The sequence below is a fragment of the Pelmatolapia mariae genome, linkage group LG16_19 (genome assembly GCF_036321145.2).
Source record: "Pelmatolapia mariae isolate MD_Pm_ZW linkage group LG16_19, Pm_UMD_F_2, whole genome shotgun sequence".
NCBI classification, from domain to species: domain Eukaryota; kingdom Metazoa; phylum Chordata; class Actinopteri; order Cichliformes; family Cichlidae; genus Pelmatolapia; species Pelmatolapia mariae.
In genome coordinates this window covers 68,687,646-68,759,734 of record NC_086241.1, presented here as the reverse complement: position 1 = coordinate 68,759,734, position 72,089 = coordinate 68,687,646, and the positions used below count along the sequence as shown (strand labels likewise).

General features: G+C 43.3%; 3 protein-coding genes and 1 pseudogene across 3 annotated transcripts in view; 3 read left to right on the top strand and 1 right to left on the bottom strand.

The window, feature by feature from the left end:
* Positions 1-4,893: 4,893 nt before the first annotated feature.
* On the top strand, positions 4,894-7,835 carry LOC134644746 (interferon-inducible GTPase 5-like). Its single transcript, XM_063497786.1, has 3 exons — positions 4,894-4,979; positions 6,240-6,784; positions 7,176-7,835. The coding sequence occupies exons 1-3, from the start codon at positions 4,894-4,896 to the stop codon at positions 7,796-7,798; spliced, it is 1,254 nt and encodes a 417-aa protein (XP_063353856.1). The 3' UTR covers positions 7,799-7,835.
* Positions 7,836-24,198: 16,363 nt separating this feature from the next.
* On the top strand, positions 24,199-47,211 carry LOC134644745 (interferon-inducible GTPase 5-like). Its single transcript, XM_063497785.2, has 4 exons — positions 24,199-24,667; positions 44,225-44,415; positions 45,032-45,602; positions 46,381-47,211. Exons 1-4 carry the CDS (start codon positions 24,199-24,201, stop codon positions 47,001-47,003), a joined length of 1,854 nt encoding a protein of 617 aa, XP_063353855.2. The 3' UTR covers positions 47,004-47,211.
* A 14,052-nt stretch (positions 47,212-61,263) lies between these two features.
* LOC134644744 (interferon-inducible GTPase 5-like) lies at positions 61,264-62,476 on the bottom strand (annotated as a pseudogene).
* Positions 62,477-70,099: 7,623 nt separating this feature from the next.
* The window catches only part of LOC134644743 (interferon-inducible GTPase 5-like), a 6,231-nt gene continuing 4,241 nt past the window's right edge, over positions 70,100-72,089 (top strand). The window contains exon 1 of the mRNA XM_063497784.1: positions 70,100-70,664. Coding sequence (XP_063353854.1) covers positions 70,100-70,664 — 565 coding nt within the window. The remainder of the gene's footprint in view (positions 70,665-72,089) is intronic.

Genomic DNA, 72,089 nt, shown 5'->3' with positions numbered 1-72,089 from the left:
ACGGCTATCCCAATCCGAAGTGTACTCCAAATGAGCCGTCAATTTCGTGAATTGAATTCACATAATATGACCACACATTACGGTGTGTCACAGAAGAAGAACTTATTTTAGTTTAGGTTTCTGAGATCACAAAATTATTTGTTTTGTTTTCAAAATTATTTTTTATTTTAGGTCACTAAAATGATCCACATCTGTTTTTAGTATTTAGTTTAGTTTCACTGAACTATAATAACTTTAAAGTAAACACGATTATGGTACCATAAAAACATCCAGCAGTGCTCTGATTGGTTGGAGGTCCACAGTAACTTCTGCTGCTGATAATTGTCGTTATAAACTGAAACTAAACTGAAACTAAACTGAAACCAGAAAGAGCTCAGGAAACTGGAGACGCAGGTACGTGTAAGTTTGTATTTCTGTGGTGTGAAAATGCTTCATAATCAGTCCAGATATGAAACTATAACTTACGTTATATGTAGGGAAATGTAAACATTTGTGTGTCTACACGACATTATAGGGCAAAAAGCAATGACTGTGATGCATTTGGGTGCGCCTCGTAAACTTAACAATCTCTACACAAATAGCTGGTGAGGTTGTTAAAAGCTGGTACATTTCTGTTAAACTTATAATCATCACTTTGTTCAAAACCCAAAGCAACAACAAACTTCTACACATTTAGTTCTACATGTTGCAACAACACTTATTATGGTATAATACTGCTACGGGGTGTCGTCCTATTATTGTAATAGTTGGAAGGTTTACTAGTGTGAGTGCAGCGGCTGCCATTACAGGCGAGCATGTTGCTCTCCGTGCATCTGTTTAGAGACACCGTACACTACTTAACCCTGGCACATGTACGTATGTACGAACAGGGCGGAGACCTGGCTTGTATGGTCTTGTTCTGTTAACGCCAAATAACGGACTGTTATTTTGTTTAACTGTCTGACCTCCGAGTTGTCCGGCTAACGTTCACACAATTCAATTCAATTCAATTCAATTCAATTCAATTCAATTTTATTTGTATAGCGCCAAATCACAACAAAAGTCGCCTCAAGGCGCTTCATAGGTACAGAGAAAAACCCAACAATCATATGACCCCCTATGAGCAAGCACTTTGGCGACAGTGGGAAGGAAAAACTCCCTTTTAACAGGAAGAAACCTCCAGCAGAACCAGGCTCAGGGAGGGGCGGGGCCATCTGCTGTGATTGGTTGGGGTGAGAGAAGGAAAACAGGATAAAGACATGCTGTGGAAGAGAGACAGAGATTAATAACAGATATGATTCAATGCAGAGAGGTCTATTAACATATAGTGAGTGAGAAAGGTGACTGAAAAGGAAAAACTCAATACATCATGGGAATCCCCGGCAGCCTACGTCTATTGCAGCATAACTAAGGGAGGATTCAGGGTCACCTGGTCCAGCCCTAACTATATGCTTTAGCAAAAAGGAAAGTTTGAAGCCTAATCTTAAAAGTAGAGATAGTGTCTGTCTCCTGAATCCAAACTGGAAGCTGGTTCCACAGAAGAGGGGCCTGAAAACTGAAGGCTCTGCCTCCCATTCTACTTTTAAATACTCTAGGAACAACAAGTAAGCCTGCAGTGTGAGAGCGAAGTGCTCTAATAGGGTGATATGGTACTACAAGGTCATTAAGATAAGATGGGGCCTGATTATTTAAGACCTTGTATGTGAGGAGCAGGATTTTGAATTCTGGATTTAACAGGAAGCCAATGAAGGGAAGCCAATACAGGAGAAATCTGCTCTCTCTTTCTAGTCCCTGTCAGGACTCTTGCTGCAGCATTTTGGATTAACTGAAGGCTTTTCAGGGAGTTTTTAGGACTTCCTGATAATAATGAATTACAGTCGTCCAGCCTGGAAGTAATGAATGCAGGAACTAGTTTTTCAGCATCACTCTGAGACAGGATATTTCTAACTTTAGAGATGTTGCGCAAATGGAAGAAAGCAGTCTTACATATTTGTTTAATATGTACTGGGGCACACCACGTGCCCCTCTGGACCTACTAGTTGCTCCTTCCTCGCCAGACCGCCGTTACAATGTGGAACTTTTAAATGTTCTACACAAAAATTAATGTAACTAAATTATTATCAAAAAAAATTTTCTCAAAGATTTTAGTTCATCATCAGTTACCGATATGATTAGTTTTAACTTGTTGAACTGCAACATTTATCCCCTTTACTGTAAAAGTGAGGCTGCTGATTTAATGGGCAGTCTACACCTCTACCCCCACCTATCTTAACTTTTTATCTTTTTTTTAAAAAAAAAAGATCTTTTTCTTCATTTAAAAGCTCTGAATATGCTACCTGCCATTTAGATCTGCACTCCCTGCTGGTTTGTGGTGCTGTTGGAAGTATAGCAGTTTTTTTGTTTGCCAACTGCCTCAAAGAAGAAGAGTCTCTGAGTTCAACAGTTTTCAGCATTTTAAGCTCAGCAGGACACGGACAGTTGGAATTACATATATAAAAGTTTCTTGATTCTGGCTTTTGACCAGCATTTTGTGTTTTTAAACTTTTTTTTTATTTTTGCATCTAATATATTAGTTGTAGTTTCTTGGTAAAGGCTGAGTTATTTTCATTATGATAATGACAGTGGCTTTACAGATACTTTGTTAGTGTACTTAAGTAGAATTTTAAAGTATCTGTGCTTTACTTGAGTATTTGTATCTCTGGCAACTTTTTACTTTTAATCGCAACATTTTTAAACAAATATCTGTACTGTAGGGATCCACTACCTTTCGTAGCCTCACACAGCTATTTTTGTCACTGTTTCCTCCTCGTGTCCTTACCAGGCATGTCTGGACAATGTTATATCATGAGGAAGACTTTAAAAAAATCTATACACATAAAACACACACAAGCAAGTACATACAGTGACATTTTAGACCTTCAGAATACTGTATATACTATGGCCACAAGTTTCCATCATGGTGCTGATCCAGAATCCTTCCCTTATTATTTATTACTAGAGCTACAATAATAAAGCAATGAGAAAAAAGTAATAAATATGAAATATTGTATTTATGATGATTCCATTTGTTTCGCTATCCACTCTGTGCAGGCAGAAAGCTTATTAAATTTTTAAACTGTAGAGATACAATAATTTTCCTGCTGTAAAATCAGCATTTTGTCATATTTGAAATATAAATCTAATATAATCTGTTTCTTAATGTACATTCTTTAAAATACAGTGTGCGTTTAAATATCATAATTATTGTTGAGCTGAAATTTTCACAAAAGTCAAATGGCTGAACAACAGTTTCACTTGCTGTTTTTGGGGGGAGGGGCTAAAGACACTGAACATTTAAAGAAAGAAAGATTAAGCCAGTACAACAAGGCTCCAGTCTGTGCAGACCGCATCATCAGAATTACTGCTGAATACAATATTTATCATCTTTCCAGCACCAACACGCAGGTAAACTTCCATCGTTTGGTGAAATGATCTATGTCCTGTTTCTTCTTATTTGTTCTTAATCTCCACAGTACCGAGTAAGTGGGTAGATTTGTCTGTGTGTGTCTATTTGTCACTAAAGCAGCTCGAACCGCAGTAGTTACAAGAAAAAGAAAACGGGACGGGAGAAGCACTCGGAAGCGGGGGGGGGGGGGGGGGGGGAATTCATGTAATTAAATCTTCCAAACAATAAGAAAAGTCATTAGGAGAAAAACAACACCTTCCAGTCACATCATAACACTGAACACAAACCACAAACATCTCAAAGCGCTCCTGTCTCAGTGGTGGACTGTTACAGCTCAGGGACCATCTACAAAGTTCAACACTGAAATAAGAGAGAGAGACGATTATTGTTTGCATTACAAAGTGTAACCAGCCTTCACTGAAGGTAAGAGTCACTTCCTTACATAGAGAGAGAGAGAGCTGTGCATGAAGTGTGATTTTATCGTGGTGGAAGCAAAACAGTAAAAGTCAGAGGGAATTCATGACGATGTTTATGTGAAGCGTAGTTTGGATCTTCTTTTGCTGCTGGTTCAGTCAATATTGTTTGGAGACATAAAAACCTGCAGCTTCAGAATCAGCGCAAAAAGGGCGTGAACACAAAGCGGGGACCCGCCGAAACATCAGAATCAGCGAGCTGTCGGCTTTCAGCCCCGACCGTGTCCGTGCCGTCGGGTGAGAAAGGCGACATCTCACTGATTCTGATCCGTCGGAGGCTCCGCGCTGTGTGTTTACGTCTTTGTGCAGAATCCGTGTACCTGCTCTCATTTACTGTTTTAGCTGTTTGGTGGTTGTTGAAATGTTGTGAGGTTTAACCTGAGATTCTGGCGTTTCAGGCAAAATAAATTTATATTAAAAAATTGATTCAGGATTTTAATGAATTGATATCACGTTATCCAAGCTAGAATCGATTTTAATCGATAAATCGATCATCAAAGCCCACCCCTAGTAATAATCATCAAGAACTAGCCATAACTCAGTATGTGATGTAAAAGTTGCATCACAATTTGTCTTTTCAAAGATAAATTCTGTTAGGACATGGAAGGGAGTGAACGCTGCCACGTTTTGGCTGCCGCTGCTCTCTCTATACTTATCGCTTAGTATAGCTACGCAAGTTTATTTTATTCCCTAAACCTATATTGTCTGACAGGTAAAGTGTTTCTCTGCCTTACCAGTCGGCTGGCGTGCTTTTACTGTCAGCTGTTAGAATCAGCTTTTAGCCGCTGGGCTGACTGTTAAGGTTCTGTTCTTCCGGGCTCTTCTTGCTGGGTTTTTTCTGTCCATACTCAGGCCTGTCTCCTTCACTCTGAGGTACAGGGCATCAGAACTACTCTATCTACGCTTCCAGCATATCTTGGCCCTTCTGCCGGCTTTACTGCTGCACCTGGACATCGCCTGGCGCCTGCGTCGAGAGTATGTTCTCCGTGGATACAGATGGAATTACAGGATCGACAGCAGGAGCCCGATACCACCCCTGTGGTCATCTTGCACAGGGGCGGACTGCTCACTAGCATTGCCAGGTCAGCTTGCAATGTTAGCAGTGACCACCCCGTTCCCGTTGGATTGCCCAATTGCTCTCCAGCAGGGGACCTCTTGTCTATGATCTTCTTAATGATCATAAACTTGACTTTCTATGTCTAATGGAGACCTGGCAGCATCCAAATGATTTAGTGGAACTCAATTCGACCACTCCACCTGGATTTGTTTACACCTGCCAGCCCCGTGTGTCGGGATATAGGGGTGGCCTTGCAATCCTACACAACAACAGGTATAAGGTATGCCTCAGGTTCCATAGACGACCTGGTATCTCACTATAACTTATCAACCTCTTAGATACCTTGGCTCCCCAGATAACTCAAACAGTTTCCTTCTCTCGCTCTGCCCCGTGGTATTCATCTGAACTTCACAAACTTAAAGCTACTGGAGGCCGCCTGGAACGTCTCTTCAAGAAAACAGGACTTAATATTCATAAGGACATGTATCTCAGTCATATACAACATTATAAAGAAGTTATTCATCATGCTAAATCTGCCTACAGAATCAGAGTCAGATAGACTTTATTTATCCCCAAGGGGCAATTAAGATACAACAGAGCAGCATGATGTTAAAAATAAGGGCATAAACAGGCAATAAGAATGAGATAAAAAATACTTAAAATATACAGTATATACACAGTTTTAAAATTAAAGTGACTGAATAAGTGAATAAATAACTGTAACTGTAATTACTGCACTTCTGTTATTAAATCCGCTGAAGGAAACACTCGTACTTTGTTTTCTAGTTTATATAATATTCTTAAACCTTTGCCATTCATACACACTCTGCTGCAGTCTGTAACAAATTTATGGACTTTTTTTTATACAAAAATTGTTCTTCATCAACTGTTGCCCTCTTCTTGTGATATGGTCAACTGTCCTACTTGCATTTTTTCCCCTCCTACTCAACTGTCATCTTCTTTATCCACTTTTGAACTTCCTACAATAATTCAAATATTTTCTATAATTACTAAGTTAAAGTCGTCTTTGTGTAAACTTGATCCACTGCCCACTAATCTTGTTACACTTTCATTCCCCTCTCCTGGGTTGTTGATCACTAATACCGTACACTCCTCTCTTATATCTGGTTCTGTTCCATCCTCTCTTTAAACTGCTATGATAACTCTAATACTGAAGACATCTGGTTAGTCATTGGCAATATGACTAACCAGATGTCTGCATATTAAGTATTTCCAAATAATGCAGCAGTGATTTTTACACCTTTTTATTTTTCTTCTATTTCAGGATCAACATGGAGGATCTAATTGCTGGAGTTAAAGAAGCACTGCAGAATAACGACACTGCAGCAGCAGCTGCAAAGATCCAAGAATATTTAGAAGAACAAGAAAATATTCCACTAAATATCGCCATCACAGGAGAATGTGGCTCAGGCAAATCCACCTTTGTTAATGCCTTCAGAGGGATAGATGACAAAGATGAGGGAGCTGCTCCTACTGGTGTTGTAGAAACCACCTCACAGGTTGGAGCTTACACTCATCCAAACTTTCCCAATGTTATGTTATGGGATCTTCCTGGAATCGGCACCACCAAATTTCCAGCTGATAAGTACCTGAAGCTTGTTGGATTTGAGAAGTTTGACTTCTTCATCATCATCTCAGACACTCGCTTCAGAGAAAATGATGTGAAACTCGCTCAGGAGATTCAGAAGATAAAGAAAAAGTTCTACTTTGTTCGCTCAAAGATTGACAACAATATGCGAGCTGAGGAAAGAAAGAGAGACTTCAGTGCAGAGAGGACTCTGACAAAAATCAGAGACGACTGCATTCAAGGTGAGATTTTTCTTTTACTGTGAAAAATGCAGCTGATTTATATTTTTACTGTTGGAAAATTAATAAAATATATGTATATGCATTTATTTATAATTTTATATTTTTGCATATAACTACAGATTCTGTCTTCTTTATGAGTCAGGTTTTATTGAGCTGCAGAGGAAATTGAGACTGGAAGATCCTCTTTATGTAAAACAGAATAAATAAATAATTAATTTTAATAATAATTAATAAATAATTTTAAAGTCAGTGTTTTTTTTCCTTCTTTCTTTCAAAGTTTACAGTCACATATTTTTCACTGATCTCTTTGCTTTACCAGTGCAAACAGGTGTTATCATTCATCATAATAAAGTTCAACTGTGAATCATGTTTTATCTCTTTTATAACTCAGGTCTTCAGAGACAAGGCGTCGTGTCCCCACAGGTCTTCCTGGTGTCCAGCTTTGAGCTCCACCTGTACGACTTCTCTCTCTTACATCCGACCTTAGAGAGAGAACTTCCTGCACACAAGAGAGATGCTCTGCTGTTCGTCATGCCCAACATCAACCTGGAGATCATCAACAAGAAGAAAAAAGCGTTTCAGTCTAAAATAAAATACTACTCTATTCTGTCTGCAGCTGTAGCAGGGGTTCCAGTTCCTCTGCTTTCTGCTGCTGTTGATCTCGGCTTGATGGTTGCAGTTGTTTCAAAATATGTAGCTGGGTTTGGTCTTGATAAGTCATCTCTGGAGAGACTTGCTGCCAGCTCAGGTGTTCCATACACTGATCTGAGTGCTGTCATTAAATCAAAACTGTCTGCAGAGAAAACAACCAAAGATCTTATCCTGAAGTTGTTGGTCTCAGCTGCAAGCATAGTTGCATCAATGGCAGCAGAGGAAGCAGCCAGATGGATTCCAGTATTTGGGATTGTAGCATCAATGAGCCTCTCATTCATCACAACCTACAAAGCTCTGAATTATTTCCTCAATGAGCTCGCTGATGATGCTCAGAACGTGTTTAACAAGGCTCTGGGATGAACATGTCAGAGTCATTCTGTGGAATAACTGTCAGTTACTTTGTAGATTGTTTCCCCAAAATTTCCCAACACATGTTCCAAAATGTTCTTAGTTGTTGTTGTTCTCTGTGCTCCTGTCATTACTTGCATTACCTTGCTGTGTGTGTATGTATATTAATAGTCTAGGTATATGAACATTTTGTTAAAAACAATATACTGGATAAAATAATGGAATACATCTATATTATATTGCCAAAAGTCTGCCTTCACACAGTGCAGGTCAGGCAAGTTCTTCCACACTAAACTTGCTCATCCATGTTTTTATGGACCTACTTTGTGCAGTGATGTAGGAAAGAGGAAGGCACCCTCCCCACACTGTTCCCACAGTAGTGGGATCATGAAAGTGTCTTGGTATGCTGAAGCATTAAGAGTTCCTCTCACTGGAACTGTGGGTTTGAGCCCAGCTCCTGTCAAAGATGCCCACACCATGATCCCCCCTTCAACAAACTTTACACTTGGCACAGTGCAGTCAGTACCGTTGCCCTGGCGACCGCCAAATGCTTGTTTTTGTTGTGGTATAAAAACTGTAGTCCGCTTACAGGATCATCCTTTATGTGAAGCAGACCGCTGGTTCAGATTGAGGTCCAGCACTGCAACTTGTAATTTCAACTTCTGAAACCAATTAAACCTTTTAAAAGGTAGTCGTTCTCCTGTACTTCCTTAGAGGAAGAAAACAAACACTAACATAGACCTCTGTGTGGCTCAACATCCTCTGACCCTGCTCTGTGATTTTAGATGGCCTACCACTTTGTGGCTGAGCTGCTGTTATTCCCAATCCCTTCCACTTTGTTATTGTTTATTGGAACGCCTGAATTCAATGATTTCGATGGTGATGGAATACATTTGCCAATACAGTGTATATAAAGGCTTAAAACAAAACAAAATATTATTATTCAGATAAACTGTTTACATTGTAGAACTCCTGAATCACTGCTGATTTTTTTTTTTAATTCTGTGTGACCACTTATCAGTCAGATGATATGATGAATTTACCTCAACCTGTCTTTTGATGATTTAAGAGGTTTTTGTAACCCGTTGTGAACACATGAATGTGTATAAATAAAGATCTGTCAGAAGCGAGAAAGTAAAACACACACTACCTGTCGTCCATCTCATCATTTACCTGTTTTTTCAGGACCAGATATATTCTGTTGGCTGCCGTCTCACTAGGGGAGTGTTATACTTCCAACAGCATCACAAACCAGTCGCGAGTGAAGATCTAATATAGATATATGCTTTAGGTCACACCACCATTTTGACCCTCTAGATACAGACGGACAAAACGGTGATGGCTAACCAACCGGACATAGTGGTGGTCTCTTATATTTAATATAACCACACTATGGATGGACAAGCGCCTGTTTTTACGTGTTGTCGTTAGCAACAATGATGGTAAAACCATCGCATGGCTCCGCTGTCCGTTTGTTTGTTTTACATGTAAACCTGTCACAATAAAGCTCAAGATCCTGTTGAGACTTTTCAAAATAAACTGAATCACGTGAAAGAGTATGCAGAGTATTTAAGGATGAGAAGCAAAAAAGAGCCGTCAGGTGCTAAAAAATAAACTTTAGACTCAAACTTTGAAAGAAAACGGCGGCCATTGCAACTTATGTCTAAAAATGTGTAGTTTCACGCAGGGGCGATTCTAGGATCAGAGCTTTGGGGGTGCTGAGCACCCAGAGAGCTGCCCATCCAGGCAAGGTAAACTTTACTCGTCACGATGAGACTTCTTCCCTGTCTCTGTGAGTCCCTGCATCCTTAAATGTCTCCAGTTGTCCCGAGTTCCCTCTGACTGTCTCCTTGGTGCATTTAAACCCCTGTTCCTCCCTGTCCTCATCGTCTGTTCTCTTCATCTCCATTATCAGTCATCATAATTTTACCCTCTCTGTGCAAGTCTGCAAATTTCTTTATTAAATCATAAGATTCTTAAATTCATCAAGTCTCTCTGTGCCTGGGTCCTCGTCACAAAACATGACATCACCATTTTGTACATTTTAACACAATTTAATCCCCACATTTGTGAAAGAAAAGCAAAACACTTTTTTGAAACATCTGTAACAAAACCATCAAATCTGATAAAGGTTATTTAAATGCTGCTAAAGACTACTACTGCCAAAGAAGAATGGATTGGAATTTAAAAAGAAAATACATATCCTAACCTTAATTACTGCAGGAGAATAATGAATGACACTCATAGTGAGTAAAAAGTAAACTGAGGGCATTTTTTGGACAGAGATTCACTTTTAAAGTGTTTGTATAATATAATACAGATACATAAAAAATACACTCCAAAAATAGAAGAGTCCTTGAAATGTACAAAATATTATTACAAAATTAAAAAAAATTGAGACACCTTGGCCTATGGTACAATGTATACAATGTACGAAAAGATCTTTAGTGCAGATACTACTATGGCTCTGCAGATTTTTTCTTTTCTTTTAACCTATGTTGCCTCACCTTGAGGTTGGCAAATCTGTCTATCACATTTTGGTGGTCAACTCTCTCAAGCATCTCTTTCTCAACTGACACCACAGCCAGGTGCTGGAGTCTGCTTTGACCCATGGTCCTTCTCAGCCAGGTATGGAGCTGACTCAAGACACTAAAAGACCTTTCACAGTTACAGCTGCTAACTGGGTTTGTTAGGGCAACCTGAATAACAGTTTTCAGTGTGGGGAAGATCTGATTAACCAGAAGATTGTACAATGTTAACATATCTGGAATGGCACCAGCCTCACTCTTGAGCTTCAAAAAGTTTTTGGCAACCGTGACTTCCTCTGACTGAAGTTCAATATGGTAATGCAGTGCCAGGGCTGACAACCCAGTTTGTTTTGCAGATTCTGTACAGCAGCTTTAATATAGGGAGAACACAACTTCCAGATTGTATGAGTAAAATTTTTTTTTTTTTCTTTGCCAGTTTAACAGTTTCTGTTTTGCCTGTCACTGTTCCCTGCCTGTTTTCTTACCTGGTTCTTCCTGACCTTGTACTTTCTCCTCACGTTCCCCTTTCCTCTCTCCCTCTTTGGACTGACAATCATACACAAATAGATTGTATTCAATTAGATTAAAAAAAAAAAAAAAATATTAAGATCACTAATAAAAAAGTCCTCTTTCAGTGTACTTTCAACCAAAAGGCAAATAACCAAACCACATGAACATCTAATAAAGGATATAAATATTGAAACACTGATCCAACATAATCCTTTATTGATCTTACACTTTTAACCTGGATGTGGCTCCATTTTTTGAAAACAACTTCCTCATATCCATTATGAACCTGGCTGTCTCTCTGTACACGCACACACACACAACAGGAGTTATAAGGTTAATGGGCATCAAGTCAGTTAGCTAGTTAGTGCCTTGGGTTCAATATCGGCACATGCAAATATGACAAAATAACCAGTTTCTCTCATTACATTTCAAACAGGACAGTGGTAACAGCAGCAGGCTACGGACAATGTTAAGTTTTAGATTTTAAATAGGCTGTATACATTTCAATGGGAGCAACAGGACGGTCAAATATCGTTGATTTTACTACAGAGCAGGACGGATTGTAGGGTAGCAAACATAGTCGGGAAACACGTTTTCAACACACCAGGTTACCTGGGTGTAATGTTTTTCAGCTTAAAAGAAACATGTTATGACTCCTACCTAACTATATAAAGTGTAACTGAAGGTTAAATGCAGCTAATATGTCCTGTTTTAAGCCAGGCGCTTACACCTCTGCTGCGTCTCAGCCACTATCGCTCTGGCAGCAACGGCGCTAGAGCCAGAGCAGGGGAGAGCCGAGCTGGCTCTAGCGCCGTTGCTGGTCATATCGCACAGCCCTACTCTGGAGGTTCATAAAAAGGTGAAATACCTCGATCACTTTATTACTGATCAAATGAATGATGATGATGACATATACAGACGACAGTGTAAGCTCTATGTGCAGGCAAATACTACTACATGCAAATTCAGCTTTTGTTCACTTCCAGTTAAAGTGGCTTTGTTTAAAGTGTATTGCACACAGCTATATACTGCCCCCTTGTAGTCATCCTACAAACAATGTAGTATGCACGAGCTGCATGTAATGATGCAATGAGAATCCTTTGTAGGACACCTGGAGGGGGTAGTGCCAGTCAGATATTTTTATGGAATTTAAAAGCACTTTTAATAAAGTTCATGTTCAATTTTAGAGAACGACTGGATGGCTCGAGTAACAGTATAATTTTAGCACTCACAGATCCGACAGTGAGTGGTTCGCGTTACTCATCCAGTCTGAGAAAACACTGGTTGAAGTGTTTGTGTATTTATAGATTTCTTTTAGGTAATTGTGTATTTTTTGTGTTTTATATTTTTACAAATGTTTTATATAATTTATATATTTTTATTAAGGTTTATATGTTGTGTTTTGTTTTGTTTCTGTGGACATAAAGTCTGTCAATAAAGACTTCATTGAATTATGTTCCTTTGGCCAAACGTTTCCCAGCACAGCTTTAAGAGCATGAAGGAGATTCCAGGAGACAGGCAGTTACTCCAGGACAGCTGGATAAGGCTGTAAAAGGCATCCAACCCTTCAGCAGGATGGTATCTGCTCCTTTGTGCAAGGAGGAACACAGGATAAGCACTCCCAGAACTAAAAAATTACTTTCAACAGGCCACTGGTGTGAATGTTTTTGACCAACAAATTAGAAACAGGCTTCAAGAGGGTGGCCCAACATCCTCTACAGGGCATTGTGGAGTCCAAGTCGCATTTGCCATAGAATACCAGAATTGGCAGGTCCACCACTGGTGCCCTGTGCTTTTCAGAAATGAGAGCAGTGTGACACAAGGCCCTGATAACTCTTAAAATTGTACTGGCAAATTAATTTTTATTTTGCTTTTCACACGTTTTCTGCTGGCTTGAGCTGGACACTTTCCAGCATGCTCCAGCTGCTGCTCTGCTTTACGGATCTTTCACGCCACTTCTGGGTCCAAGCGTGCTGCTTAGATAGGAGAGGCATGATTAGAGTGATAACTGCCAGCTGTGACTCCTAGAACCCACTGCCCCATCCCTCCTCTTCAGCTGAGCTATAATCCACACCACGTCACAAGCAGGTTGATGCTGAGAACATGTGACAGATGTGAAATGGTCTGGAGAAGCTGTGGAGAACGTCATGGTGCCTGTAACATTGTTCAGCATGACTGGTTTGGCGGTGGGTTAGTGATGGTCTCGGAAGTCATATCCATGGAGGGACACACAAACCCCTATAGGCTAGGAAACAGCACCCTGACTGCCATTAGGTATCAGGATGAAATTCTTGGACCCTCTGTCAGAGACAGACACCACTGACTGACTCCATGCTCTCCTGACTTAAATCTAATAAAACCTCTGGGACATTAAACTGTACCCATTTCCCAATTCAGGGGCTGCATCCTTCAAAGGCCACTTTTGAAGGCAGATTAAATCACAGTGAGGCGATAAAGGCTCATCGAAATGCCGCCTCATTCATTGTATCGAGAGAGGAGGAGAAAGAGACAAAACACCGCACACGGCAACAGAGCATGTTTAAACAGACCCACGAGCAGGACGACCTGCGAGGATTGCCAGCTTGGGGTACACCCAAAACACATGAGCCCATGTGATTATCTGTCCTAAATCCATCTTTTAGAAATTTATAAAAAACACCAAAACAGAAACAGAAAAAGCTGGGTCAAAATGACCCAGAACCGTGACACTACCTTGCATTTATCAACACATACAAATATAACATTTTGGAGGTATGCTCAAACCTTTACAAAATTAAAAGGTTTCATACAAAAACAAAACAATTAGTTTCATCACTCTTTATTAATCTTTGTCTCACATTCCCAAATTCGGAATAAACTTAAATAATATTAACAAAAATCTAAACAGACATATCTGTTGTTTGTTACTCAGAGCTACAAATGACACTCTTTTCCCCACACATTGTTTGATAGAAAAAACATTCCCACACTGTACCATATACTAATGGCATATCTGTGTAGTGGAAATCCCCACACCAACATTGCAGAGCTACCTGAGTTGTTATTACACTAACTTTAGACAGTGGCAGGACATCAAACTGTGTCTGTGAACTCACAAACTCAAATGTACAGGAGCCGTGTTTTACTGTTGTTACAAGAGGGAGCCTTAAGTTTAGCAAAAGAGAAAGCCGAAGCTACACACAATTAGAGCTTGTGCTGAGCTAAGCTAGCTCCCACTGTCTTAATGGCAACACATTTCAACCAGCAAAACAAACAAATATAGATCCCAATAAGATAAACTGCTGGTCGGGTTTTCAGTGGCGTGTCTAGAAAGTTTTTGTTGGGGGGGCCAGGTAGGGGCACAGATTTGGAGAAGGGTGGCAGATGTAATTGGCAGATAATGTTAAAAAAAAAATTCTACCAACCATTAACCATAATTCAATAACCCTATAAACCTAATAACCGAATGCGCTTTTAACTCTTATTAGAATGAGATTTTAACCACTACAATGCAAAGTTTTTAGATACTGCGTTAATAAAGTACAAGAGATACAATCAGTGCTTTGTCAGTGTTTATTCAGCATTCAAGGACAGCAATATTTGCATAGTATTTTTACTGACATATAGTGACATATGTTTTGGGCAAAAATATTTTTGAATATTAAAATACGAACATTTTTAACATACAATTGGCAAATTAGCCAATGCAAAACTTTATCTGCCTATTAAAAAAAGAAGATAATCTTCTCACAAACTGGTGTTTGATTTTGAAACAGGAAAAAATTGGGGAAATAAATAAAAAGACTAACATTTGAATGAAACCTGAAAGCAAGTAAATACTTTCTATGCTGCCTTATGATAAACTTTGGTAATATTGATGTATAAAGAACAACACTGGTTGATGATGAAATACAGTCAGCTGGCACAGTGACACTGCCAGTATTAACCTGCAGGGCTGGACTGGGACAAAAAATCGGGCATTTTGACTGGAGACCGGCCCCCCAGGTATTAAAGCCATAAAGCCTTTGAATGAAAAAAAAAACGGTGTTGTGACAGTGATGTACAGTCTTGTTGGTATATGTATGATTTCTATACATTTTACATCAGATAAAAACTTTATTCGCAAGATTCAGATAATTATTTAATAAAAGCGAAACATTTTAAATGAGAATAAGAAAGTATTTCCTTGTCCCCCCCTTTCCCTGTTAATGCCCTACCTGGCCCCCTGGCAAAACTTTGCTAGACCCGCCCCTGCACAGTTACCAGCTGTCAGCTACTTAGAAAAGGATCCTGGTGTTATTTGTCTCTCAGAAACAGTTCATAACTTCAACTCATTCATGTCACCTAAAAGAAAACCTGTTTCTCCATCACCTGTTCAGCTCTGATGATTCAGTAAGGACATCTCCTGGTTTCATCTTCATGTTTCCCTCTCACCACATATCCAAACCGACATCATGACCAGCAGCTTTACAGCTGTGGCTCCAGCAAACATCAGCTGATACTAGAAAGTAATATTAAATAAATTCTAACAACAGCTGATCAAGCTTAAACGTGCTGCTGTTGTTTAGCGCGACATCCGGCGGTTTCCTCTTTCTGGGGCAAAGTGAGCGATAAATAAACAAGAGAGAAAAGCCGATCAGCTGATCATTGATCAGTTTCATGATTGAAGTAGGAACAGGGTAGGGAGGGGGAGAGAATGAGAGAAGAAGAGGCAGCTGACAGCGTAAAGACGCAGAATAAGTCCAGCTTTGTGTCTTTTTTTCATTATAGCTAAAGTCCGGGACAAACTGCGTCTCTTCTCAGCTCAATACGAAACGTGTAATATTTTCTCTGAATGAGGGACCATTCCATTATATAAGGAGCCGTTGGAAACTCTACTAACTAACCTTATGAATAAAATAAAGTTCACTATCAGTAACATCATAGCACCCACCCAGCTGTATAGAAACTCCGTCATGCTAGCTAGCACGCAGTACGAGTTATTGTAACTGACTGTAAAAAGTCAGCACAACGAAAATAAACTCCACCTAAACTTGGTTTATATCTGACCCAGATAGACTGCAGGTCATAACTTCTTACCTGAAGTTCAGTTCACCTGACACTCGGACCGGCGGCTGCCTCGGGTCTCTCCTCCTCCTGCCTCCCCTTTCCCTCATCCACCTGCTGGCCTCTGTGGAAGCTCCGCCATAGCCACCACCAAACAACTGAGTTATTTTTACACATCGGCCAGCATCTGACCAATCCACCACCTCTCATTGTTCATGCTGTTACAAAAAAAAATAATAATAATAAGTCATCCGCCCACCGGGCAAATGTATGCCCGATGGCCAGTCCAACTATGTTAACCTGTTAATCTTTCGCTGAAAAATTGTTTTCTGCGGTGCTTTCTTTCGTGCTTGGCTCTCCTACCTTTGCTAACATGACGCTCATATTGCAGAAGCCGATGCTGCATTCACTTACACTCGGATATCTGAGCTTCACTGTGAAAATATAATCGTACATTTGATATTTCATTGAATTTTATTGTTTTAGCTTCGGGGTGGCACCTGGGGTGGCCAGTCTGGTTGAGGGGGGTGGCCTGTGCCCCCCCCAGGCCACTCCGCTGGACACGCCACTGCGGGTTTTACCCTTACTTGGCATGTTAATTATGTGGACCACATGTGTGGCCTTATTACTTACTAACCTGAAAAAAGAGGTAAATGATGAGATGGACGACAGTAGTGTGTTTTCCTCTCTCGCTTCTGCCAGATCTGAAGACGAGCAGTTGTATCACAATAAACCATCTCACTGAGGCGGAGTCTCGCACAACATGTTCGATCCCCAACAAAAATCACAAAATTAAGACTCTTCTTTAACAAAACTACACATGAAAACTTATACAGTATACAAAATGAAATCATAATGTGACCACACATTACGGTGTGTCACAGAAGAAGAACATATTTTAGTTTTCTGAGATCACAAAATCATTTGTTTTGTTTTCAAAGTTATTTTTTATTTTAGGTCACTAAAATTATCATCTATTTTTAGTATTTAGTTTCACTTAACTATTATAACTTTAAAGTGAAAATGATTATGGTACCATGAAAAATATCAGGCTCTGTGGGACCAGGTCACGTTTTTTCAGCAGTGCTCTGATTGGTTGGAGGTCCACAGAAACTTCTGCTGCTGACAATTGTCGTTATAAACCGAAACTAAACTCAAACGGCTCACTTGACCGCGGTCTCAGGAAACTGGAGACGCAGGTACGTGTAATAATTTGTATTTCTGTGGTGTGAAAATGCTTCATAAATCAGTCCAGATATGAAACTCTGACTTAAAGATAAACGTTACTGTGACAACTCTGACCAGCTCTGACCTGTGGATCTTGTATGGCCTTATTTTAGTGCCTCCATTCTGAGCGCACGTAAAAAAAAATTGCAAGCGCAAATTTTGCGTGTTGAGGAGAAAATTATATTGAGCGAACAAAAGTTTAATTCGAGCGAACAAAATTCGTTGCTGCGTGGAAGAAATATATTTCAGTGTTTGCGATTATCCACACACACACACACACACACACACACACACACACACACACACACACACACACACACACAATAACAGCCCTTTTCGTTCAGTTGTTGGCGTTTGCTCTCGCTCAGATCGCTGCTCTGTGTGCTGACAGACTTTTGCGGACCTGCTGACAGTGTGTCGCTCACAGCGTCTCGGCTTCGCAGTGTTGCCAACTCCTAAGTAAGGTAAATCGCTATTGGCTGTCCTAAAAGTCGCTAGACGTCATCGCCTAATTTGCATAATTGGTCATGCTAATGTCATTGTAACCTACGTTGTTGGAGAAAGAAATAACGTCGTCACAATTCCAACCCTGCTCCTTTATCCGGGCTTGGACCGGCAAAAATGACCTGAAATTGGCACTCTGGTGGAGTTACTTTATGTGTGTGTGTGTGGTTATAAGTAGCTTTAAACCTTGTGATCTACAAAACAGCATAACAGTAAAAGAGGAAGTGACTGCGTTACAGTCAGTGCGGGAGCAGCGGCTTCGCTTATGCGCGATTCATTTGCAGTTTGGACGCATAGGTGGGAACATCTACCTTGATAGCAGCTGGGGGAGGACTATCCTTCGCCTGTGAGCGCTTTGGCACGGGTGAGGTGCCCAGGGCAGCACCGCTGCTTGTTGAGAGTAAGAGCGAGACGCGTTTTCACGTCAAAAGTCGTCATAAATAAGTCTCCAATAATACCAGAAAAAGTCACCCGATTTGTCGCTAGTCGCTTTTTAGCAAAAAAGTCGCTAAGGGGGTCTGAAAACTCGCTAAATATAGCGGCAAAGTCACTAATGCTGGGCATACAGAAAATCAAACCTGTTTGAAATCCTGCCGGCCGTCGTTAGGGTGTCACTGCAGCCTCTCACACTGCGCACGTGCAAACACAGAAATGAAAGTGAAAAGACGCACGGCTGTGCAGCGTGTGATCTGGACACAAGCGATGGAGGCACAACTTGTAGAACTTTGGAAAGCTCATCCGAGCCTTTTTGATGTGGCCTCACAAAATTATCACGACCACAACAACCGTGAAAAAAGTTGGATGGACATTGCTGCTCAATCTCAGCTGCCCGGTCAAAGTTTTTCATTAGTAATTTAGCAAAGTTGATGGTGGTGATGTGTGTGAGTGAAAGACAGAGAGGGAGAGACAGATTTTGTGTTATAAGCTTCATGTTATGGACGCACAGTGTGAGCACTCAGGTCACATTAGAGCATCGGGCCGTATAGTGTGAGACCCTGCATTCTGACCTACGAACTTCTAACCCCTGCAAGTCAATCGTACAGTTTGAGCAGGAGCTGAATAACGCGACTGAAATAATCGCACAGTGCATGCCGAGCTTAAGTTGGCAACACTGCTGCTTCGTGTGAGCTCAGCTCTCTGTACACTGTTATAAATGTGCCGGAAAACCAACCAATCACAGACTTGGAGGCAAAAATTCTAATTGGCTGTTTTGGTCTCCAATCAGCTCTGTACTACTACTGTAGCCAAACCCAGGCAAATATCCCAGAATGCATTTTGTGCAAAACTCAAACGGCAGTTGCAGAGGAACAGAGTGGCAGAATTTAAAATATTACAATTTCTGAATCAAAACAGATTTAAGTTTTCACCGATTCCGTGTTCCAACACAGCGGGCGTGATTGCGGATGCCGTGCAGGTGCGTCCGCACGGCACCACAGTCCACGCCCCACCACATATGTACTTTCATTTTGTGAAACCTCTTGCAAAACAAATATGACTTTGTGATAGCATGGCTGCAGCTTTCGGGGCGAATTGATTAGGTCCACAGTACATGACCCTGTTGACACAGCAGATCAATCACACTCTAGATCAGGGGTCCCCAACTCCAGGCCTCGAGGGCCGGTGTCCTGCAGTTTTTAGACCTCACCCTGGGTCAACACACCTGAATCAAATGATGAGTTCATTACCAGCCTCTGGAGAACTTCAAGACATATTGACGAGGTCATTTATCCATTTGAATCAGCTGTGTTGGATCAAGGACACATCTAAAACCTGCAGGACACCGGCTCTCGAGGCCTGGAGTTGGGGAGCCCTGCTCTAGATCTTGTTTCAACAAATGGCAGAAACTGAACATTTTAACTGTTTCCTGAAAACACTTTCTGAGTTAACTTCAATAATTAATTCCTCCAAACCATCAACGTGTCTTTTAGACCCCATTCCTACAAAACTGCTCAAAGAAGTCCTGCCATTAATTAATGCTTCAATCTTAAATATGATCAACCTATCTCTAATAATCAGCTATGTACCACAGGCCTTCAAGCTGGCAGTAGTTAAACCTTTACTTAAAAAGCATCTCTAGACCCAGCAGTCTTAGATAATTATAGGCCAATCTCCAACCTTCCTTTCATATCAAACATCCTTGAAAGAGTAGTTGTCAAACAGCTAACAGATCATCTGCAGAGGAATGGCTTATTTGAAGAGTTTCAGTCAGGTTTCAGAGCTCATCACAGCACAGAAACAGCTTTAGTGAAGGTTACAAATGATCTTCTTATGGCCTCTGACAGTGGACTCATCTCTGTGCTTGTCCTGCTAGACCTCAGTGCAGCGTTCGATACTGTCGACCATAATATCCTATTAGAGTGATTAGAGCACGCTGTAGGTATTACAGGTACTGCACTGCAGTGGTTTGTATCATATCTATCTAATAGACTCCAGTTTGTACATGTAAATCACACTGCTTTGGCTCTGTGAAACCTTTGTAGAGGTGGGTTTTGATTGTTGATTTATCGATTAAAATCGATTCTAGCTTGGATAAAGTGATATTGATTCATTAAAATCCTGAATCGATTTTTTAATATAAATTTATTTTGCCTGAAACGCCAGAATCTCTGGTTAAACCTCACAACATTTCAACAACCACCAAACAGCTAAGACAGTAAATGAGAGCAGGAACACGGATTCTGCACAAAGACATAAACACAAAGCGCGGACCCGCCGAAACATCAGAATCAGTGAGATGTCGCCTTTCTCACCGACGGCACGGACACGGTCGGGGCTGAAAGCCGACAGCTCGCTGATTCTGATGTTTCGGCGCGTCCGCGCTTTGTGTTTACGTCCTTTTTGCTCTGATTCAGAAGCTGCAGGTTTTATCTCTCTCCAAACAATATTGACTGAACCAGCAGCAAAAGAAGATCCAAACTACGCTTCACATAAACATCGTCATGAATTCCCTCTGACTTTTACTGTTTTGCTTCCACCACGATAAAATCACACTTCATGCACAGCTCTCTCTCTCTCTCTCTCTCTCTCTCTCCCACTCTCTCTCTCTCTCTCTCTCTCTGTACTTCAAGAACAGTTTCCCGTCTAAAAATCTGTTTTCTTCATTATTCACTTGCGCACAAATCTATCGTTGTTTGCAGCGCTGTCGGCCGCTGTTTTTTTTTCCTTTTACTTACTACCGAACAGAAAGCCTCAGTTCTGCTGTTCAACAGGCTTCTGAACAAATTTAAACTTTTTAAAATTATGCAAAATTGCAAAACGCTTAGCCGTACCTCTAATAAAACCTCTGTAACTTTGCTCTGCTTCACTTCAGCAGCATCAGGTAATGTTCATATGTTGATTCATGGGTTTCTGTCGTTTTTGATCTACTGTAAAATATTTTTATAAAATCCAGGCCAGGAAAATCACCTTCATATTTTTCTGTTTTATCCTCAGCTACTTTGACACAAAGTCCTCTGCTGTGATGCTCACACCTTTGATAAAGTCTCACAAGTGTCAGCTTTCTTTTTATAGATATAAAAATATGGAAATGTACTGATGCATGATCTGAATTATAATATTTCTGACTGTCTGAGGCAAAATTTCCCCGATTCAAATTGAATCGAATCGAATCGATTCTAGAAATCAGTGACGATACCCAGCCCTAAACCTTTGTGTGTGAAGAGAAGTCACCCTGTGGCCTCTGGGAAGTTTTCTAGGAAATTATTAGTGTGCCATATTGACTGTGTGATGTTAAACTCCTTTGTTTCCTTCATAGCTCCTCGGTAGAGCTGGAGGATATAAGATTTTTTCATATCACAATATGTTTTTTTCATTTCAGGCGATAACGATATATATCACGAGATATGCCAAATAACTATGTTTGTAAGATTTAAATGTGCCGTTGCCCACAAGTAAAATGTGAAATAATCAGCAGCTTGTTTTGATTTAAATATTTATTTCCCATAATAAGTTCAACAGGGCAGATGTACTTAAGGAACATGAGACTTTAGTTTCAGCTAAATAAAGGCAAATATTGCAAACTACACAAAAGGCAGCCCATATGACAAAAAAGCTAAGAGACATAGAGATTCCAGTCTTGGTCGATATTAGTGGTGCAACGGATCAAAAATCTCACGGTTCGGATCGGATCACGGTTTTAAGTCACGGATCGGATCAATTTTCAGATCAGCAAAAATAGAAGAAAAAGACAAAAATTCAACTCGCCATTTACTTAAGTATTTTTTGCCTATTAAAAAAACATTCAACTGAAGACTCATTCCACGCACTTATATAAAAACAAATTAAGGTGCAATATGGACATTATGGACCATGCTGGGCATCCTCTGCATCCTCTGCACACGGCCATAAACAACCAGAGGAGTCTGTTCAGTGACAGGTTGCTTCTCCCAAAGTCAAGGACCAGCAGACTTAAAAAGTCCTTTGTCCCACACGCCATCAAACTGTTTAACTCCTGGCTGGAGGGGAGAGGGAGGGGAAACGGGGACAAAGGAGGGGGAACAAGTAGCTGTAGTGCCTTTTCACTGTGCAATAGTTTTTGTTAATATCCAACGGTGTAATAGACTCACTTGAAATGTGCCGTTCCCTTGTATTCTTATTCCTATTTATCCCTTTTGTATTCTCTGTATTTATATATGTGTATATATGGTATATTTCTGCTCACATTCTGCAACTTCTGTCGGTGCTGTGCTACTGGAAACTAAATTTCCCGGAGGAACCCACCCGAGGGATAAATAAAGTTTCATCTAATCTAATGTAATCTATAGGGCAGTGCAGGGCTTTGTATCTACCACTCCGCTGTGATATAACAAGCGGTCACGGTCACGTGGCTTTCCGTTGCCCTGGAGGTCCACCCATTTGTAGTTAGAGCAACAGAAGATGCCTGGGACAGTTCAGCCATAACTTTAAACTTCTCCTGCTCATACATGCTTGGAACGATCTTGTCACACTGAAGTGGACGCGCAACGAGATATCATAGCGTGGCTCAAGCACGTTCATCACAGTTTAAACTCCTTGTTTTGCACAACGGAATACGGCCTCCCGTCTGCAGCTAAACACCCCAGTAGCTTTTGTAATAGCTTTAGCCCGGTCAGATTGGGCAGCAAAGGGCTGCTTAAATGCCGCAAACTCCTCTACTGCGCCACTTGGACCGCTAACGCTGGCCAGAACTATCGCTTGACAGACTGACCACGCGCACCATACACATACTTTTTTTTTTCTTTTTCGAATCTTCGGATCACGTGCGGGCCGAACCGTGGAGTGGGATCGGTTCAGATTTCGGATCAACCGTGATCCGTTGCACCACTAGTCGATATAGTGGGCAGTAAGGCTAAGGTAAGTTTCTGACGTGCGACTTGACCACATGTCGGATGTAGTAGCGAAGAACGACACAGTTTGTAGCTCATTCTCAACAGCCTCACGGTGCTCTCTATATAGCTTTGGAAGCGCTGTCTGAGAGAAATGTTTACGTCCAGGGAGTTGGTAACGAGGATCCATTACCTTAATTAGCTGCTTGAATCCTTCATTTTCGACTGTGTTTATTGGTAGCACGTCTTTAGTAAGACAGTAAGCTATGGCATTCGTTATGTCGCTATGTCTCTTAGCTTTTTTGTCATGTGGTAAGACGCTGGAGAAAGCCGACTCAAATGACTGTTGCTGCTTCGCAGGGATTCCCCTGGTTGTTTTCGATGACGAATTAGCGCTTTCAGTCAGAGATTGAGCGTGCTCTAGTGGGTGGCACTGCTTCAGGTTATAAAAAAGGTTTGTTGTATTTCCAGACTTCGTGGGAACTTGCTTTCGGCACAATTTACAGTGCATGCTACTCTGTTTTTTGTCAGACTTCAAATAGCCAAAATACCTCCACACTATGCAACTTCTCTGGCCTTACTTTTGACAATCTCTCCGGAATTGGAACCATCATCTGTGTTCTCTTCGGTAACCTGGTCACCCACACTCTCGGTTGATTTTTCTCTAGTCGGCACACTCATTTCCTCCATTACCCGGCCATACGGCGGCTGGCTGCTTCCCAAACAAATACACATGTGCGGCTTGGCACTTGTGCTGTATGTAACAAGTCATGTGACGTGACGCTGCGGCTGTGATTGGTTTGGCTCTGCGCTACTTAATTTGGATTGGCTGTTCTTTTTTTTTTAAGAGAGGAAGAGAGAGAGATGAGGTCTATCGCAATAGTTTCATTTTTCTATCAAGAAAAAGTTATTTTGCAACACATATCGTTATCGTTCTATCGCCCAGCTCTACTCCTTGGATATTATGGAAGTAGACCTGCAAGGAAATTTTAAGAACTTTAAATTTTCAGTGCCTTGAAATGTATTAAGACCATTTCAGTACACTGAAATGTACTGAATGCAGAGACGACTGCATTCAAGGTGAGTGACCTCGTTCAGATGGATTTCAGTACACTGAAATGGGCTTGACATCATACAGTTTTGTATGTTAACTGAAAAAAAAATAGGTATTATTATTTTTCCAATTGTGTAAAAACTTTCAACATCTCTCTTACTGCAGTTATCGAGGATCAGGATGGCTGTTCAAACTGACTGTAAATCAGTTACAAAAGAAATAAAAGCTCTACAACTCCATGACAAACCATCAGCTGTTGGAATGGTCAAGGAGCCACTGGGGATGGACAACATCACACTAAATATCGCCATCACTGGGGAAACTGGTTCTGGCAAATCCACCTTTGTTAATGCCTTCAGAGGTGTGAGTGTTGATGATGTGGGAGCTGCTCCTACTGGTGTTAAAGAAACCACCTCAGAGGTCACAGCGTACACCCATCCAAACTATCCCAATGTTAAATTCTGGGATCTTCCTGGAATTGGTACCCCAAATTTTCCATCTGACACGTACCTGGAACGTGTTAGATTTGAGAAGTTTGACTTCTTCATCATCATCTCAGACACTCGCTTCAGAGAAAATGATGTGAAACTCGCTCAGGAGATTCAGAGGATGAAGAAAAAGTTCTACTTTGTTCGCTCAAAGATTGATGATGATATAGATGCTGAGAAAAGAAAGAGTGACTTCAGTGAAGAGGAGGCATTGACAAAAATCAGAGACGACTGCGTTCAAGGTGAGCGACCTCATTCAGATGCAAAATAACACAGGTCTGAAAAAATTTCAGCTGCATGGGATGTTTTTGTTAAATGTTATGTTTTTTATGGTGCTGAATCCAAAAATGATCTCCATGTCCCTCCATCACGTACAGTTTCTTTGCAAAACATGAGGAGCTTACATTAAAAAAAGCACAACAGCGATGAAAAAAATCAATGTTTTATTACAATTAAGGTTATAGGATACCAGATTTCAGTTTAAAAAGAGAAATTTTTTATGTTTAATAAAAACTAAAAGCATTTTGCAAGAAAACCTGATAAAATGGATTTTTTTAAATATTTTTCCCGGTTTCAGTCAGTAAAATTCTATAAGAAACAACCAAAATTTCTCTTTAGTTTTTTGGTTGTACACCTGTGTGATTTGCACCTGAGGTCAGTTTCTGGATTTAATGATGGTGTTAGTTTCAGCTGCAACTGGACAATAAAATAATTTAAATCTGCTTTGAGGAAGTTTTATTATACTGAACACTAACTGTGTGGCTGGAGGATGTACTGCTTCTGTACCTCGCAGTGTGATATCAAAATGTGTTTACATCACTCAACACAAGCAGAACTGCATTACTGCATGAAGAAGACACATCTCTGTATAGTGACAGTTCTTATGATTTAAACAGGCAAATGCTCAGCATTCAAACTACAGGTGAACAATAGTCAAAGACAGACGTTTCCCCGTTATGTCGATATCAGTACACACCTACACAGCATGTCAACAAACTGTGAAAAAAAGCCACAGGATATTAAAAAATACATGAATGATTGCTGGTAAGGGTCTCTATATGTTAGTATTCACGAAGGGTATGTTGTGACTTATCTTTACAATTACAGTGGTCCCTCGCCATAACGCCGTTCACCTTTTGCAGCTTCGCTGTTTCGTGGATTCTTTTAGTGCAATTTTTCATGCTTTTTTTTTTTTGCCTGTCCCGTTTGGTTCTTTTGCCATCAGAATTATTGTCTAAAGGCGAAGAAAGATGCCCAACGGATTTACTTTACCAAATGGACCATCCCAGCCTTGCCGTAATGGTCTATTTGATTCACTTTTGCTTTTATTGTTTATTTTATTTTCATTTGCTGAACACGGGACAGACTTGACTGGGGAAAAGAAAAGGGAGAAAGAAAGAGGGAAAGAAAAACAGTGGGGAAGAGGGACGGTGATAAAGGGCAAAAAACAAAAACTAACAAAACAAACAGACAAAAAAATACATATATCAATCACCTGGATCACCTGCTGAGAAAGAAAAAAGAAAACAAGCAAAGAAAACGAGAGCAATATAAAAAACAACATCATCGCGATGATCTATGGGACTATAACAGTAAATACTAAATATTAAACATTATTGTGCAGCACGTGAGATCGACAGCGCACAGTGTGTTTTGAGGTAGGAGCCAAAAAGGGTGTAGTTTGTGTGTGTGATCACCCGTGTGTACACCTGTGAGCGTGAGCGCGTTTGTATTTAAAAGGTTCCTTCATGTAATGATCTGCTAGAGGGTGTGGGGGGGCCACAGCCCCGTCCTCCAGGGCATGAAGCAGGTATGGAGGAGATCAAGACTCCAGACATCCAGAGGCCCCCAGAACACAAGAGACCAAGGAAGACCAACAGAGGGGCAGCCGCGCCACTGTCCCAGAAAGAGCTGAGGAGAGTCCCAGATGAGGGGTCACTCAGCAGCCGCGGAGTAGAAGCCAGGGGGGGTTGCAGTGACGTGCCCGTGAGCTCTGCCGGCAGCCAGCTGTGCCACAGTGACCGAGCCCCAGGCCGAGAGGCCGAGGGCTCCCCACCCCCGAAGGGGCCCAAGCGAGCCCCAGGCTCCAGGCCCCGACAAGCAGCCACCAGGAGTGAGCCGGTGTGTACCTGGACGCCCATCCCCGGACACAAAGAACCACCAACGCACCGATGTCTGATGGTGTCTGCCACTGGCAGGGGGACTGGTGGGGGGAGATAGGCCTCCAAACCTTGGAGGGCCTGAGATGTCCCCAGAGAGGTGGCATCTGATACCCAACCTGACATATAGACACAGACATACAGGCACACACAGATACAAACATCCATTCTCACCCTCATGCTCTCATATGCAATTACTCAACACTCACCCAATGTGGAGACAGACATAAAGAGACACTGTACACACAATCACACTCCCCAAGCGTACTCTAAGAACCGGGTCTAGGTACCCTTGCCCCTGGAGGGGGAAACTGCACCCAGACCCAGGTGGTGTTACCCTTTTCCCTGCGGTGGGGAGAAGCAGACCGCCCCGACTCCGCAGCAGCAGGGAGGCCCCTCATTCCAGACCCCAGTTGGACGGCCAACTCCTCCTCCCAGCCCCCCCGCTCCAACAGGCAACAGAGACCGGGGGTGTGTGAAGACTCCAAACCTCCCTCTACCCGCTCATATGTAGTGTTGATGTATGTGTGTTCTAAGGTCCATTTAAAACCCAGGAGGGCATGGAGCTACCTGCCAGAGAGCAGCAGGTAAGCGCATAGCCCCTCCTGATAGCCCTCAATGTATACATGTATTTAAAATTGAGAGGTGGGCAACGACGCCAGGGGTGAGGTGTACACCCTGATGGTCTTCTGGATGACGTGTAGTGTGCCCACCCCCAAGGTCCTATATGTATGTGTTATTTTATTTTATTTTTTTACGAAGGTTTGAACTTTGAGAGTTTAAACAAGAGAGAAAATTGTGAAACTGTTCATGCCTGTCTGAGAAAAGTGTATTAAGTGTGTAGTGACGGGTTTTACAGCCTTAAACCATCTAAAATAATTGTAAAAAAAAAAAAACGTTGGCTAGTTCGCAGATTTCACCTGTCGCTGGTTATTTTTAGAACATAACACCAGTGATAAACGAGGGGCCGCTGTATACAAATACTGAGAAATTTCAATCGTTTGTCACTTTTGCTCGGAGGCGCGAGGGAAAAATATTGACAAGTCGATGAACATCATCTACAGCAGGGGTAGGCAACCTTTCTGATGGCAAGTGCCATTTAAAATTTCCTCAGAGGTCAGTGATTGCATTAGCAATAAATGTAATAACGCTCTATATGAACAGTTACACACTATATAGAACAACTTTATAGAATTATATTTGTTTGCAGATGTTGGCAGCTATCAGCGAATAGTTATCAGCTATTTTGAAACAAAAAAAGACACTTTTTATCCATAACAGCAAATGGACTGTACAACAGAAAATACAAATGCTATTTATGGTCTACTCACAAGAATGATAAGAAAAATAAACTGGGCCAATATGGCATGTCTGTTAATACAGAGACACACATGTTAATGTGATCTCTGGTCTCCCACTCAGAGACACAGGTCTCCCAGTGTCCAGCATTCAGACGGCTACCTGAGGACACTCATGTGAGAGAAAATCTGCTCACACAGATATGTAGAGCCAAATACTGTCAATAAGGCCTCTGCAATGTTCTGAAGACAGTTAAACTTGTCAGGTAGTGACGTCCAGCAGGTGAAAATGCAGCTCCATGAACACGCACAGCTGTGGATTCCAGCTGCTTCGATGTTGCATTAACTGGCATTAACTCAGCCAGTTAATGCGAGAAATCTAGCTGCTCATTAAAGATTTCTGGTTTGATCAGAAAATAAAACATTGGTCCATACACCTGAAAGTCCCAAAAATGCATTGTGTCTCGAGTCAGGCACACACAGATGTCCGTGTATCTCCGTGGTGCTGATGCTGTGCTGTGCGGAAAGCTCCTGAAGCTTTTGAAGTGTCGGAATGTGGAAAGCTAACAACGTCCCTCTTACCAGTAGGCTAAGTTATTTTTAGCCAATTACAAGTTGAATCTGGTAGTTGGGGTTGTTAGTTAAGATACCGTCATTAAGAAGAGGCACAACTAATGTGTCTATGCGAGCTGATTTGCGATGTGCACCGCTGGCCCGGCCATTTATTTTTTGATGCACCTTCTCAGATTAATTCACTGCGTGTCGTGCCCAGGGCTGGACTGGGACAAAAAATCGGCATTTTGACTAAAGACCGGCCCACCAGGTATTAAAGCCATAAAGCCTTTGAACGAAAACAAACGCTGTTGTGACAGTGATGTACAGTCTTGTTGGTATATGTATGATTTCTATACATTTTACATCAGATAAAAACTTTGGTTGTAAGCTTCAGATAATTATTTAATAACAGCGAAACATTTTAAATGAGAATAAGAAAGTATTTCTTTGTGCCCCCCCTCTCCCTGTTAATGCCCTACCTGGCCCCCTGGCAAAACTTTGCTAGACCCGCCCCTGCACAGTTACCAGCTGTCAGCTACTTAGAAAAGGATCCTGGTGTTATTTGTCTCTCAGAAACAGTTCATAACTTCCCTTCAACTCATTCATGTCACCTAAAAGGTAAACCTGTTTCTCCATCACCTGTTCAGCTCTGATGATTCAGTAAGGACATCTCCTGGTTTCATCTTCATGTTTCCCTCTCACCACATATCCAAACCGACATCATGACCAGCAGCTTTACAGCTGTGGCTCCAGCAAACATCAGCTGATACTAGAAAGTAATATTAAATAAATTCTAACAACAGCTGATCAAGCTTAAACGTGCTGCTGTTGTTTAGCGCGACATCCGCTGGTTTCCTCTTTCTGGGGCAAAGTGGGCGATAAACAAACAAGAGAGACGATCAGCTGATCATTGATCAGTTTCATGATTAAAGCAACAGGCGAGGGAGGAGAGAGAATGAGAGAAGAAGAGGCAGCTGTGCAGCAAAGACGCAGAATAACTCCAGCTTTGTGTCTTTTTCATTCTAGCTGAAGTCCGGGACAAACTGCGTCCCCTCTCAGCTCAATACGAAACGTGTAATAATTTCTCTGAATGCGGGACGATTCCGTCTTTTTACGGGACGGTTGGCAACTCTACTAACTAACCTTATGAATAAAATAAAGTTCAACATCAGTGACAACATAGCACCCACCCAGCTGTATAGAAACTCCATCATGCTAGCTAGTACGCAGTACGAGTTATTGTAACTGACTGTAAAAAGTCAGCACAACGACTGCACGTCATAACTTATTACCTGAAGTTCGGTTCACCTGATGCTCGGACCGGCGGCTGCCTCGGGTCTCTCCTCGTCCTGCCTCCGATCTCCCTCATCCACCTGCTGGCCTCCACCACTTGTTAATTTTACTGAATCTGTGGAAGCTCCGCGATGCCTCCACCAAACAACTGAGTGTTTTTACATACCGACCAGCATCTGGCCAATCCAACACCTTTCATTGTTTATACCATTACAAAGAAAAAAAAATCGAGCAAATGCCCGGTATGCCCGATGGCCAGTCCAGCTATGGCCGTGCCATCAGTTAACCCTTCGCGTGCCACAGTTGGCACGCGTGCCCAGGGTTGCCGACCCCTGATCTACAGATATACTATACTATACTATATATACTATATATGTTCTGTCCTTATTGTGCGTCCCTTTGCCCAACTTGACAGACAGCTAACGGTTTCAATGAACATAGGAGGCGGAAGTAAGTTTGAGGCTTTTTACTTCGTCAGTAGTTCAATGATTGACATCCTTTTCTTCCCGTAAAACTAAAAACAAACACAAAGTAAATGTTACAAGATGTATTTTCCTTTTAACTCACACTTCTAGGACATGAACTACACTGTTATATAGTATGCGTAATCAACAGCGACTCAGTAGTGATCACAATACAATTTAGCGAGTTTAGCATCCTCAAAGATAAACATAACAGACGAAATAACTGGTTTCTAAACAAATCTCTGTAATAGAAATGCACCAAATAAACTTGTAAACATGTTGTACATTAATACTCACAAGCAATAACTCTCCAAGGCAGAAACGTTTTAAAGAGCATCTAAGGCGACAAACAGCATATTCTGCAGGCTAACAAGCGACCAGCTTCCTGTTTCCTCCACCCACAGGAACACAGAAAAACCCCACCAAAATATAAGCTTGTGAGTATTCCCACTATGACCAGCAGAGGGTGCTGAAGAGAAAGAACCTATGCATGTCATAACACTCCCCGTCTGGTATTGTAAAATACCACTATGAATCGACTGAAACATCATAAACTGCAAGATTTTACAGATTATATCTGAATACAATGTTTACCATCATGACACACATATTTCTCAGTCCTTTGGAGACATCAATAACACTGTCTCTGACACAGGTCTCAGGTAAGTATTAATAGTTCCATTTCTTGAGACCCTCACTTCAATCTTCCTGACCCTGCCATCCTTATCCGGGAAGATCTGGTTGACAAGTCCCATTGGCCATTCATTGCGCCTCACTTGTGTGTCTTTGATGAGCACCAAATCTCCCACCTTGAGGTTTGCATGGTTACGTTGCCACTTGTTCCGGCTTTGCAGTGTCCCTAAGTACTCCCGTCTCCATCTGGTCCAAAATGTGTTTGCAAGGTATTGAACTTGCCTCCACTGCTGTCGATGGAGATCTTTCTCAATAAAACTTCCCGGAGGGGGGAGAGGAGTGCACACCTTCTGAGTGAGAAGCATGGAAGGCATCAACAGGAAGGGTGTGTCAGGATCTGTTGTGATAGGAGACAAAGGTCTAGCATTAATGATGGCTGTTACCTCTGCCATTAGAGTGGAAAGCACCTCATGTGTCAAGTGAGCGTGCGTGGTTTGGAGAAGCATTGCATCCAGGATACGTCGGGACAACCCTATCATACGTTCCCAGCTTCCTCCCATATGAGAAGAGTGAGGTGGATTAAAGATCCAGGTGCATCCCTCTTCTCCCAGGTATGTCTTAATGCTCAACACGTCGGGGTCTGTCAGTGTGAAACCTAGCTCCCGGCAAGCACCCACGAAATTAGTCCCACAATCGGATCGAATCTGCTTAACAGGCCCTCTCAAACTGAAGAATCGACGCAGGGCATGGATGAAACTTGATGCGTCCATCGACTCAATCAGTTCAATGTGCACAGCACGTGTGCTAAGACACGTAAAAAGAACAGCCCACCTTCTGCTATTTGCCTGGCCTCCTCTTGTGCGCCTTGTGACCACAGACCAAGGGCCAAATACATCCAAACCCACGAAAGTGAAAGGGGGTTCGGTGCTGACACGATCAGAAGGCAGATCTGCCATTCTTTGCTCAGTTGCTCTCTTCCTAAGTCTGTTGCAGGTGATACAGTTGTGGATAATCTGCTTGATTAGCCTCCTTGATCCTGTAATCCAATATCCAGCAGTACGGACTGCACCTTCTGTGAACACCCGTCCCTGATGCATTACTCGCTGGTGATGGTGTTCCACTATCAACTTGGCAACGTGGCTACCACCTGGAATAATGAGAGTGTCACGATCCTGGGTCCTTTTGACCCAGCGTTTTGTGTTTTCTACTAGTGTCATTTTGGGTCTGTTCTTCCTCCGGTTTAGTGTTGTTCTGTTCTGCCGTCTACTCCTGTGTTAAGTCCGCGTTTGCTAGTCTGTGTCTTTGTGTGTATGTGTTTCCTGTTTTATTGTGACGGTCTGTGTCTTATCTCAGTGTGTTCAGTTTACTCGTCCCCTGTCTCGTCAGGTCTGATTACTCCCAGCTGTGCCCTCCTTTTGTGTCTCATTCCCTCGTTATCCTTCTGTGTACTTAAACCTCGTGTCTGCCTCTGTTAGTTGCTGGTTCGTCTGTGTTGCTCCCCTCCGTGTTCTCGTGTTTTTCTCCCTGCATCTCCGTTTCTCGACCCAAGGTTTCAGGTTTGTTTGTTAGCTCTTCCCAGTTTAGGTTTTTCAGTTCTTGTTCACCTGCCTTTGTTGTTTGTGCCCACGCGTGTAAATAAAGACTCACCTGCACCAGAGCTGCCGCCTTTTGGGTCCTCTCTATAATCTCCACACGCCTGCCACACCGGGCGTGACAGCACGAACCAGCCACCATGGACCCTGCGGCATTCAATCCGTCCGAGGAGCTCCAAGATGACATCACCTATAATGTGGAGATCCTCCTCGGGAAATGGCTGGAGAACCCTCCGTATGACCTTCGCCGCGCTGTTGAAAGCCGGCTTCAACGGCTCTTTTCTGGCCTGCCATGGCTTTTGGAATCTCTTCCTCCGACCATGCAGGCTTTTCTCCGGCGCACACCTCACCTTCTCTCAGCCACTCCTGCCTCGCTGCCCGGCCCATCGGAGCCGTCTGCGGGGAGGAAACGCCGATCGCGCCGCCGGCGCGCCACCCCACAGCCGGACGTTCGGACTTCTAATTCGCCGGCTGTGGTGAGTGAGGACTCCTTTCTGTTTTCGGACTGCGTGACTGTTCATTCTGGGGCTGTCTTTTGTGTGGCAGATGATTTTGGGAACAGTTCATTGCCTGCCCCGCAGCCACTCTCTGCTCAGTTAGCTGCCCCGCAGCCACTCTCTGCTCAGTTAGCTGCGCCGCAGCCACTCTCTGCTCAGTTAGCTGCCCCGCAGCCACTCTCTGCTCAGTTAGCTGCCCCGCAGCCACCCTCTGCTCAGTTAGCTGCCCCGCAGCCACCCTCTGCTCAGTTAGCTGCCCCGCAGCCACCCTCTGCTCAGTTAGCTGCCCCGCAGCCACTCTCTGCTCAGTTAGCTGCCCCGCAGCCACCCTCAGTGCAGTCTCCAGCGCCCCCAGCGTCACCTGTAGTGCAGTCTCCAGCGCCCCCAGCGTCACCTGTAGTGCAGTCTCCAGCGCCCCCAGCGTCACCTGTAGTTCAGTCTCCAGCGCCCCCAGCGTCACCTGTAGTTCAGTCTCCAGCGCCCTCAGCGTCACCTGTAGTTCAGTCTCCAGCGCCCTCAGCGTCACCTGTAGTTCAGTCTCCAGCGCCCTCAGCGTCACCTGTAGTTCAGTCTCCAGCGCCCTCAGCGTCACCTGTAGTTCAGTCTCCAGCGCCCTCAGCGTCACCTGTAGTTCAGTCTCCAGCGCCCTCAGCGTCACCTGTAGTTCAGTCTCCAGTGCCGCCTGTAGCTCAGTCTCCAGTGCCGCCTGTAGTCCAGGCCCCTGTGCCGCCTGTAGTCCAGGCCCCAGTGCCGCCTGTAGTCCAGGCCCCTGTGCCGCCTGTAGTCCAGGCCCCAGTGCCGCCTGTAGTCCAGGCCCCTGTGCCGCCTGTAGTCCAGGCCCCTGTGCCGCCTGTAGTCCAGGCCCCTGTGCCGCCTGTAGTCCAGGCCCCTGTGCCGCCTGTAGCTCCAGTGTCCCCCGTAGCTCCAGTGTCCCCCGTAGCTCCAGTGTCCCCCGTAGCTCCAGTGTCCCCCGTAGCTCCAGTGTCCCCCGTAGCTCCAGTGTCCCCCGTAGCTCCGCCGCTCATTCCGTCGCCAGCCTCACACACTCACCTTTTGCAGGGAAAAAGTTTGTGTTCCACCCAGGGAGTTTCTCGCGCCGTAGCTGCTTCAAGCACCGTAATGCACTCCAGGGCCTCCCCAGAAGCTAAGTTTCACCCCCCAGCTAGTACTGGACCCCTGAGGTTTAAGCAGCCCCCTGAGAACCACACCACGTCAGCGTTGCCTGGGCAGAACCAGTGCTCAGCGCATTGCCAGCTGCCTTTATGTCAGCTGGTGGACTCTCTCCTTCCTGTCTCCGCTGGAGGGTCCGAGGGACCGCTCCGGCCTTTTCGTGTCTCCGCTGGAGGGTCCGAAGGACTGCTCCGGCCTTTGTTTCCTGTCGTCGCTGGAGGGTCCAAGGGATCCGTCCGGCCTTTGCTTCCTGTCGTCGCTGGAGGGTCCAAGGGACCGCTCCGGCCTTTGCTTCCTGTCGTCGCTGGAGGGTCCAAGGGATCCGTCCGGCCTTTGCTTCCTGTCGTCGCTGGAGGGTCCAAGGGACCGCTCCGGCCTTTGCTTCCTGTCGTCGCTGGAGGGTCCAAGGGATCCGTCCGGCCTTTGCCTCCTGTCGTCGCTGGAGGGTCCAAGGGATCCGTCCAGCCTGCAGCGCCTCCGTCTCCGGCTTCCACGCCGCCGCCAGCTGCAGCGCCTCCGTCTCCGGCTTCCACGCCGCCGCCAGCTGCAGCGCCGCCGTCTCCGGCTTCCACGCCGCCGCCAGCTGCAGCGCCTCCGTCTCCGGCTTCCACGCCGCCGCCAGCTGCAGCGCCTCCGTCTCCGGCTTCCACGCCGCCGCCAGCTGCAGCGCCTCCGTCTCCGGCTTCCACGCCGCCGCCAGCTGCAGCGCCGCCGCCTCCGGCTTCCACGCCGCCGCCAGCTGCAGCGCTTCCGTCTCTGGCTTCCACACCAGCTGCCGCCTCTTCATTCACGCCAGCTGCAGCGCCTCCGTCTCCGGCTTCCACGCCGCCGCCAGCTGCAGCTTCACCATCTACGCCGCCGCCTGCAGCGCTGCCGCCTCCGGCTTCCACGCCGCCGCCTGCAGCGCTTCCGTCTCTGGCTTCCATGCCAGCTGCCGCCTCTTCATTCACGCCAGCTGCAGCCTCACCATCTACGCCACCAGCTGCAGTGCCTTCGTCTCCGGCTTCCACGCCGTCACCTGCGGCCTCTTCGTCTCCGGCTTCCACGCCGTCACCTGCGGCCTCTTCGTCTCCGGCTTCCACGCCGTCACCTGCGGCCTCTTCGTCTCCGGCTTCCTCGCCGTCACCTGCGGCCTCTTCGTCTCCGGCTTCCTCGCCGTCACCTGCGGCCTCTTCGTCTCCGGCTTCCTCGCCGTCACCTGCGGCCTCTTCGTCTCCGGCTTCCTCGCCGTCACCTGCGGCCTCTTCGTCTCCGGCTTCCTCGCCGTCACCTGCGGCCTCTTCGTCTCCGGCTTCCTCGCCGTCACCTGCGGCCTCATCAGCCTCGCCTGGTCCAGCCTCCGAGTCGTCACCTGCGGCCTCATCAGCCTCGCCTGGTCCAGCCTCCGAGTCTTCACCTGCGGCCTCATCAGCCTCGCCTGGTCCAGCCTCCGAGTCTTCAGCGTCGCCTGGTCCTACCCCGTCGGGGTCCGCAGCTGACCGGCCACCTTCCAGGCCACTGGCCAGGCGACATCGCCGTCGTGGGCGGCCCCCGGACCGCCTCCGCCTGGGTCGCCGCCGCTGCCGTCCTCACGGCCGACCCCCTGAACTGTGCCCACGTCGGCGCCGCTGCCGTCCTCACGGCCGGCCCCCTGAACTGTCCGGGCTCCTGGGTTGTCGGCCCCCGGGCCGGCCCCCTGACCTGGGTCCGCATCGCCACCGTGGCCTTCCGCACGGTCGGCCCCCGGAACTGTTTGGACTCCTGTGCGGTCGGCCCCCTGGCCGGCCCCCTGAACTTTTCTGTTTTGGACTCTGTTTCCTTGGGCTCCAGTGTGTTTCTTTTGTTGTTTTTTGGTGCTGGCTCGTGTTTTGCTTTTGGGTTTTTGTCCCTCTTGTGCTCCTGTTTTGGTTTTGCCTCGAGCCCTCCGTCCTGGACCCCCACCGCCCGCCCTGGTCGGGTTGTTTGTTGTTTTGTTTTTTTTGTTTTTTTTCTCTCTGGCTGTTTTGTTTCCTTGTTGGGCTGTCTGGGGCCAGCCTTTGACGGGGGGGTACTGTCACGATCCTGGGTCCTTTTGACCCAGCGTTTTGTGTTTTCTACTAGTGTCATTTTGGGTCTGTTCTTCCTCCGGTTTAGTGTTGTTCTGTTCTGCCGTCTACTCCTGTGTTAAGTCCGCGTTTGCTAGTCTGTGTCTTTGTGTGTATGTGTTTCCTGTTTTATTGTGACGGTCTGTGTCTTATCTCAGTGTGTTCAGTTTACTCGTCCCCTGTCTCGTCAGGTCTGATTACTCCCAGCTGTGCCCTCCTTTTGTGTCTCATTCCCTCGTTATCCTTCTGTGTACTTAAACCTCGTGTCTGCCTCTGTTAGTATCTGGTTCGTCTGTGTTGCTCCCCTCCGTGTTCTCGTGTTTTTCTCCCTGCATCTCCGTTTCTCGACCCAAGGTTTCAGGTTTGTTTGTTAGCTCTTCCCAGTTTAGGTTTTTCAGTTCTTGTTCACCTGCCTTTGTTGTTTGTGCCCACGCGTGTAAATAAAGACTCTCCTGCACCAGAGCTGCCGCCTTTTGGGTCCTCTCTATAATCTCCACACGCCTGCCACACCGGGCGTGACAGCGAGGATGTTTCTCCTTGTAGTCGATGTTGGCGTGTTTGAGCCTTCCACCTATCCTTAAGAGTCCTTCATCATCACAGTAGGGACTGAGTTTTTGTAAAGAGCTGTGTTTTGGTATGTCTTTACCATTGGTAATACAGGCAAGTTCCTCCTCAAACATTTCCTTCTGCACACTTTTGATGATGACAATCTCAGCCCTTGTCAGTTCCTCTGCTGTGCGAGACTGTTTGCAATGATGCCATGAACTGCAAGAGGGACCTTCATCTTTGCTCTTGAAGACCTTTGCAATATGAATGAGCAAGCTAAGGGCCTTGAGGAGTTTCTTCAAAGAGGAAAAACGTCTGAACCTTTGCGATCCAAGCAGAGACCCATCATTGCTCGTGTGAGTGACAAAGCTACGTATTTCATCATCCAACTCGGGGTCCACAAGGTCATAGGTTTCAGCTTCTCTTGTAACACTAGCTTGTAACAAGAAGGCAGGTCCTTTAAGCCAGGCACTGTCACCAAGCATGGCAGCAGGCACCGAGCGTGTGCCTATGTCAGCAGGGTTAGAGCTCGTAGGGACATAGTGCCATTGTTTTGGTTCTGAAATCCTCCTGATTCGCTGCACCCTGTTGCCAACATATACATAGAACCTCTTCGTCTGGTTGCTTATATAGCCTAAAACCACACGACTGTCTGTGTAGAATTCAACTGCATCAAGATTTAGGTCCAGTTCACTTGTGATGACTTTGGCAAGCTCTGCAGCTAACACAGCAGCTCCCAATTCCAGTCTTGGAATTGTATGAGCAGATTGTGGGGCCAATTTTGCTTTCCCTAGAACGAAGCCCACCTGATGGTTCTGATTTTCGCCAGTGGTCTTTAGGAAAGCAACCGCTGCAATGGCTTTAGTGGAGGCATCTGAAAAGATGTGTAACTCTTTCCTGATTGCTGTTGACATCGTAGCAGAAGAGTAGGTTCTTGGAATATGTACATTCTTGAGATTGACAAGAGATTCTTTCCATGTATCCCACTCGGCCTCCCTTTCGCTAGGCAGTGGAGTGTCCCAGTCTAGGGCCTCAGTTGAAAGTTCTCTCAGCAGCATCTTTCCCTGGATTGTAACCGGTGAAGCAAATCCTAAGGGATCGAAAAGACCATTGATTGTAGCTAAGACACCTCTCTTTGTAAAGGGCTTCACTGTTTCTGCTACTCGAAAGGTAAAGGTGTCTTTCTTTAGGTCCCATATCAGACCAAGACTTCGCTGTGTAGGTGTCACATCAGTCTCCAGATTTAGCTCCTTAAGCCCCTTTGCACGGTCATCTGGAGAAAACGCATCAAGAACCTCAGAGCTGTTTGATGCTATTTTATGCAGGCGAAGGTTAGATGTGGCAAGCATTTCCTGTGCTCTCTTCATTAGATCAATAGCTTCACTGGCTGTGGGCCTTGACATAAGCGCATCATCAACATAGAACTCCCTCTCAACGAAGCGTCGTGCATCTGATCCGAATTCCTCTTCACCATGAGCTGCTGCACATCGAAGGCCGTATATAGCTACGGATGGTGAGGGACTGTTGCCAAACACGTGAACCTTCATTTGATACTCACAGATGTCATTGGCAGGATTGTTGTCTTCATGCCAGAGGAAGCGCAAATAGTTTCGATGGTCCTCTCTTACAATGAAACTGTGAAACATCTGTTCAATGTCAGCGGTTACTGCAACAGTTTCACGTCTGAACCTCAACAATACTCCCAACAAGCTATTATTGAGGTCAGGTCCAGAGAGGAGAACATCATTGAGAGAGACACCACGGCACTTTGCACTTGAGTCAAACACAACTCTGATCTGACCCGGCTTCTGAGGATGGTACACCCCAAACGTAGGTAAGTACCAGCACTCCTTGTCCACCTCGAGTGGAGGAGCCAGTTCAGCATGGTCACGATCAAATATGTTCTGCATGAAAGCAAAGAAATGCCTCTTCATTTCAGGCCTTTTTTCAAGGGTGCGATGAAGACAGGATAAGCGTTTGACAGCCTGGTCGCGATTGTTGGGCAGCCACTGGCGAGGTCCCTTGAATGGAAGTGGCGCCACCCAGCTGTTGCTGTCATCTATGAACATCTCTCTCTTCATGACCTCTAGGAACAGTTTGTCTTCAATAGAAAGGCCGATTTTGTTATCGTCCTCAGATGTATCAAAGATAGTGCTTCCAAGAGTGCATGCCTTAACTCTAGGTGTTTCGGTGGTAGGGAAGGCTTTACGCTCAGACTTGGACCCATAATTCTCTTTGATATGAACCATATTTGGACATGGTCTGAAATAGGATGGGCGATTGTTCTCAAGCACATTAGTGTGATAGGCATCCACAGTTACAGGCTTGTGAGCATCACCTAAACAGACATCACCAATGATGACCCATCCCAGGTCCAGTTTCTGTGCATATGGGGCATTGTGAGGACCGTTTCTATGCTGCCTTGCTTTGTGAACACTAAGTAGGTCACGTCCAAGTAAAAGGAGGATCTCAGCTTTGTGATCAAGTGGTGGGATGAGATGGGCTATTGGCCTTAGATGAGCATGTTCTGCTGCCACCTCAGGGGTAGGTATCTCAGCTCTGTTACTCGGAATGTTATTACATTCAATTATTGTCGGCAGCGTGACTGATGTGGCTCCATCTAGTGACTCCACTACAAAGCCTGTAGCTCTTCTACCCATCATTTCTGTCGTTCCCGCACATGTACGAAGTGTGAATGGAGACTCTGATCCCTCTATGCCATAAACATCAAAAAACTCTGACCTGGCAAGTGACCGATTACTCTGATCATCGAGCACAACATAAGCCTTTGTCACTCGCTCTGGCTGCGCTTTTGGGAAAACCTTTACCAAGCAGATCTTAGAACAGGATCTTCCTCTCTGAGCCTCTCCACATACTTCACGAGGGGTTTTTCCCCAGACTTCCAATATGTTTGCTCATGTCACTTACAGTCTAACCGCTGCAAATTACAATGATCAACATGCTCTTTTGAAAGTTGCCAATTGTATAATGACGGGGCAGTTTATCTGATCCGACACTCCCCCTTTTGAACTCTGGCCTACCAGAGTTCACCAAAACTGTGTGCTGTGTCACTCCTCGTCCCCCACAATGATTTCCATGTCCATCAACGGCATCATAGACATGTGAGCTTCCGCTCCTGGATCCACCGCCTTCGTGATCACCTTCTCTAACAAAGCTCGGGCACAAGGAATGAGACAGCAACCACACGTCACCAAAATGTCACAAGTTGATGTTATAGCAGGCTGAGTTGTCTCTTCTGTGCCCTCCCCGCCATGACCAAAGAGAGTTGCAGGAGGTGGTCCTGGATGAAGGGCAGAGATATGATTCCTGCTTTCACATTCTGTACACTTGATTGTTGTGTTACAGTTCTTGGCCATGTGACTAGTGGAAGAACAGCATCTAAAACAGATACCGTTGTCCTTGAGGAAGGTCTTACGCTCCTCAATGGGTTTATTGCGAAACCCTCTGCAGCGCTTGAGGGGATGTGGCTTTTTATGAATAGGACACTGCCTTTCCATATCACAGGTTTGCTCTCTCACACTGTCTTGGCCAGCTTTCTCCTGTGATATTTCCGTCTTGTGAGCAGAGACCAAACCCTTATAGGGCTTCCTCACTGTAGTATCTGATCTAAGGTGGTCTGTAGTAGATGCTGAGAGCCTGAAGCCTGGGTCATTGCGGGCTTGTGCCTCTCTGCAGACAAAGTCACAGAGAAAGGAAAATGGCGGAAAAATGACACTATGGTCAACTTTATACTTAAAACCCTGAGAGAGCCACTTTTCCTGGATATTGTGTGGAAACTTGTCCACAATTGGAGCGACACCACGTGCAGTGTCAAGATAGCTTAGCCCTGGGAGATAACCCTCTGATTTTGCTGCCTCAACCTCTTGCAGCAGGTCACTAAGCTCTCTCAGCTTCACAGGATCCTTGCTACTGACCTTTGGGAAGTTTGTAAGCTTGTCGAACAGTGTTTTTTCAATTATCTCTGGAGAGCCAAAACATTCCTCCAAGCGCTCCCAGGCTTTGTCCAGTCCAACTTCAGGACGACAGACGTGCACCGTCTTTATTCTTTTCACATGCCGTGCTGAGTCGTGCCCCAGCCACTTAATAAGGAGGTCCAACTCTTCACTGGGGCTGAGTTTTAGTCCACTGATTGCATTCAGAAAGGAGGATTTCCACGCCCAGTAATTTTCAGGGCAGTCATCAAACTTTGTGAGACCAGCATTAATAAGATCCCTCTGTGCCAAGTACCTTGCTATGTCACCCACCTGAGCACTGTCATCTGGTAGGAGTTGTGGTGTGACTCGATCAGGCGACCTTTCCCTTGTGCTCTCTGGTGGGTGCGGTGTTGAGTGGGGGTAAATACCAGACTTTGGTTCCTGAGATAGCCCTGATGTTGGAATGGCTTTGTTTCTCATTTTGAACAAGTGGGATTCAACATATGGAGTACCAAAGCTTTGCCTGGGAGGAATCGTGGGCTTCAGCTCATGAACAGTTGACTCTCTTTGCTCTGCCTCTGGTTTAGCACTCTCGGTTGGCTGTAGATACTGCTCCACATACTGGCGTGTCCTTTCAGCAGTCTCTTCAAAGGCTGGTTTCCTTTCAGTTTTGACAGACTCCTCTGCTGCAACCTCAAGGATGCTGGCTTCAGCCATAGCTGCTGCTACCTCCTTTTCATACTGTAAAGTGTTCAATTTGGCTTCTATGCGAGCATTCTCAATCATCATTTCTGACTCTATTTTGGCATAATCGGCTCGTGCGCGAGCTGCCTCCAGTTTAGCACGAGCTGCAGCAGCGGCTCGACTGGCTGATGATCCACTAGGTGCTATAGAGGCCACTGACCTGGTCTCTAGAGCCGACAGCTGCGTTATTTCTTTTGCGGCTTGTGTGTCCTCCATCCCACAATGCTGCTGTGTGGCAAGCGTAAGCAGTAGTAGAGATGAGACGTGCTGGCAGCCGAGGTTGCTGTCTTTGATTATCTCTGCCCGCTGAGAAGCTGCTTTTTTACTGTTCTGTCCTTATTGTGCGTCCCTTTGCCCAACTTGACAGACAGCTAACGGTTTCAATGAACATAGGAGGCGGAAGTAAGTTTGAGGCTTTTTACTTCGTCAGTAGTTCAGTGATTGACATCCTTTTCTTCCCGTAAAACTAAAAACAAACACAAAGTAAATGTTACAAGATGTATTTTCCTTTTAACTCACACTTCTAGGATATGAACTACACTGTTATATAGTATGCGTAATCAACAGCGACTCAGTAGTGATCACAATACAATTTAGCGAGTTTAGCATCCTCAAAGATAAACATAACAGACGAAATAACTGGTTTCTAAACAAATCTCTGTAATAGAAATGCACCAAATAAACTTGTAAACATGTTGTACATTAATACTCACAAGCAATAACTCTCCAAGGCAGAAACGTTTTAAAGAGCATCTAAGGCGACAAACAGCATATTCTGCAGGCTAACAAGCGACCAGCTTCCTGTTTCCTCCACCCACAGGAACACAGAAAAACCCCACCAAAATATAAGCTTGTGAGTATTCCCACTATGACCAGCAGAGGGTGCTGAAGAGAAAGAACCTATGCATGTCATAACAATATATATTCCCTCTATAGTATATAGATATATTATAGAGGGAAAAATATTGACAAGTCGATGAACATCATCTATAGATATACTCGGTAAATGCCCAAGACATCTTGAGAAATGTAAATCGCCGCTTGATTCGTCGATTTGGTTGACTTTTTTGGAAAACCCGACCGTAAACAAGACAAGAATATCACACCGGAAACGAAGCACCCTGCAGGAGTTTCCCCACCGGAAGTAGCATATGCTAAGGTGCACATAGTCTATTAAGGTTCTTCTGCACTGACGTCATCTTTGAGTTCATATATTACTGTTGTCAGACCCCCTCTATTCCCTCAGTCTCCCCTGAAAAATCACACACTCGGCCTTCGTGGGATTGTATACTTTTTCTTGTTGCCTGAAATAAGCTGTTTTCGGGCCTTCCCTTTTAAGGCCACTTCCAACCTCTTTGCTCTGAATGGCTGCCCCTCATTAACAGAATGTTGGAACAGGAGGTGGGTGGGGCTTCTGTACTCACAGGCAGCGCTACGGTGACCAAATATAACATTAGAAGATGAATTAATGAGATAAGTTATATATATATATATATATATATATATATATATATATTAGGGGTGCAACGATACACAAAATTCACGGTGCGGTTCGGTACTTTGGTGTCACGGTTCGATATTTTTTCGATACAAAAAAATGTTCATGCCTTTTTAATTTGTCATTTATTAAAATTATAAATATATATTTTAACTCAAAAGTACAGTTTTTAAATTTAAAGTTGCTGAAACAACAAAGTAATAAAAAAAATAAATATCTGATCGAGAAATCCCTCATCTTTGGAAAAGAGAGTTTATTACAGAGAAATGGCTCTTTCCAAAATAAAAGCTATACTATACGCTTCTTCTGGGGTATACTCTCAGCAGCATATTAAACATATCAGGTCCCCATAAGGAGAATCATGTGCTAACAGCTGTCTAAATGACTCGGGTAAAGTTTGTAGCATGCGTGCTTGTTGTTTTTGTCTGCTTCCACTTGTCTTCGCACTAGGATGATGTCGGCGTAAATGTGCAGTCATATTCGTTGTGTTTCCTCTAGTGCTGTCAGCGTTAATCTCGTTGAAATGACATTAACGCCACAACATGGCAAATCTCCGTTAACGAGCTACCGCGGATCGACCCGTGCGTGGGGCTGGACGGCGTCAACATGTTAACAAGCTAACTGCGCTAACGCACTAGTTCCCACCAATGTAATTGAGCATTGCGTGGCACATCCGACATACTGTTTTACTTTTGTCCATGACGCGCTTACCTTCAGGGTCATACTTCACATGAAGACCAAAATAGTTCCAAACGCCAGATCTGAATTAGGGTGGGGGAGGTTCAATTTGCTGTGTTGCAACCAGCAACTTCTGTCTTGCTAGCTTGCGCTGTGCTCAGTGGATCTGCGCTCGACAGTGCAGCCTAGGCGGATAAGTCGAACGCAGATCCACTGAGCGCTCAACACAGACAGCATCGTCAGAAGAAAAGTTGATAAAATAAATTAAAAATTTTTGTATTGTTCGATACACATGCGTACTGAACCGAAAGCACTGTATCGAACGGTTCAATATCAATACGAGTATCGTTGCACCCCTAATATATATATATAACTTATCTCATTAATTCATCTTAAAACACCTGTTTTAAGATGAATTAATGAGATAAATTAAAATATATATTCATATATATATATATATATATATAACACCTGTTTTAAGGAAACAGAATGAATGAATTCAAACAGCATGTTGTGACAAAACAATAACCTGAAACTCACAATGCAATTCCACAGGGTTGCAGGAAACTGAAGCTGAATCAACTGATAATTCTTTGTAACTAATAATAAGAACAGCTAGCGTTTTCTATTTTCTATTTATGATCGTCACAACATGTTTTCCTTCTGTGACACAGGAGTCAGAGGACTGGGCATCGAGTCTCCGCAGGTCTTCCTGGTGTCCAGCTTTGAGCTCAGCTTGTATGACTTCTCTCTCTTACAAGAGACCTTAGACAGAGAGCTCCCTGAACTCAAGAGAGATGCTCTGCTGTTTGCTACACCCAGTGTCAACCTGGAGATCATCAGCAAGAAGAAAGAAGCTTTCAAGGTAAGATTGTATTGCTGCTGTGTTTAGGATCATTGTCCTGTTGATCAGTTAGCAGTACCTGGCTGCTGCTTACCTTAGTAAATCCTGAGGAAGGAGAACTGAGAAAATGTTTTTCTCATGAGTGTAACTGTGGCCTGTGTGAAAACACACTGATCAGATCATTGGCTGCTGCTTTAAATCCAAACTGTGACAGGGATCATAGTTTTAGGTTTCAAACATTTCCTGTAACTTCACACAGCATCTCAACTCAGACTGTTTTTACACACTGTGTGCTGGTCTGAGCTGGGATCATTTTCTTTCCAGCCTAACAAACATTTTGTTTTTTAACTTTTCAATTCAGAGTTGAAAATGTCAACCACAGCTTTATTTTAAGCCCATTTCAATCCAATACAAATATTTCAGTCCTCTGAGACAGAAAAAAACTAAATATTAAGAAATTAATTATGACTCTCCATAATTTGGCTCCAGCTTGTATTTAAGGTATTTTATTTTTGTTTGTGTAATTATTTAATTATGCAATTTTAGCCCAGTTGTATGTATAATGTTAGATTGTGATAGTTACATTTCATGCCTCCCAAATCACAAAAGTAAATTTTGTCCTCTTTTACTGTTTCAGACTTTAAGTACAAGCATAGATGACCAATTTGGATTTGCATTAGTTAAAGAAGAAATTAATGAAGCTCTGCTGAAGAATGACCAACGAGCAGCTGCTGCAAAGATCACTGAGTTAATGATGAAGGAGAAAAAAATCAGACTAAATATCGCCATCACAGGAGAATCTGGTTCTGGTAAATCCACCTTTGTTAACGCCCTCAGAGGACTATGTGATGATGATGATGAAGCTGCACCTACTGGTGTTACAGAAACCACCTCAGAGGTCACACCATACACCCATCCAAAGTATCCCAATGTTACTTTTTGGGATCTTCCTGGAATCGGCACCACCAAGTTTCCAGCTAAGAAGTACCTGAAGCTTGTTGGATTTGAGAAGTTTGACTTCTTCATCATCGTCTCAGACACTCGCTTCAGAGAAAATGACGTGAAACTCGCTCAGGAGATTCAGAAGATGAAGAAAAAGTTCTACTTTGTTCGTTCAAAGATCGACAACAATATACGAGCTGAGAGAAGAAAGAGAGACTTCAGTGCAGAGAGGACTCTGACAGAGATCAGAGACGACTGTGTTAAAGGTGAGTGTTCAGTGATCATTTATCCCAGTGTGAGATGAATTTCTGGATGTGTTCTTTAAAAATGTTCACTTTGTGGCTGTGTGTGAATGGAATAACCTTTATTTTCTGTTGTTTGCATCATCGCATACTCAGAAAAATGACAAATTAATTTGATTATCAGTAATCACTGAGAGGAAGCCGTATGAACTTTATACACCTCAAACATCACAAAGTTATTTAGATCTCGCCTTCTAGAGCTGATTGTTCTGCAGCTGCTGGAGAGGTCAGGGTTTTATTGGACAGTTGAACATTTTATGTATATATACATATATAAGTCAGTTTTATCTCCAGTTTTTGTCTCCATCAACAAACATTATACTTTAGTTGTTTGATGTTTCTTGAAGAACAGCTGCCTGCTGCTGTTAATCTCTAACTCGATGTTTGTTTGGTATTGTTCAGACTCTCTGGGCTGCAGTTTCTCTTCATATTAATCTTACATAAAAAAACACTCTAATCATTCCCATGACAAACAGCAGCAGATAGGGTCCAAGATTGTTCTATGGAAATGGCTTTTACACATAAAATAATAATAATAATAAACAATAAGTGCAAATGAAATAGCTAATGCAGTGTATGTATCCCAAAAATAATATTCTTTGACCTACACAACTAAACTATAATCCTTCATAACTCTGTAGAGTCAGAGGAGTTAATGAATCCACTGATAGGAAAGCCTAGTTTTAGATGATTTATTATTTCATACTTAATCTTCACACTGTGTGTTTCTTCTGTGACACAGGTCTTCAGAGACAAGGCCTCGTGTCTCCACAGGTCTTCCTGGTGTCCAGCTTTGAGCTCCACCTGTACAACTTCCCTCTCCTACATCAGACCTTAGACAGAGACCTTCCTGGACACAAGAGAGATGCTCTGCTGTTCGTCATGCCCAACTTCAACCCAGAGATCATCAGGAAGAAGAAACAAGCTCTGAAGTCCAAAATGAAATACTATGTTATTCTTTCTGCACTTGGAGCAGCTGTTCCAGTTCCTGGTCTTTCTATTGTTGTTGATGCTGCTTTGTTGGTTGGTGCTGTCACAGAATATGTTCATGCGTTTGGTCTCGATATCCCGTCTCTGAAGAGACTTTCTGCCAGAACAGGTGTGTCATACGCTGATCTGTGTGCTGTCATCATTTCACCACTGGCTGCAGTAGAAATAACTGCAGGGCTCCTCTTGAAGGTGATAGCCCAACTTGGGGCCGTAGCTGCATTAATTGCAGCAGAGGAAGTATGCAGATGGATTCCATTTATTGGAATCCCATTATCAATGGGTCTCTCTGGTACCACAACTTACAAAATTTTGAATTTGATCCTTGATAAGCTCGCTGAAGATGCTCTGAGGGTGTTTGAAAGAGCTTTAGTCTGAACACATCAGTGTGAATTTGAAAGTAAAAGATGAATGAAACTTAAAAGAGTTCAAATTAAATTAGTTTAAATCATTAAATATAAATATACTGAAACCAAATCATGTTGCAGCTGCACATTTGAGCCATTATCCTACTATAGCTGATAAATGTATCAGAGGCCTCAGCAGGTCTCATTTCTTCTCATCACATCAATACAGGAACAAATGTGATGTTATTATTCAGATATAACCTGCTTAGAAGAGCTTTGTTCTAATCCTTTGTCTGATTTGGTGATGTCATCACTGTTTACAGATCAGGTGATGTGATAGTTACTCCTGAAACATCATCGTCTGAATTTCCTCTGTTTGATTTACTTTGTGATTAAACTCTTTTATTATCATATCGTCGCTTACAGCATAATACATACTTTTAATGCAGAGTGTTTGAACAGAAACTGCTCTGTGGTGTTTTTGTCCTGTTGACTGTAGATTCTGCTGAGAGTTCACTGCCCTCCAGTGGTCACAGTGAGGAACTACCACACAAATAATACAGATATATATCCAAATGTTTATCAACGTTATTCCTGCTTTTCATTAATAATTTGTTCTTGATAAACATTTTTACCATTTATGTCTCTATTTAAGAAGTGTTTTAAATGAAATATATTTTAACATAGAGAGTTAATACAACCATGGAGTTTTGGAAGAAAATGGATGGATGGACTGTCTAAATCAGGGGTCTCAAACTCCACTCCTGGAGGGCCGGTGTCCTGAAACTTTTCCATGCGTCCCTGGTGCAACACACCTGAATACAATTAGTAGGTCATTAGCAAGACTATAGAACTTGACTGCATGCTGAAGTGGGAAACCCTAACCCTACTCAAGTAAATTTAAGTAAATGTAAGTGTTTGGAAAAATGTACTACTAAAAGTACTTTTATTGCACTGTGTTCATTCACTCATCAGCTGCTGTAACATGAATCAAATGGCTGAATTGCCTCTGTTGGGTCTAAACTCAGACCCCGCTGTATCCAGGACTTATTCCCATGAAAGAAAAACAAGGCAACAGCGATAGATCGTTTTTACTTGCGCAAGGGAGGCCTTTGGTCAAGAACCAGCTCTTGGAGCTCACGCTCCTAACCTGTCTCCAGCCCAAAGTCCTTCAAAGAGCAGCTTCCCTCGCAGCTATTTATTGACAAACTGTTACAGTTCACACAATAGTTTACAACACGTACCTCCCCTCTTAACCCCCCCTTGGTTACAAAGACGAGGCACTGTATGTATATGTGTGTGTGTGTGTGTGTGTGTGTGTGTGTGTGTGTGTGTGTGTGTGTGTGTGTGTGTGTGTGTGTGTGAGAGAGAGAGAGACCTCCTGCTGGGCAGGAAGCTTACATCAAACAGACCTTCCAGATAGGATGTGTCTGTAATCAACCCTACAGCCCCTCACCCAGAACCCCGAGAATCTGGGGGGAAGGACAGTGGAATCCCTTTCATCAAAGTTGGCAAGCATAAAAATGACAAACATTTAACAATCCACTCTAACATTCCCTCCTGTTTTGTGATTTTTATGCTCCAAATTATTCCTGTGTAGTATATTCTTAGCCATGCACCTCTTGCTTGACAATTTCAGCGCAGGCGTCATTTATACACAGACTTCTGTCATGTCATTCATTTCAGTCAATTCTTACTGTTATAAAAGTACATAATTAACAAATGTATTAGAAATCATCTTAGTTCGCATTGATCTTATACACGGTAAAATGCATCCTATACATAAGCAAATCAAATGTCAACAGTCCAAAAACAGGAATTAATATTTTCAAAAGAAGATGCCACCAAGGACCAGACATTAATCAAGCTCTCCAGCCTCGTGGTACATCTACTCCTGTCGTGCGATTCATTATGTATTCCTGCAAGTAAACAACTGAATGTAACAGTCAAACAAGAAGAATCAACATTCCCAAAAATCATATGTCACTACAATCCAACTGTATACAGACATAGACATTCAAACACATCAGTTGACCTTATTGTTTGTCCACGTGGCTCTCAGCTGACTTCAAAGCTGTAGCCTGGTCAACACCCTTCTTTATGACTTTATCAACCCCCCAAATCTTCTCACTATAGGCATCCTGTGGGGGTTAGAGTCAACTGGTGAATTATCTGCATTTACAACTCTTCTCCTGTCCTGTTGTCACCACAGAAAAAGCTTTGTAAAGGAAATTGGATCAAGGTGTTTTGATCTTCTTGGCTCACAACCTCAACCAGCTTAGAGAAGTGTTCATGATGCAAAAAGGCTTCTCTGTTTGCATCCTTCTTGCAGAGGACACAAAGAATAGGCGACATTGCACAAATTTCATGATAAATCTCCAACTTGGACTAATCCATAGCCCTTCATACACATAGGCAACTGGGCTGTTTCCAGTTCGTTTAGCTGTTCAATGTCCTGCAGCAAGTCAGACACTTTGAGTCAGACTAGCAGGTCTGTTGTACCAGAGCAGTTCACCTTTCCAGCTACTGGTGAATCAACCTTCCAGTCAGGTTCAGAAGTTGAAAAGTTGGCAGTGTTCCAAGTACGTTTACTCCTGGATGTGTTGCTAAGGCAACCAAATAAACTGTCTCACTCTCAGTGATGCTATATGGCCACAGTCCAGAAGAATGTGTAGCCAGTGGCATCACAAGCATAACCATTGGTCTCGTTCTTTATGTGAGCGGTTATGTTCACAAACTGCCACCAGTAGTTGGTTGAAACCCCATGCGGGTACTGGGTGTGATTTGCTCTGTCCCAGTGCGCTCCCTGTCATCCCACTCTGGGTCCACAGGCACAAGAAGGCGCACAGCACATTCCCAGCCATTCTGATGAGTACCTGTGGCTCAGTTGGTTTCTTCACCGGATTGAGACGAGGGGCCCTGGAGGCTTTCCCCCCCCTTTGTACCCGGTCTTCCTGCCACTTACCCCAAGCTGGCCTGGATGTGTGTCACCTTCTTGCAGTGCGCTTGATGTATCCAAGTGTTCCTTCCAGCGATCTTCACTGCTGTGGTCGTCGTCAGCAGCATCCGATAGAAACCTTTCCACCATGGACTGGACCAGCACTTCCTCTCCATGGCCTTATCAACGTCCAATCTCCAGACTTCAGACTGTGCTCCTGCGGAGAACAGAATCATCTGGCAGATCATTTGTTCTCAAGACTTCTTTATTTTTAAACATTTTAAGCATCTAATCTGCTAATATGCTCTCTCTTCTGCTCTTCTATCATCACTACAGAAGACTAGAACTCTAAATGCTCTAAAATATATAATCTCAAAGAGTCAGACCATTCTCTGTTGGAGTAATCCTCATGTACATCTTAACTAATTCTATACAGTTTAACCATGTCCTGCGTCTCTTCCTAAGTCTTAACTTTACTGTTCCATTAGTTCTCTCTATCAACCCTGCACTTTGTGGGTGATATAAAGAAATGATGTTTTTAGTGTTATCCCTAGATGTTGTGCCATTAATCTAATCACTTCATTTACAAAATGTGGACCATTATCACTAAACAATACTCATAGTTATTACAGTTGGACAGCTCTATAAAGTCCATGTAAATAACTTGAAATGGGTGACTGGGTCTTGGGAATTTCCCTCTCTTAGGTCTCAAATTACCCAGAGAATTATGCTTACAACATATCATACATGACCTGCAAAAAAGTTTTTTTAAGGGTATTTAATCTTAAAGTATAAACTACTCATTATCTCCCTCCTGTTGCGACATGGCAAAGCCCATGGCGCAAAATAGCAGCAGTCCTATACAAATTCTTAGGCAGTATTGGTTCATCACACAGATAACAAACACCATCCTGCAAGCTCGCTCCTTCTGTAAATCACAACTGTTTTCCTGCAGTAGGTGAGTGGGCCTGCATGTCTGCTAATACATCTGGTATAATAGACAACGTCTACTGGTGTTGCATTGCTAAAATGTTAACCCCATGTTCTCCTAAAGTTGCCTCTTTCGCAATCTTATCTGTAAAAGCATCCTCTAATACAACTGGATCTTTCCCTCACATGTGTGCTACACATTTACAAACAGCAATTCTACTGGGCAATAACACTGCCCAGAGGCAAACATTGGTTTGCCTCTTATTTGTAGTTATTTTTATTTAATTTAATAACTGTACAATACTCTGTATATATAGCAACTGTATAAGATAAAGGTCTAATCATCTCTTACTTTACTCAGATTACTGCACTCAAATTGCACAGAGTGTATATTTGTTAATAATTTGAATTATTTTGGATAAGGATAAGTGTAACATAATGGGTAATTCCAGTTTTTACTGTATAATTTTGTTTAGCGTAATATTTACGGTTGTCATACCTCGTCTCACCCACTGCACTACAAAGAAATGTACTGTAGCAAATGCATACTAACTATCAGTGTATATTGTCACATCTTGTTTCTCTGCAGCTTTACACGCTTCCGTTAAAGCTACTATCCCTGCTGCTCAAGCAAATATGAAACATGCTAGTTGTCCTGCACAGATAACTTTCTCACTATCTACGACAGTAAAACCTGTTTTAGTCTGTCCCTCTGCCGTTGTAAAACTCAAACCATCAACAAACCAAACCTTTCCCTCACCAAGTGGCACATCTGTTAAGTCATCCCTCGGCTTACACTCCTTCTCGACGTGTTCTCTACACTCATGAGGAGTGCGCTCTTCTTCCGTTGGCAAAAGGTTTGACGGCTTCAGAATTGTGCATCACTTTATGGTAATATGTGGTTATGAGAGTAACAGTAACATTAAAGACAAGCGTTTGTAGGTGACAGAAATGTAATTTTAGTCTGCAGTAGTAGACATCTACCTCGTGTTGAACTAACAGTGTCAAAAGGTGAAATAAACTATTTCCTGAAACATTGCACAGCTTAAGCTGCTGCACATACTGATCTCACGCATGGAAGTAAAGCACAAGCAACTAGAGCTAATCTGGTAGGATAGTAAGTTACTGGCTTCACTTGTGGAAAAAGTGCTGTTAGGTATTTCGCAGTCACCTGGCATTTGTGCTGTTCACAGAACCACAAGTCCATCGCTGGACCTCCTCTGCGCTGTCACTTTTTGGAGCCTGGCACGCTCCCTCAAGCTCTCATGATTCAACTTTGCTGAAGATTTTAAAGGCAGAGCATGTCGTACACCTTAGTTGTCTTCCTCAACGTCAACGTTGAAAGTCTTTTATCTTATTTAAGATTTTGCTGTGCAGAGTCTCCTCATGACGATCTCCTGGAAGCCCAGTAGCACAGCTCTCTGTGCTGAAGGTGATCTCCGACCTCCTGAAGACTCTCTCCAGGCTTCAGCTTCCATCTTATGGACGATCCTCTCAGTCACTCCTTCTCGTCATGGCACCTCACGACATCTGCAAATTAAAATGACACTCCTCTCGCCACATGGCTTCCGCCATGTGTCAACTCCCCAACGAGACCTGTACAAGAATGTTGCACAATCTCCAGGGTTTGTCCCTTGGAGCAGCTTCACTCCAACCTGTAACCCTGTGTAAAAACATTAGTTGGCAACTAAATGTTTGGCTTGTCTAACTCCCAGCTCCACCTGGAGCTTGTATCCTGGAAGACAAAGTCTTTAAATCAAACTTCGCATTTTCAACCAATAAAGTAATAAAGTATTCAGCATAAAAGACAAATATCATGTGCAAGTTTTCTCCAGTCATTAAATCACTATTATTATCATAATTTGTCCCAAATCATGAATCATCCCAATTTATTCCACAATTTAATCGGTGACTTTCCTTAAGCAATGTCACTCCACTCATTTTATCACTGTGAGCTCAATAGTGGCCAGCTAATGAGCCCCATATTCAACTATTCTGTAACCACTGCACATTTGTTCAATTGTCACTTGTCTGTCTGTGCTGAATCCTTTACAAGCACTCTTAAAAAAAACAAACATTAACACACGGTTCATCCTAGTGGTCAGGCGTCAGCCATCCAGATTCCAGAGATGCTGTAAAAAGAAGTAACACTGGTTTCAAACACAGTGTCACACTGTATTCACTTCTCCCTTGTAACATTCATATTTTCTCCAACACAGTGTAAGTTAATCACCAACACACAGCCTGCAACCACAGTTTTCTTCACACAAAATCTCAGTAATCCTGTGATAGAAAAACATCATTAAGATGTGTCCTGCTATAAATCACATGATCGAATCACATGATTAACCATCTGCTGTAAAAAGAAAGGTAAATGTTAGCGCTGCGCATTTGTATACACTCTTTCTCACAGTAATCTCTGTGAGCAACACAAAGTAGTTAATGACACACCCATGGTGAATTCACAGACACAGAAAAGTTTAAACTAAAAGGTTAAATTTGCAGAGTTCACATAGTCATGTGACCCAAGTTTTCTCCTGTGGTCTCCTTCTGCTCCTGCAACAGAGACACACACAGAGATACATCCACACCTTTGTCAGGTGGGGGTTAACTTCACACAATGGTGTTAAGTCAGTCAGTCTTGTCAGCTTTTGTCAATCAATTTTTCCACTCATTCATTTATTCTTTCTTTGCTGATAGTGGAAATTATCGTTTCATTTCAGCAAAATGACATCATTTCAAAAGGAAAAGAAAAACTTTAGAATCGGATTACGTCACTGAATCCTTTTTGGCAGGGACTTGTTTTCTGATTGTCCCAAATAAGTGGCTTTCTCCTGAGCCCATTTTAATTTTTGGAGAAACTCACTTTTGCAACAGTTTTCTCGACGACGAGTCGTATAACGCTTCTGTTCTAATCGTGCATATCTGCTCAAACAGAGATCATCAAACGAAACCTTCAGTGCACCATGAAAGTAACAAAATAAAAAGAAAGAAAAGAAAATAAAGGAAAGAAAGGCCTTGTTTAAGTCATGACACGTGTTTTTCATGCCAGGGGGATAAATTGTAACAACCCATTTGGCAGGCTCAACTTAGTAACAAAAGACAAATCAACAGCCAGTTTAATCTCAAACATTCATCCAATCAGCCACACACAACATACAGCATAACCCTGTTGTCTCATCACATAATAAGTTTCTTCTCATGTAACCAAATGTGTGCCATAGTAAAACTTCTTCACACACCAGAAACTCACAATCAGCTCACTCAGCTCACACATTCAAGACCCCTCATCAGCATTCTGTTTTCCTCTATGATGCAGTCATCTGTCCTACTAATAATATTCAGTCCACTAGTCTATGTATCACTTTCATCTTACTAGTGACTTGGACAAGATGACAAACAGAATCTTATGCTTAAGATGCTGTCTGGTCTTCATGAGTATCATTTATTGTGTATGTGCATGTAGAGTTAGTATAGTTAATCCATTTTCTGTATGTTCTTGTGTTCCTCTCATCACATTTTCATTATTCTCATCACTGCTTAAAACAACACGCATCTCTCTCTCTCTCTCTCTGTTTTTTTAAAACTGTCCTTCTCTCCAAAACAGAAAGTAGCATTACAGCTGTTTCAGGCTGAGAAACATCAAACACTCTTCGTGCTATCATTCATCAACACAACTATTTTATTTCTTTTTGTCCACTGGGCAGGTGACCTGCAGAATCACGTCTGCCCCAGCTGGATACCTTTTCACACACACCGTGACGTCAGACACACTCGCACTCACTTCTGCTTAGCGCACAATTTCACTTCATTCTTCAACGATCCACACACCACGTGCTGCCCAATAAAAACGTTGCAGTGTATTTCATCGTCTTTCAAGGCAGACTTACTCAGTTTAGTCTCCATTACAAGACAACATCCACACTCACGCAGACCACGTCTGGCCCGCACACACACAACATAGGCCTATCGCTTGCGTCTGCACGCACAGCTCTCATGGACCTGCGTCCTAAACGCACAGTCCAACGCACTCCCGTGCTCGCGTAAAACCGCGCAGCTACGGAGCCGTTTCTTTAGTAGCCTGCGACCTTCCCGCACGGCTGGTGCACTCCCGTACCTGCGAGAAACCGCACGGTCACGTAGCCGCTCTCTATTGTTTTAGGTTCGCGTGTAACCCGCGCAACCAGCGCTCCCCTGGACCCGCGTCTGCCCGCGCAGTCTCAGTGACGCATAAGGCCTTTTCTACTCACTGTTCGTGTTGTTTTCGTTCATGGGAAGAGTCTCTGGTTCCTGTCAATCGCCATCCATCCATCCAATATGGGGAGTTCAGGCGCAAACTGTCCGGCCTAGAACAAAGCAAAGTACTAGGGCTTTCATCAATCGTCCCAGACGATGGCTGCTAGCAGACTACGGTGGCGTCCTCTCCCTCTCCTCGGTGAATGCGATGAGTTAGGCTCCGGCTCTCGAAGGACCAAATAAATGTTGGGTCTAAACTCAGACCCCGCTGTATCCAGGACTTATTCCCATGAAAGAAAAACAAGGCAACAGCGATAGATCGTTTTTACTTGCGCAAGGGAGGCCTTTGGTCAAGAACCAGCTCTTGGAGCTCACGCTCCTAACCTGTCTCCAGCCCAAATTCCTTCAAAGAGCAGCTTCCCTCGCAGCTATTTATTGACAAACTGTTACAGTTCACACAATAGTTTACAACACGTACCTCCCCTCTTAACCCCCCTTGGTTACAAAGACGAGGCACTGTATGTATATGTGTGTGTGTGTGTGTGTGTGTGTGTGTGTGTGTGTGTGTGTGTGTGTGTGTGTGTGAGAGAGAGACCTCCTGCTGGGCAGGAAGTTTACATCAAACAGACCTTCCAGATAGGATGTGTCTGTAATCAACCCTACAGCCCCTCACCCAGAACCCCGAGAATCTGGGGGGAAGGACAGTGGAATCCCTTTCATCAAAGTTGGCAAGCATAAAAATGACAAACATTTAACAATCCACTCTAACAGCCTCCTCAACATGCAGTCAAATTCTATAATCTTGCTAATGACCTGCTTATTATATTCAGGTGTGTTGCAACAGGGACACATTGAAAAAGTTTCAGGACACCGGCCTCGAGGACTGGACTTTGAGACCCCTGGTCTAAATGTTCTGGGCCCAATCATTGATGAACCCAATCTGGTTTCATGAAAAAAGACGCACCTGAAGCAATATTTGACTTGTTTTAGATGTAATCAGTTATTCAGTTCTGTGACCTATCCATTCCGCTTAGCCGACCTAAGGGCTGGAGCCTATCCCAGATGTCATAGGGCGGGGTACGCCCTGGACAGGTCCCGATTCTATTGGAGGACGAACACAGAGAGACAGATAACCATTCACACTTACATTCACACCTATGGAAAATTTTAGAATCATCAGTTATCCTAACCCCACTAATTGCATGTCTTTGGATTGTGGTAGGAAGCTGGAGAACACCCACTCAGCTATTCAGTGATAATGGGGTATTACAAAATTATACTGAGTTTATTTATAAGTATGGAATTCTAGTTCTCTCACAAATTTTGCTGTACTTATGGATGCCCTCCCCTCTGATCTCATAACACTCCTTAAAAAGGTGGTATTCAGAATACAGTTACTTTGTTGAAATAAATGGATTACATGGAGGTCTTTTCCTGTTTGATATGTTCGGCTATGCTCTCTCTGTTTTTGGTAATTCCACGCCGGTGGAAACCCAAACAAAACACATTAAGAGGCTCTAATGCCTGTGTTTCAATTTCGCGTCTCATGTCACCTCTACTAGCGGCCTGCATAATGACGTGAAGAAATATTTTACAAAAATTATTTTTCAAAAAATGATTTATATGAAGGCAATAGGCCGAGTGTTACAGACATCGCCCTAAAGAATGTAGCCTCACGGGCAGTGTAGTCCAGTTGTAAGTAAGCTATTAAGACTCGACTGTACGCTGTGTTCGTGTTTTCCTCCGAAACAATAAGTTCTGTTGGAGCAGCCTTTCAACGCCTCTCTCTGTCTCTCGCTAGCAAAGTTGACCCAGACAACAAAGTAAAGCTAGTTTTCAGCTACGAGCCCGACACGAACCCGACGTATTAGCCAGAGGTCCCTTTACTACGGTTCGGAGCCGCGGACCTGTTTTATATACGCGCGGAATAGTTTTCTATACGAGATCGCTGCAAAAAGTGCAGCCTTACCTAATGTCCACCTACTGTTACTCATTTATATTAAGATTTAAACATCTAGTTGGTATTGGTATGGAGAGTAACCTTCAGTAATAGTAATAAATCACACAGCAATAGGACATTCATGTAGTTGTAAAAAGCATGACAATATATTAAGTAATCCAAAGTATTCAGAATACGTTACTCTCATTGAGTAACTTAACAGAATACGTTACAAAATACATTTTGGGGCATGTAATCTGTAATCTGTAGTGGAATACATTTTAAAAGTAACCTTCCCAACACTGTTCACGTTTCATCTGTTGCACCTGTGCTGTCTCTTTAATGTTTTTGTATAATACTGTCGTCCTATCCAGGGGCAAATCTAGAGAAATTTACTTAGGGTGGAATGGAAATAAAATGGGGTGGGGCAAATCAAAGCCTTTTTTTTTTATTGCACATGCAGGTGTTACATATGGTTAAAATCCTGAAAACTACAGAACCTGGGGTGGTTCATTTACAAACGTTAGTTTCACATTTCACAACTTTTTTTGTTGTATTTATTTATTCTTTACCTTGCCTTGCTTGGTATCATTCTTTTCAGCTCAAACTCAAATTTTCTGCTCCCGCCTACACTCTGGACATTCATTCTCATTTATGTGTGAAAAATGTGGCTGGAGCCAAGAGATTAATTCCTGCGAGAGACGCACTCACAGAAAATGCGCCTGTGATTGTAGAATGAAAATCGCTGCTTCAGTGATGCAGAGAAGAACTAGAGCATCTTCCCACCATGTGTTCACAGAGCACAGACACAGAAACTATTAGGATGCACAACATGATGGAGCTTACCAGCGTACTGTGATGGAGTGATGACAGGATGGAGGTCTGTCTGCACACAGTAGAGTCTTGAAGCTGCTACTCTTGCGTCCTCTAGCCCCGCCCCCTGAAAGTGAAACTAAATTTGTGACTGATGCAGTTACTGACATGAGTTTAGGGCTGATCAGAGGTTGAGCAGGATGAATAAAAATTATTCAGTCATACCGTCATAAGCTGCTTCTACTAGATTTTATTTTTATTGTTGAAAAAAGAATAGAATACATTAACATTTTGCACGTTAGCATCAGACTGCAAGTTTTCTGTAAAACAGCTGATTTACAAGAAGCCACGTGTTCAGAGGTGAGCTGAATATCTTCACTGACAACAGCACCATCTGCAGGAGACAGGCAACTTTGCACAGAGCGTGTTCAGTAACAGAATTTCGTCTCTACATCACAGGAGAGGAACTCATGTCCTCAGCTGTTCACCGCATGATGAATAAATTATTTTAGAGTGTATGGTGTAATCTGATAAGCAGAGGTGGGTAGAAAAGAAACTGCTCTGTGGTTTATGTGTCCTGTTGGCTGTAGTTTGTGATGAGTCCACTGCCCTCCAGCGGTCACAGTGAGGAACTACAACACAAATAATACAGATATGACTGAATGTTCATCAACGTTATTCTTGCCTGCTGTTAATAAAATGTTATTGGTAAACATATTAACATTAATTATTATTACTGTTGTGTTATTTTTTTTTATCAAAACAATAGATTCCACTGCACCACACAATACATTGTAATGAGTCTGTTCTTGGGTGGACAGAATATTAGAAACACTGGCTAGACACTGACCGTTCTTACCTACGAAAGAGTTACGCTTTTTCTGTCCTAATGTATTCATATAAAACATCTTAAAGTCTACAGCTGCAACGAATGGTTATTTTCTGTCAAAGGTAATTGGTTTTTAGATATTTGGTCCAAGATTCCAAGATTCTTTATTTGTCACATGCATAATCATCCAAGTACAACACACAGGGAAATGTGTCCTGAACTGCTACTTGACTGTGCAAAACATTATAAACATTAAGTAAATTAAGTACATTTTAATTAAAAATAGAAATTTTAAATTAAAAAGCTGAAAATGTACATTGTGCAAATAGAATGTTAAAGTGCTTCGTGCCATATTAGCACAGCAATGTACTGACAGAGCAGTGCAAGTAGAATAAACAAAAGACAAAGTAATGTAAGCAGAGTAATATAAGCAGCAGTGAAGCAGCATTTTAAGGGGTGGCTGTAGCTCAGGTGGTAGAGCAGGTCATCTACTGATCGGAAGGTTGGTGGTTCAATTCCTGGATCCCCCCAGTCTGCATGCCAAATATCCTTGGCAAGATACTAACTCCAATTTGCTCTCCGATGCATCCATCGGAGTATGAATGTGTGTGAATGTTAGCTGTGAAGCACTTAGAAAAATGGGTGAATGCACAAGTTGTGTAAAGCGCTTTGAGTGCTCAGATGAGTAGAAAAGCATTATATAAGAACCAGTCCATTTACCATAATCAGTGTCCTGAAGCTCCTCTTAAGCCTCTGTGTTTTTGCCCTGATAGTGTGGAACCTTCTGCCTGATTGCAGAAGTTGAAACAATTTGTTACTGGGATGGAACGAGTCCTTTAATATCCAGACTGCTCAGGACCAACATCTCGTGGTGTACATGTCCTGTAGGGAAGGGAGAAAAGACCTGCAGCAGCTGTTCTGCAGCACGAATCACTCTCTGAAGAGCTTTTTGGTCCTTAACACAGCTGTTCCCATACCAGGATGGGATGTTCTGTGTGAGGATGCTCTCCACAGCGCCTGAATAGAAGGTCCTAAAGATCACTGAAGAGGCCCCGAACTTCCTCAGTTGTACAGATGGTACAGGTGCTGCCTTTTTGGACCAGACCTGAACGTGAGCAGACAGTCAGGTCTGAGGAGATGTGGACACTGAGATACTTGAAGGACTGCACCCTCTCCACTGGAGCTCCATTGAAGATAAGGGGCTTGTAGACTCGCTGCTGACCCCTTCTAAAATCCAGCCCCAGCTCCTTGGTCTTGCAGACATTCAGCTGGAGTGTTTGTCCTTGTTTTGCCTACCTGGTACCCACCCCTGGGCAGGGCCTCCTCCAGTTCCTCACACCTGGAGCCGATTGCAGGCAATCAAGCCAGAGTGATTTAAGCCTCACGCTGACGTTCATGCACCACCAGTTCATCATCAATGCATGTTGGTGGCCAGCTCTCATGTTTCAAGCTCTCTTTGTTGTTTACCTTGCTAACTTTACTTTCTTGTGCTACAGTTCCTGGATTGACCTCATCTCAAACCTCTGGCTTATGCTCCTCTCTCTGACTCAGGATACCAAACCATCATTTTGGAAATCACTCTTTTCCTCACGTGCCTGCCCTCCTGCCACCACACTCCATCAAGAACCTCTCAGGTCGGCCTTCCCACACCACTCAGGTCAGCCTGGATTCACATCACCCCTCTCTCATTGCTCTGCAAGTAAGAATAGTTACATAATGTACTTACCAACTTCAGAGCACATTTAAAAACAACAGTTGACCAAAGTGCTTCACAATCAGCTAAAAACAAGAGAAAACAATAGAGAAACAAATATAGATAAATTAGAAACAAATACAGAGAAATTAGAAGACAATGAATTGACAATGTCGTCTCTTAAAGCAGTGAAACCATTAATCAATGAGTCCATGAACAGAAATAATTCTACAACAATTTTAATGGATGAAGAAGAATATCAAACATTCTGCTCCAGCATGTATCAAACAAATGCTGAAAAAATAACTGATGAAAATAATCCTTAATTTCAGGTGAATAACCAACCTTGTTGTATTAGATTTGATTTGAAACAAAATGTAAAAAAAAATATATATATATTAACATTAATTTTAATGTGTATATCAGTACAGTTCATGTCTGCATTATTTATGCTGTAGTTTTACACCATGACCACTAGAGGGCAGCAAACACAATCTACAGTCAACAGTTTCTGTTCCACACACCTCTGCTTATCACATGACATAAAACACTCTGCATACTTTGTATTTATGACGCTGGAAGCTACAACATGATAACAAAGACTAGTTTAATCACAAAGATTAAATCAAAGAAAAGTGGAGATGTTTCAGCAGTAATTATGACCTCAGCCGATCTCTACAAAGCGCTGATGTTAGCAATTAACTCAAAGAAATAGAAAAACAAACCAGAGCAATGATTATGCGGCTCTTCTGCATTGTACACAGTTCATATTTGAAAAATAAGATTACATTTGTTCCTTTATTGATATAATTAAAGGAACGTTTCAGTGTGTAATTTGGTTTTTATTTTTTTAAACCCCAATGTGTGATTCAAACCAAAGTCCTTTCAAACACCCTCTGAGCATCATCAGCGAGCTTTTCAAGGAGCAAATTCAGAACTTTGTAGGTTGTGGTGAAAGAGGAGACCCATGGCTACTGGAATTCCAATAAATGGAATCCACCTTGTTGCTTCCTCTGCTGCAATTAAAGCAACTGTTCCCGCAAGTTGAGCTATCACCTTCAAGAGGAGATCTTTAGTTATTTCTGCTGCAGCCAGTGGTGAAATGATGACAGCACGCAGATCAGCGTAGGGCACACCTGTTCTGGCAGAAAGTCTCTGCAGAGACGGGATATCGAGACCAAACGCAAAAACATATTCTGTGACAGCACCAACCAGCACAGCAGCATCAACAGCAATAGAAAGACCAGGAAGTGGAACAGCTGCTTACAGCTGCAGACAGAGTGGCGTAGTATTTTATTTTGGACTGAAAAGCTTTTCTCTTCTTGATGATGATCTCTGGGTTGATGTTGGGCATGACGAACAGCAGAGTGTCCCTCTTGTTTTTAGGAAGGTCTCTCTCTAAGGTCTGCTGCAAGAGAGAGAAGTCGTACAGGTGGAGCTCAAAGCTGGACACCAGGAACACCTGCGGAGACTCGATGCCTAATCCTCTGAGTCCTGTTTCACAGAAGAAACACACGTTAACATTATATAAATCTATAAAGTGATCAAACTCAGCTCTAAGTGATCAGAAACTCACTGTGAACACAGTCGTCTCTGATTTTTGTAAGAGTCTCCTCTTCAACGAAGTGTCTCTTTCTTCTTTCAGGGCGTAAATTGTCATCAATCTTTGATCGAACAAAGTAGAACTTTTTCTTCATCTTCTGAATCTCCTGAGCGAGTTTCACATCATTTTCTCTGAAGCGAGTGTCTGAGATGATGATGAAGAAGTCAAACTTCTCAAATCCAACAAGCTCCAGGTACTTCTTAGCTGGAAACCTGGTGGTGCCGATTCCAGGAAGATCCCATAAAGTAACACTGGGATACTTTGGATGGGGGTACGGTGTGACCTCTGAGGTGATTTCTGTAACACCAGTGGGAGCAGCTCCCTCATCATCATTGGACAGCCCTCTAAGGGCGTTAACAAAGGTGGATTTTCCAGAACCAGTTTCTCCTGTGATGGCGATATTTAGTGGAATATTATTTTGTTTTTCTAAATATTGTTGAATCCTTGCAGGTGCTGCAGCAGTGTCGTTGTTTTCTCTCACTCCAGGAATTTCTTCTGGATGTGAATCGTTTGGATCCTCCATGCTGACCCTTACACAGAAGAAGAAAACCTTCAACTCAACAAGGAAATGGAAACACAACCATGAAGGACAAAACACACAGGACAAGGGACTATCAAAATAAAACAGGAAATAAGAAACACTGAGACACGAGCTTGACAAGGAAGAGGAAGACTGAACACATGGACAAGATGGAGGAACAGAACAGGAATGAACAACCTCCCATTAAGTCAGTGCACCGATATTATCGTTACCAAATCCTCTAATTATTCTGTTTGGATGTGTTTCAGAAGACTTTGTGCAATGACATGAAAATGTAATTGTTTCATCAATCGTCAAAAGACATGTTCAAATAAAGATGTTTGAACGAAAGCTGTCGTATCGGCTGATCTGCATAAAGGCACTTTGTCTTCTGATGGGAATATTTAGTGGAATATTCACCATTTACACGTAACACGTGTCATTAAAGATCAGTAAAGCATCCCTCCGACAGCCAAACCCAACTGTTCTCTGATTGGATTGGTATATTTGGTCAATGTAATGTCAATCACAATAAGCTGAAAGGAAGAAAAATCAGGTCAAAATTCATACTGTAAGTTGAAACTCACACAAGCAGGAAACTTGAGCGCAGAGTTTCACACGTAGTGTTTTCCTTTGTATCTGAAACCAGACCTTAACAAAAAAAATGTAGCTTGTGTAAATTCTTTTTACAAACACAAATCTTTTTTTACACACACACACACATTCTCATCTAGAGATGCACAAACATAAAAATTTCAGATGTTTTGGTTTACAAGGTTACAAAACTCAGTTCACAACTACATTCTGATTTACAAGTACAAAATATTTATTACCACAATTTGAGCCCATAGTTTCTTTTTGCAGCATAAAAATGACTTGTTTCACAGATCTCATTGAACTGACCAATACTCAGTAAATATCTAAGAAATAGACCGATGACTGGCTGCCCATGGTGCTAATTAAAACATGGATTGATGCTATTGATATCATTGTTCTACATGATATTATTTTCCTTGCTGTGCGTGCGTGTGAATATGTGAGATGCTGTGTTTGCCCATAACATAATGATAATCTAAACTGTGTAGGTCACAGACTTAGTGTTCTGTAAAACACTCGGTAATCTGACGTGACAGTAATCATGTACAGAGTTGGACTCAACCTGAATTTATATCCAGTAAAACATTTTGTGTCATGAATTCTTCTGGCAGCATTAATATAATAATTAAATGCAATGTGAGGAAGTGGTGTTAACCTTTACAAACCTGTACTGGGCTGTATCATTAGGTCCACAACTGTAATGTCCAAAATAAATGCGCAATAATATTCAAGGTGCTGCCAGCTTGACTGTGTCTTCACAGTTGAGGGCTCACATTGAGCTCTTTTTTTTTTAAAAACTTTCATAAGTCTTATGAGACTGCTGATGAAGCAGTGGCTCTGAATTCTCATTAATTTGGTAAAGCATTTCCATGAACATGCACCATCCTCAGGAGAGAAGCTTCTTTGCAGAGAGCATCCTCAATAACAGTTTCTCACCACTGCGGCACAGGAGAGACTTTGTGTTTTTTCATCTTCCCAAAGTTCTGTTTAAAGATCTCTCTCCTGCAGATGGTGCAGTTTGTCAGTGAGTTCAGCTCACCTCTGAGCACGTGATTTCTTGTACATCAGCTGTTTTACAGGTATTGCTGTGGTCCATATAAAAGAATGTGTCATATTCTGCTAACACGCAACATGTTTTTCTTTTTCAACATTAAAGTAATTCAGTAATAACAGCACGACTGAATTGTTTTTATCCCCCCTGATCTCAGTAACTGCATCACTCACACATTCAGCGTTTTAACCAGTTTCACTTTTAATTCTTTGAAGGGGCGTGGCTAAAGGACAAACATAGGTGGGGTGACAGAGTTCGAAACAGGAGCAGAGGCTAAGACTGTACTGTGTGCAGAACGACCTCCAACCTGTCATCACTCCATCACAGCACGCAGAAAAACTCCATCATTTGGTGAGTGTTTCTCAGTTTGTCTCTGTGCAAAATTAAATTAAATTTGATTCATTTACTTTGGTTACAGTCTCCATCTGTTCTTAATCTGAACACATGGATATTAGGTGGGAAGATTTTTCTTTATATGAACACACATTAGACATGTTTATGGACATCTTTCACAAAAAAGTGAGAGTAAAGTGGCAGATTGCAGGCAGAAGCAGCACAGGAGTGAGAGTTCAGGGAGCCACCGCTTCATCTACAATCACATTAGAAATAAAAAAAAAAAAAAAGAGCTCACTGGTAAGTTACAAATTCATTGTGCAGGAAACGAAAATTAAAATGTGGTGATAGAGCCAGGTACTGATGTTTGTCACAACTTAAACTGGCTGTAGGCTATGGGACTTGGCCACAGGTGGCGCCAGCTGTTATTGCAGGTCACAGAAACAAACTGTTAACATGATTGCTAGAGTCAGTTGATGGAGGTCTTAGGTCTGATATGGGCTCACCTGTCTGCACCTCTCTGGACATCTCCTTATGTGGAGATGACCCTTTTGCAAGCAACACTTCCGTTACCATGGCAACCAACTCTTGTCCTCCAGTCAGCCCTGTGGTAGTGTTCGTTTTCTTTTCTTAAGAAATCCAGGAGAGTGACTGTCTTTTAAAAGATTTAATTCATTTCAGCAGTTGAAATTACAAGTTGGAGTACGCTGTACTTCAATGTGAATGTTATGGAATTTTCCTAATAAGTAAAGTCTGCAACACAATCAGCTGTGGCCAAGCTATTTATTACTGCATGCATATAGGAGCGCGAACACACACATCAAAGCATCATAGGTCTAAGTTATGAGCGCTCTGCCCGTGGGGCATCTCAGTCCCTTTTTTATACCCTCACACATAACAGAGAGAGAGAGAGAGAGAGAGAGAGAGACGCGCTGTGGTCTGTCCCACAAGGGGGGAGAGAATTTTAAATCTACTGTATGCTAATGTCAAGGACACAGACCACAACACCCTACGCTATATGCCTATTATTAAGAGGGAGTCTGTGACCACTAGGAGTATTAGGACCTGGTTGGAGGAGGCTTTAGCAGAACTACGGGGCTGTTTTGAGGGTACAGGCTGGGAGACACTGAACCTTACCCTGAGGACATCAACGGGCCTACTGAGTGTATCACCGGCTACATAACCTTCTGCACCAACTCTATTTTCCCAGCTCAGACTGTCCATTGTCACCCAATTAAGGACAATAAAGCACTCCTGAATGGTGAGAAGAGGGCATTCAGAGTGAGCAATGTAGGTAGATTAAGTTACAATGGTTCAGGCCTCATTGAAGGGCAAGATCAGAGAGGCTTAGGACAATTACAGGAGAAAGTTGGAGTGGAAAGTCCAGCAGAACAGTGAAGAGTGGAGTGGCATGAAGACAATCACTGGATTCAGGCCATCCAACAGCAGAGGAGCTGGGAGGACAGAGCTAATGAGTTGAATGTGTTTTTTAAAAGATTCAACCCTGCAGGGAATGCTCACCTCCCTACTGACTCACCTGTAGTCAATCCAGGGATTAAATGTGAACATTATGGAAGACTATAAATACCTTGGAGTACACATAGATAATAAACTGGACTGGGTTAAAAGCACCACTGCACTCTGCAGGAAGAGCCAGAGTCTATATTTTCTGAGGCTGCTGAGGTCTTTGGACGATGCTCAGGATTTTCTAAGAGACTGTTGGCCGTTTATCAATGCCCAAGTAAGTACTCGCGTTCTCGGTGAGTACGTACTCGCCGAGAACGCACGGGAGTACGTACCCGCCGAGAACGCGAGCACGGACTCGCGATATGTACAATTGGAACACCTGCGTACGTGATGATGTCACAGGTCCGGAGTTTTTACTGCCGTCCCCTCTTAATTTTACTGTGAGTAACATGTTATGAAGCTTAACTTTAATCACAGCCAAACCGGTTTACTCAGGAACAAATAAAACACTGAAATAAACCAAACATTAACATTTAGAAGTGATCTAAGTGACTTATATATCATTGTTAACCTCAGTAGTGAAACCTCTATTAATAAAAATAGTGTACATGTACATACGTATACATACCTTAATAAAAACAAGCAGGTGAGATGTTAGAACGCTTTTATTTCTATTCTAGTGGACACTCAATACTATAGACAGCTGCTGGAGTTTCTTTAACCTGAGTAGTGAGAAGTCCGCGAGCGGTGGGGGGGGGGGTTTGAAAACGATGTGCCGGGAGTCTGCTGTTGAGTTTTGGACGAAATGCATTCTGGGATATTTAGCTGTCCCAAGTCTACACCGATGCATGCTCGATAAAACGGGCGGATCGAGAACACATCCGGGACTTTTTCGCGTTCTCGGCTTGATGCGTACTTCGAATTGGAACAGTACTTGGTCTCCGACTGATGACGTATCACGAGTACACGAGATCGCAAGTACGCACAAGTACGCATATTGATAAACGCCCGTTGTGTCCAGTGCCATCCTCTATGCTGTTGCATGCTGGGGCAGCAGGTTGAGTCGCATATACCAACAGACTCTTGATATTTATAACTGAGCGATTTGTATATATCAGAGCTTATGTTTTGTAAACTTTGTAATATACTGTATTATTTAATTAGCTCAGTCTGTTACTGTCTTGGAGCCACAATAACCCACATAACGTCCTTAGGGATTCTGATTCTGAGTACGCTGACAATGATGCTAACAAATTCAAGCTGATTTACATAAAAATAAATAAATTCCCCTCTCCCCCCTGCGGGTGGTCTATCCTTCAACCTTGGGTCCTCTACCAGAGGCCTGGGAGCTTGAGTGTCCTGTGCAGTACTTTAGCTGTTCCTAGGACTCTTCTGGACATAGATCTCCAGTGTTGTTCCTGGGATTTGCTGGAGCCACTTGCCTAGTTTGGGAATTACTGCACCTAGTGGTCCGATTATCACTTGGACCACTGTTACCTTCACTTTCCACATCTTCTCAAGCTCTTCTCTGAGCCCTTGGTATTTCTCAAGCTTCTTATGTTCCTCCTTCCTGACGTTGCTGTCATTAAGAACCGCTACATTGATCACTACGGCGGTCTTCTTCTGTTTGTCTACCACCACTATGTCCGGTTGGTTAGCCACCACCATTTTGTCCGTCTGTATCTGGAAGTCCCACAGGATCTTAGCCTGGTCATTCTCCACCACCCTAGGGGGCTCTCCCACCTTGACTTCGGGACTTCAAGGCCTTACTCGGCACAGATGTTTCTGTATACTATGCGCCAGGCCCCGACATGGTTCACGTCTACTGGCTGAAGAAGCTGACAGCACTCCACGAGCGTCTGGCAGCACAAATGAACCAGCTGCTAGTGACAAGAGACACCCAGAATGGCTAACCGAAGGTCGGGCAGTCCTGATCCTCAAGGACCACCAGAGGGGACCAGTCCCCTCCAACTACTGACCAATAACCTGCCTCAGCACCATGTGGAAACTGCTGTCAGGCATCATAGCAGCTAAGATGAACAGGCACATGGCTCAATACATGAGTGGGCCACACAAAGGGATGGGCAAGAATACCAGAGGCGCAAAACACCAGCTACTGGTAGACCGAGCAGTCAGCCGAGACTGCAAGACCAGACTGACCAACCTGTGCACAGCCTGGATTGATTACAAGAAGGCCTATGACTCAGTGCCCCACAGCTGGATACTGGAATGCATAGAATTGTACAAGATCAACAGGACCCTAAGAGCCTTCATCAGGAACTCAATGGGGATGTGGCATACAACACTAGAGGCCAACTCCAAGCCCATAGCATAAGTCACCATCAAGTGCGGGATCTACCAAGGAGATGCTCTGTCCCCACTGCTGTTCTGCATAGGCCTGAACCCCCTCAGTGAGATCATTAACAAGACTGGCTACCGATACCGACTACGGAACGGAGCGGTTGTCAGCCACCTCCTGTACATGGATGACATCAAGCTGTATGCCAAGAGTGAACAAAACATCGATTCACTGATCCACACCACCAGGCTATACAGCAATGACTTCGGGATGTCATTCGGGCTGGAGAACTGTAGTCGGATGATAACGAAGAGAGGGAAGGTAGTCAGAACTGAGGGGACAGAACTACCAGAAGGCAACATTGCAGACATAGAGGACAGTTACAAGTACCTGGGGATCCCACAGGCAAATGGGAACCATGAAGAGGCCGCTAGAAAAGCTGCAACCACCAAGTACCTACAGAGGGTCAGGCAAGTCCTGAGGAGTCAGCTGAACGGTAAGAACAAGATCCGGGCCATCAACACCTACGCCCTGCCCGTGATCAGGTACCCTGCTGGGGTAATAAACAAGTCCAGCACCCTGAGGCTGTACGCTAAGCGGAAGGAAGGAGGCCAGGGACTGGTGAGTGTCAGCACCACAGTCCAGGATGAGACAACAAATACACGAATACATTGGGAAGATGGCCCCAACTGACTGCGTGCTCAGTGAATACCTCAGGCAGCAGAAACCCAAGAATGAGGAGGAAGAGGAGGCACCATCATGGAAGGACAGGCCCCTGCAGGATGTGTACCACCGGCAGATAGCGGAGGTGGCTGATATCCAGAAATCCTACAGGTGGCTGGACAAAGCTGGACTGAAAGACAGCACAGAGGCACTAATCATGGCAGCACAGGAACAAGCTCTGAGCACAAGATCCATAGAGGCTGGGGTCTATCAGACCAGGCAAGACCCCAGGTGCAGGCTGTGTAAAGATGCCCCTGAGACAATCCAGCACATAACAGCAGGGTGCAAGATGCTAGCAGGCAGGGCATACATGGAACGCCATAACCAAGTGGCCGGCATAGTGTACAGAAACATCTGTGCCGAGTATAACCTGGAAGTCCCGAGGTCAAAATGGGAGACGCCCCCAAGGGTGATGGAGAATGACCGAGCTAAGATCCTGTGGGACTTCCAGATACAAGGACAAAATGGTGGTGGCTAACCAACCGGACATAGTGGTGGTAGACAAACAGAAGAAGACCGCCGTAGTGATCGATGTAGCGGTTCCCAATGACAGCAATATCAGAAAGAAGGAACACGAGAAGCTTGAGAAATACCAAGGGCTCAGAGAAGAGCTCGAGAGGATGTGGAGGGTGAAGGTAACGGTGGCCCCCGTGGTAATCGGAGCACTAGGTGCAGTGACTCCCAAGCTAGGCGAGTGGCTCCAGCAGATCCCGGGAACAACATCGGAGATCTATGTCCAGAAGAGCGCAGTCCTGGGAACAGCTAAGATACTGCACAGGACCCTCAAGCTCCCAGGCCTCTGGTAGAGGACCCGAGCTTGAAGGATAAACCGCCCGCAGGGGCGAGATGGGTGTTTTTTTTACGTGTGTGTGTGTATATATACATATGTGTATGTGTATGTGTATATATGTGTATGTGTATGTGTATATATGTGTATGTGTATGTGTATATATGTGTATGTGTATGTGTATATGTGTGTGTGTATATATACATGTGTGTGTATATATACATGTGTGTGTATATATACATGTGTGTGTGCGTGTGTACTCTACACACGCACAAACACATATACACACACACACTGAAGGATCATATACACACCTTGTAGTTGCAGATAATACAGTGATTTTTATACTTTTTCTTTTTGTACTTAAAGATGAGCATGCAGGATCCAAATGATTCGTTTCCAGAGGAAATTGCTGCCATTAAAGAAGACCTGGAAAACAACGACACTGCTGCAGCAGCTGCAAAGATTCAAGAATATTTAGAAAGACAAAATAATGTTCCACTAAATATCGCCATCACAGGGGAGTCTGGAGCTGGTAAATCCACCTTTATTAATGCTTTCAGAGGGCTGTCCAATGATGATGAGGGAGCTGCTCCTAATGGTGTTACAGAAACCACCATGGAGGTTATAGAATACCCCCATCCAAACTACCCCAATGTTAAATTCTGGGATCTTCCTGGGATCGGCACCACCAACTTTCCAGCTAAGAAGTACCTGAAGCTTGTTGGATTTGAGAAGTTTGACTTCTTCATCATCATCTCAGACACTCGCTTCAGAGAAAATGACGTGAACCTCGCTCAGGAGATTCAGAAGATGAAGAAAAAGTTCTACTTTGTTCGCTCAAAGATTGACAACGATATAAATGCTGAGAGAAGAAAGAAAGACTTCAATCCAGAGATGGCTCTCATAAAAATGAAGGAAGACTGTATTGGAGGTGAGTGTCGTATGAAATCCTTTATCACTAAGTGAGATTAATTTGTTTATCCATCATCCCATACTCTGCACTGCAGAAAAAAACTCAAAGAGATTCCAATGCACAATCGACTCTGGTAACAATCATGTGAGTTTCCATTCTTAATAGTTTCTGTGGTAAAAAGTGTTACTCCTCACAAACAAAAGCAAAAGCTCTTTTTCAAAGTTTGTTTTCTGTATTAACATTGAACACCATCCAGAGGCGATTCTAGGATCAGAGCTTTGGGGGTGCTGAGCACCCAGAGAGCTGCCCAGCCAGGCAAGATAAACTTTACATGTCACGATGAGACTTCTTCCCTGTCTCTGTGAGTCCATGCATCCTTAAATGTCTCCAGTTGTCCCAAGTTCCCTCTGACTGTCTCCTTGGTGCATTTAAACCCCTGTTCCTCCCTGTCCTCATCTTCTGTTGTCTTCATCTCCGCTATCAGTCATCATAATTTTACCATCTCTGTGCAAGTCTGCAAATTTCTTTATTAAATCATAAGATTCTTAAATTCATCAAGTCTCTCTCTGCCTGGGTCCTCGTCACAAAACATGACATCACCGTTTTGTACATTTTAACACAACCCCCACATTTGTGAAAGAAAAGCAAAACACTTTTTTGAGAAGTCTGTAACAAAACCATCAAATCTGATAAAGGTCATTTAAATGATGCTCATAGTGAGTAAGAAGTAAACTGAGTGCATGTTTTGGACAGAGATTCACTTTTAATGTGTATGTATAATATAATACAGATACATAAAAAACACTCCCAAAACAGAATAAATTATTACAAAATATTAATAAAAAACTATAAAAATGGAGGCAACTTTGCCTGTGGTAGAATGTATACAATGTGTGAAAAAATCTTTACTGCAGATACTAATTTAACTAATTTAATAATACTAATTTTGTGTTGTAAGATTTATGAGTTTCATGCTTTCATAGTGGTACTTGGGAGAGCTTGACATTTTTCTCAGGTGGCACACACTGTAAAAAGTTTGAGAAACACTGATAAGTGTTTCTCTGCCGCATAAGTCTGTATGTGGCAGTCATACAGACAACTGGACGGTCCAAAAGTTGGCCTACCTATTACTGGCTGAGGTTTTAGTAGAGTTGTTGCTGAACCACATAAAAATATATCATTAATTTTAATCTCCCCAATCAATGATAATGTTATGTTGGAATGTTGTTAAAGAGGGTCAAAAATGTTTCAACCCAGTTTGTTTTGCAGATTCTGTATAGCAGCTTTAATATAGGGAGGACACAGCTTCCAGACTGTATGAGTAAAATCAGGTTTTTTCTCTTCGTCAGTTTAACAGTTTCTGTTCTGCCTGTCACTGTTCCCTGTCTGTTTTCTTACCTGGTTCTTCCTGACCTTGTACTTTCTCCTCACGTTCCCCTCTTT

Excerpts from the sequence above, each read along its gene's own strand:
- LOC134644746 (XM_063497786.1), top strand. The coding sequence starts at position 4,894 with ATGGAATTACAGGATCGACAGCAGGAGCCCGATACCACCCCTGTGGTC. Across the intron at positions 4,980-6,239 it reads CTGCTCACTAGCATTGCCAG|GATCAACATGGAGGATCTAA; the intron begins GTCAGCTTGCAA and ends CTTCTATTTCAG. Across the intron at positions 6,785-7,175 it reads CAGAGACGACTGCATTCAAG|GTCTTCAGAGACAAGGCGTC; the intron begins GTGAGATTTTTC and ends TTTATAACTCAG.
- LOC134644745 (XM_063497785.2), top strand. The coding sequence starts at position 24,199 with ATGGTCAAGGAGCCACTGGGGATGGACAACATCACACTAAATATCGCC. Across the intron at positions 44,416-45,031 it reads AGAAGAAAGAAGCTTTCAAG|ACTTTAAGTACAAGCATAGA; the intron begins GTAAGATTGTAT and ends TTACTGTTTCAG. Across the intron at positions 45,603-46,380 it reads CAGAGACGACTGTGTTAAAG|GTCTTCAGAGACAAGGCCTC; the intron begins GTGAGTGTTCAG and ends TCTGTGACACAG.